The following is a 71,059-nucleotide window of genomic DNA, read 5'->3' as shown; positions in this document are numbered from 1 at the left end:
CCTCCGTCCGCCACCTCACCGCTGCCCAGCCGGAGCCTCTTCCCCGACGAAGTCGTCCACCGCAACAGCTCGACGTCCCTCGTCCACCTCCCCGGATGAGGATCCGTCGTCCATTTCGTCGTCCCGCCGGTTCAGCCGCCCCATCATCCACCTCCAAGGAGCTGCTCCGACGATCGCCTCGTCTATCGCGGCCGCTCCATCCCCACAGCGCCGCCTTAACTTGTTCCACCGGAACCGCAGCATCCTCACCGACTCATCGTACGAAGCCGAGGCCTACTCGGCGCCACCAAAGAGGTTGTACACTCATCGCATCGCACCTTCTCCTTAGGTCGACCTCCCGGCGCCGACGGTGCTCCATCCCGCACCCCCATGGAGCGGCTACCTTGAAGCCGGCGCTGCGGGCGACATCTCCACGGCGGCTCTCCCCCAGTGCGAGGCCCCTTCGGCGGCGGCCATACCAGCCAGATCTGCTGCTGCTGCTCCGGCTCTCGCTCGCTCGCGCTGCTGCTGCTGCTCTCCCCCTCGCTCGTGCTGCTGCTCTGCTCCGATTTAGCTACACTTCAGTCGACTGAATCGACTTTTGGGTCAGTCGATTTTCAGGGGGTGGGGGGCTCGCCGGAGTTAAGGAAGAACCACCCACAGCGGGGACGGGGGCTCGCCGGAGAGGTACCCCACTATCTATCTTAGGGTTCGGGGTGGGGGCGGGGGGCCTATAGGGCTGGCCGGGGCGGCGGCGGCGGACCGGCGGTGGGGAGTTGTTTCGGGGCGGCGAGGCGGCGCTGGGGCCGGCGGCGAGGCCGGTGGTGGCTGGCGGCTTAGGGGGGTGCAGGTTGAAGATGAACTGCAGGCCCTCCCTAAACTACATGTCAAGTGCCTCTCTGCTACCATTGCGTTCAGTTTCGACAGTAACATTCAGATTCCACAGTAAATTTCAGTTTTGACAGTTAAGTTCAGAGTCAACAATTTTTACCTCATCTGTTGTAGTCAGGTGGTTTTTAGTGATGTAAATTTTACATCTATTTTACATCATCTATTGGAGATGCTATTAGAATCCCACTTGAGACTGACGATGTCTGTCTTGTGCTGCTTCAGCCTTGACGTCTTACGACTCACCGGGGCTGCTCCAACGACAGAACGATCCATCACAACAGAGCAGTGCCCTGGACGCCGTCTACAGATTCCTTAGATCTTCCTCCACACCTCCGACAGCCACCTCTGCCTCTACTGCTTCAGCGACCAACCCAATGATGATGAGGTCGACACGGCTACGGCAAAGAGGTTGTACACTTGTTGCATCACTTATTACTATACATTCATGTTGATCCATTAGGGCTATTTTGGTTCGACGGAAAAACATAGCAATAGGGAATTTTCCAATGGCACTCTACTATTCAATTATTCATGCATTTTGTTGAAAGGAATGAAGCAAAACATCCACCTGGACCTACTTTTCAAAATCCTATGCATGAAAACAAGACCAAATGCATTAGTGGCAGAATAACATTCTAACTGTACACGCTCTCATATGGTTTCACTTTATTTTGGCCATGTTTCTTTGCATTCCTATGCTCTTCCAATTCCTGTAAACCAAACACCCAAGTTGAAAGAAATCATGTGTTTACAAATGCTCTGTTTACCATGTGCATTCCTATCCTATTCCGGTGTTTTTCCTATCCCTGCATTTTTAGAATCATGCAAGCCAAATGAGCCCTTACAGAATTACTTCAGTTACAGGTAGGTGTCGAAGGGAACTTTGTGTGGTTTGTCCTGCTCCTGCCGCGATGTCGTCCACCTCACCTGAGGTGCTCCATCGACAGAAACATCCACCAAACCAGACATCACGACTCCTGACCATCTTTCGCCGCCTCAGATCCCCTTCCCTGCCGTCGGCACCCACCGCAACAGCATCACCATCATCGACTCAGCAGATGAACCTGAGGAGTACACGGGTCCACAAGAGAGGTCGCACTCTTTTGATTCTGCTTATGTTATGCATTGCTTAAAATTACCTGCTACTTTATCGTCCTGTTCACCTCTTGGACTCCAAGTCAGGTCCAAATTAATGCTCAAACTTGAGTTTTAAATTAGTTGTGGGGCACATATCGAGGAAGCAATGAATAGTATCTCTGTCTAATATCTAGTTCACCTAGGGTATGCCTATGTTGTTCATCTTGGGTGGGACACAAATAGTAAAGCAATAATCATCTGTCTTTTTATTAAATTAAAGCAATCATCAGCCTGCTATCATTATTTTTGGATCCATCCACTGGTTGTTACCATCACTCTAAATTTCTGCATGCTCTCCTTACATAATCTCACCATATTTTTTTCGTATGCATGTCAGATATTGTACACATTCATGCTGAACATGTAGAGAAAAAGAGAAGAGTTTTGCGCGGCAATACAATGTCATGCAGACATTGCTCCATGGTGGGTTCAATGGCAAACCCTCCCCACCCCTCTCCATATTGTAAGCTAGAGGAAGATATCTGTTCTGAGGCGGATTCAGACGCCGCTGACCACTCCTATTTACCCCCCAAGGTGTTTGCTCTACCTTGGCATGATGATGTTAGTCATATCATGCATATGTTTCCTTGCAGTGCCTACTTTTGACATCATATATGTCATCTGCTTAGTTTAGACATGTTCTGTCACCACCAGTTTAGTTTCTATATCATATATGGGAATTATGCAGTCTCATGTCTTTTTGCCAGCCATAATATATGTGAAATGTGCAATGCCATCCTGTTTAACCAGGCATCATATATTTGAATGATATCTTGCCCATCCTTTTCTTCATTACATTTCCATTTGTCGACAATGTTTGTACATTAAACTACTCTTCCTGTGAATCAGCCATTTGGGTGGGAGATTGAAAAATCTGGAGTGAAAACAAGGCCTTCAGAGCAGACAGTGCTACCTGTCGAAGCAGATCTCTTGTTGGGTCCCGATAGCTCCTCAGAGATGGATTCAGAGACAGATGACCAGTCCTATTCCCCCATCGAGGTGTATGCTCTAACTTGGCACGGCGTTTTATTTATTCATCATATCTTTGAATTATGTTATGCTATGCTATCCAGTTTAGATAGACATCATATATGTGAAATTATGTCATGCTATCCGTTTTAGTTAAACAATATACATGTCAACTATTTCATGTCCTCTTTTTTCCACACTATCTATTGCATCTGTCTCTCATACAATGTCTATACATTCAACTATGTTTCTTGTTTATCAGCCATTTGAATTGGAGCGGGTGATGCCAGCATCTAGCGGACTAAAAACACGGTCTTCAAATAAAACAGTGCTACCTCTTGGTGGAGATAGCACCCCGGTTGTACATGCACGAGAACCAGCCCTACCATACATAACCCAAACTCTCGCAGATTGTACCCCTACTGCGATGGACATAGAACTAGCTTCACCCAATCTAACCCCAACCCCAGCAGATAGTAACCCAGTTCCTGTTGACACAGCACCATCTCCACCATAGAGCTCCCAAACAAGAGCAGTTAGTAAGGCAGCTCCGGTGCCCAAAGGGCCAGTACTACCATGGCGAACCCCAACTCCACCAGTTAGTACGCCTATTCCTGTGGAGGAAGCACAACCAGCTAGTTGTACTTTAGCATCTATCGCATTTGATGTTGTTAAGTTGTATGTGCGTATCTTCCCATCTTGGAAATATTATACTGAAGATGAAGGAAAATGCCAGTTGCAGGTGTTTGTCCAGGAGTTATGTGTAAGTAATGTTATTCATGGCAATTACTTTGCTTTGTCCCATACATCCTACCTCCATGATGGTTATAATACAGCAAATTTTCCCATTTTTCTCTATAGAGAAGGACCGATTTGGAAACTTAGGATGAGGTAACCTGTGCTACTACCTCTGCTATCTTCAAGAATGCTCGGTGGTAGTATCGGAATTACCTGAAGAAAACGTACTTCACCGGCAAAGAAACTCATCAAATTCCCTTACGTTCTCTTGAGACACATTTACTAGACGATGACTGGGAACGCCTTGTTCTGTATTGGTCCCGAACCAAGAATGTGGTAAGGTCTATGAGCTCATTTTCTATTTTTAAGTACTATATTCTTGCGTCTTACTGTACTCTATTCATGTAGAACAAGTGCCTAAACCTGAAGAACAATTGTTCTAATTTAAGATTCCATTGCTATCATAGTTCCAAAAAGCGCTAGGCGTTAATTGTGCGTTTTGCCACCGCCTTGCGCTTTACTGACCAAAGCACATGCTTATGCACAGTTATGCACAGATTAAGCGTATTTATGCGCAATGCGTTTCGCCAACGCCTAGAGCCTAGGCGCGCTTAAGCGCTCGCTTAGGCGCGCCTTTTTTTAACTATGATTGCTATCATGCATACTGCTTTGCTCTTGTATCACTGTATTTACTCATACAAACTTATTTTTAAATTGAAGGATCCAATCAAAACTCGAATGGCACAGCAGGTATGTTCACGCATGTTTCTTTAACAGGCTTGCTCTTATCAATAACTCTGTTGATTTCAATTTCAATTGTGTATACAGTTGACTTCTCATATCATGCACATTACTAGCATCACAACAAAGCAAATAGTGTTGTTGTACATGTAGACCCGTGGTACCCATCTGAAATCTTGTTGTGCCGTGTAGTTTCCCACGCTTTGTATTCTTTCACTGCTGCTTTGTCTTGAACTGATATGATTTGAACCGTGTCTTTATTTTGATTTGGCAAGACAATGCAGTGACCATAGGACATAGATATATGTTTGTTTGATGCTTTTATTATGTACTAGTACTTGGCAATAGAAGACTTGGTAGTTTAATCCTGTCCACCTTACTAATGAACTGGTTCACCGAAATGAGTTTCATATACTAGTACATGCTAAACTATTATGTGTCTGCTTGTTTCTTCTTTTAGAATGCTGACAGAATATTGGGAAAGAGTGCCTTATTAAGCAATGGTAAAGGAAGTAATGCAGATAAGGTTCAGGATAGTGACACATCCTTGTTGGTCTCCAACAAAGCTGATAAAACAGCAAAGGAAGACTATCTTGAAGATAGTGAGACAACCCCAAAGTCCTGTCTTGGTTTAGTGTTGGAGTTACTGGCCACTACTGCTTGCATAAGCTATTCAAACTCACTGTCTAAATCAGTTCGGATTCTTAAGTCTCAACTACAAGCTGAAAGACATCGATCAGCTGTGCTGCGACAAGAAGCGGAAGGACTGCGGAAGTCCCTGGAGCATTCAGATGCATACTTTATGGTGCAACAGCAAGCGTTGGAGGATTTTAGCGCCAAACAGGACAAAGCTAATAAGCTTGCTAAGCTTATTGCCAGCATGGTGGATACTACGTTTCTTGAGCTCTTCTGGAGTTGTTTCAGTTATGCTCTTGTTTTGCTGCCGCGTTTATTTGCACTGGTGGCTAATTTTGACGGCCAGTGTATGTAATATGCTGCTTTGTTCCCTATATTTGCACTGGTGGCGAACTTTGATGCCCAGTGGATGTAATATGTGTAATAGCGGTAATAGGCTAGTGTTAATTGCTTGCTTATTTATTTCCTTATTGTCTTGTTTAGTTGTTTGATTGTAGTCACTGCAGTTCTTTTTCTGTGTTTTTCTAGTGGCCACAATAACCTATTTTTGAAAACTAGGCCAAAATAATCATGGCAACACACGGCTGCTGTAACCATGGGCCTCCTGTGGGCCATATGATCCATGGGCCTTCTATAGGCCGTAGGATCCATTGGCCTTCTATACGGGCCGTAGGTTCCATGGGCCTTCTACGGGCCGTATGATTCATGGCCCTTTTATGGGTCGTAGGATCCATGGGCCTTCTATGGGGCGTATCATCATTTCGCCAATCATGGGCCGTACTATTCGTGGACAATAACGGGCCGTTAATAGGCCGTATTTGATAACTCTATGAAAACAGCCCAACGGGTTTTTTTTGACATGAAAACGGCCCAACATATTATCGGGCCACAAACGGGCCGACTGTAACCACGGGCTGAATTTGGCCCACAAGCAGAAAATGACAGTAACGGGCCGTAAGTAAACGAATGTGGAAATGAGCCCAAGAATAAATGGGCCCCGAGAAGGCCGAAAGATAACATGGGCTGGAAATGGCCCAACGGAATAATGGGCCGTTAATGGGTATAAAGTGATACACTGTTCATTACGGCCCAGTTTCACCACGTGTCGTTAATGGGTATAAAGTGATACACTGTTCATTACGGGCCAGTTTTACCACGGGCCGTTAATGGGCCAAGAGTAATAAGGGCGTCATATGGGCCGAAAGACGTCATGGGCCATACATGGGCCGGAAGTTAAAATGGGCTGGAATTATATTGGACGGCCCAGATGACGCTACTGGGCCTAATTCGAATAGGCTGTAAACGGGCCCTGTGTTAGCGGGCTGTAAATGGGCTATATGCGAACAGGCCATTCACAGGCTTGCCGTGGGCCGGCCCGCCACCTTTTGACCAAGTCAAACGGGCCGGCCCTTTCACAGGAATGGGCCTCTGTTGGGCCATGCCACGTGTCGACGTATCATAGGCGCTTTGGGTCCAATGAGTGGATGACATCTGTCCCAGCGGTGAGCCAACACGTGTTTCCTCCAGCCAATGATGATTTTACACGTGGAAAATCCCCATTGGTCGGGGCTGTTAACGGGTTATCGGATCCAAAACCGGACCCGATAGCTTAACGGCGTTCCGTTATGGTGGATGCCACGTGTCGGTCACCCTTGACAAAAGCACTTCTGTGACACGCGATTTATCGTCATGGAAGTGGACACTTCCATGATGATAATTTTGGTAATGTCATGGAACACTTCTACGACAGCACATGTATGACTATCTTGATTCTGTCATAAATTTGTCATGGATGTACATGCATGATAGAAAACGTGACCTACTGTGACAAACACGTATCATCACGGAAGTGTGTTTTTTTGTAGTGATCATCATCACCATCCTCATCTCTTTTACGCGGTCCACTCTCCCGCACCCCGCTATAATCCCTACTTGAACATGGTGCTTTATGCCACATATTATGATCCAATGATGTGTTGCCATCCTATGATGTTTTGAGTAGATATCCATTTGTCTTTGGGTTGATTGATGATCTAGATTGGTACGTGTTGTATGTTTTATTTTAGTGATGTCCTATGGTGCCCTCCGTGTCGCGCAAGCGTGAGGGATTCCCGTTGTAGGGTGTCGCAATACGTTCATGATTCGCTTATAGTGGGTTGGTGAGTGACTGAAACACAAACCCGAGTAAGGGGGTTGTTGCGTATGGGAATAACAGGACTTGATGCTTTAATGCTATGGTTGGGTTTTACCTTAATGATCTTTAGTAGTTGCGGATGCTTGCTAGAGTTCCAATCATAAGTGTATATGATCCAAGAAGAGAAAGTATGTTAGCTTATGCCTCTCCCTCATATGAAATTGCAATGACGACTACCGGTCTTGTTAACAATTGCCTAGGACAATTCCGCACACCGATCCATCATTTTTCCACACTCGCTATTTATAATATTTAGTAATATATTCTACTTTATGATAACAGCACCTGCTTTTATATTTTATCTCTCCGACACCATGCAAAGTTATCCTCTTCATACCCACAACGTAGTTTTATTTCTCGTTTCTAGTTGGAAGCAAACGTTCGGTGTACGTAGAGTCGTATCGGTGGCAGATAGGGCTTGAGAGAATATTGATCTTACCTTTAGCTCCTTGTGGGCTCGACACTCCATACTTATCACTTCCACCTTTGGAAATTGTTACGATGATTCCCTTCACTTGGGGATTATCAAGCTCTTTTCTGGCGCCGTTGCCGGGGAGCAATAGCATGGGGTTGATATTCTCGTGTGTGCTTGTTTGCTTTCTTCACTAAGTAGATTTTGTTTTTCCTTTTTGTTTCTGTTTAGTTGTGGGTGAAACATAAAAAAAATATTAAAAGAATGAAAATACAAAAAAATTACTTGCCTCTCATGCCTAAAAAGTTTTTCAAAAAGAGAAGTGATTGGAAAGTTATGCATTGAAGAAGTAAGGGTCGACCTTGAGCACTTGTGTTCATGCTCACGGAAACAATGTAGAATTTTTCATGGAAGTTTCTCTGTAAATAATTATCCCCTTCTATATATACATTGTATTATAAAAATAATGTGCCAAGCTTTGGTTTTAGGATGATTAGATTGCTTGTTTACTATGTGCAGAAAAAAAACAGAAACTTTGCATGTAGCGCGTGATTTTACATTTTTTACTGGAAGGTCAAATGGGTCTGAAACTTTTTGCACATTACTTATGTACAAATGTTTCAAATTTTAAAATTTATTTCATAATTTTTGGAGTTACAGAAGTTTACTAAACCTCCAGATTACTACAGACTGTCCTGTTTTAGGCAGATTCTGTTTTCTAGGTGTTGATCGCTTATTTTGATGAATCTATGGGTAGTATCGGGAGGTATGAACCATGGTGAAGTTGGAAACAGTAGATATAGTTCTAATATGAAATTGAGTTTGAAACAGTACCTAAAGGTAGTGATTTGCTTTATTATACTAACGGATCTTACAAAGTTTTTGTTAAAGTTTTGTGTGGATGAAGTGTTCGAAGATCGAGGAGCTATCAATATGAGAAGAATAAAGAGAGGCAAGAGTTCAAGCTTGGGGATGCCCAAGGCACCCCAAGTAAATATTTCATGGATACTCAAGCATCTAAGCTTGGGGATGCCCCGGTTGGCATCCCATCTTTCTTCTTCAACAATTATCGGTATACCTCGGTTTTTGTTTTGTTCACATGATTTGTGTCCCTTGTGTTTTCCTTTTTCTTTTGAGAACCATGCTAGTATGAGATATATCTTCATCGATTTATAGAATGATCCATGTGCTTCACTTATATCTTTTGAGTATGACCTTATAGAATGCTCTTTGCGCTTCACTTAAATCTTCTGAGTATGGTTTTATAGAATGCTTCGTGTGCTTCACTTATATATTTTGAGCTTGGATATTGGTTAGTTTATATTAATTGTAGAATGCTCCATGAACTTCACTTATATCTTTTGGGTATGAATAATACTATCATCTAAAGCGGGTTTGGAAGAGAGTCAACTTTAGGAACTAGTGATCCCGCTATTCAGAATGAGAAGAATTTTGCTTATGTGGAGAGTAGAAAAATTTCTATGCTTGTAGATCATGAAAAGAATGCTTTATGTGATGGTTATATTGTTGAATTCATTCATGATGCTATTGAAAATTATTATGAGGGAGGAATATATGCTTGTAGGAGTTGCAATAATATCAAGTTTCCTCTCTATGTGCTTAAAGTTTTGAAGTTATACTTGTTTTGCCTTTCTATGCTAGTTGATTCTTGTTCCTATAAATTATGTGTTCACAAAATCCCTAGGCATAAGAAGTTGGTTAGATTCAAATATGCTAGTCATATTCTTCATGATGCTCTCTTTATGTTTCAATTCTTATCTTTTATGTGAGCATCATTGAAATCATCATGCCTAGCTAAAAGGCATTAAAGAAAAGCGCTTGTTGGGAGACAACCCAATATTTACCCTTACTGTTTTCGTGTGTTTACATGATTAAGATACTGTAGTAATCATGTTTTATAGCTTTTGTTCAAATAAAGTGCCAAGTAAGACCTTTGGGAAGACTTGGGTGAAAGTTAATGTGATCTGCTGTAAAAAATAGAAACTTTGCGCTCACGAGATTAGCTACCATTTTTATTACTGAAGAGTGCTTTTGAGTTGATTCTTTTTGCAGAAGATTAATAGACAAATTCCTCACGGCCACCAATTTATTTCATAATTTTTGGAGTAGGATAAGTATGGTTGATGTTCAGATCATTACAGACTGTTCTGTTTCTGACAGATTCTGTTTTCATTGCATAGTTTGCTCGTTTTCTAGTTTCTATGGCTTATATTTCTTAATATAAATTGTAGAAATGATATGGTACAGTAGACAATGTGTGGGAACAATTATGAACCTTGTCTTAGACAGTACCAAAGTGAATGGTTTACTCTTTATCATACTAACCTATCTCACGAAGTTTTGTTAAGTTTTGTGCGATTGAAGTTTTCAAGCTTTGGGTGAGATATCGATATGAGGAGAATAAGGAGTGGAAAGACCCTAAGCTTGGGGATGCCCAAGGCACCCCAAGGTAATATTCAAGGAATACTCAAGCTCCTAAGCTTGGGGATGCCCCGGAAGGTATCCCCTCTTTTGTCTTCAAAACTATCGGTATACCTTACTCGGAGCTATATTTTTATTCGTCACATGATATGTGTTTTGCTTGGAGCATGTTTTCAATTTTACTTGCTGTTTGAATAAAATCATTGGATCTGAAATATTGAATGAAAAGAATCCTCCCATGGCTAATTAATTGTTTGACTACTCAGTGTTCTTCACTTATATCTTTTGGAGTAGTTTGTCATTTACTCATGTGCTTCACGTATATCCTATGAGTAAATGGTTGAATGAATTGAATGTCATAAATATGAATTTATATATGTTTCATATGCTTATAACATGGGGAGTAATGACTTCACACATAAGAAGTATAGGTAGTAAACTTATTGAAAGTTAGCAAACGTAGAATTGGTCACTTGAACAATTCATGAAAGAATATTAGAGGAAGAGAGATTTCACATATAAACATACTATCCTGGACATCTTTTGCAATTGTGAGCACTCATTAAAATATGACATGCTAAAAGTTTGATGTTGGACAAGGAAGACGACGTAATGGGTTATGTTTTCTTATATCTGAAATAAAATATATTGTCATGGATTATCCAACATGCTGAGCTTGCCTTTCCCCCTCATGCTAGCCAAATTCTTTGCACCAAGTAGAGATACTACTTGTGCTTCCAAATATCCCTTAAAACGAGTTTTGCCATGAGAGTCCATCATACCTACCTATGGATTGAGTAAGATCCTTCAAGTAAGTTGTCATCGGTACTTGCAATAAAAATTGCTCTCTAAATATGTATGATCTATTAGTGTGGAGAAAATAAGCTTTATACGATCTTGTGATATGGAAGCAATAAAAGCGACGGACTGCATAATAAAGGTCCCTATCACAAGTGGCAATATAAAGTGACGTTCTTTTGCATTAAGAATTTGTGCATCCAACCTTAAAATCGTATGACAACCTCTGCTTCCCTCTGCGAAGGGCCTATCTTTTACTTTTATATTCTACCTTATGCAAGAGTCATGGTGGTCTTCACCTTTCCTTTTTACATTTTATCCTTTGGCAAGCACATTGTGTTGGAAAGATCCTGATATATATATCCAATTGGATGTAAGTTATCATGAACTATTATTGTTGACATTACCCTTGAGGTAAAAGGTTGGGAGGCGAATCTATAAGCCCCTATCTTTCTTTGTGTCCGATTAAAACTTTGAACCCATAAATATCCCATGAGTGTTAGCAATTGTGAAAGATTAAATGATAGTTGAGTATGTGGAGTTTTCTAAATCAAAGCTCTGACATAGACCCTTCCTGAAAATAAGATGAATTGTAATTGTTTGGAGACTGAAAATATAGTTTGTTAGTTTTAAGAAAGTTTATGATCTATACTTTAACATGTGAATAGTTTGTTACTTGATCATGAAAACTTTTATGAGATGAGCTACTGTTATGACATATAATGATGCTAGAAAAAGTGATTGGAACTATCATTGATCAAACTTGTGCACTTGCTAGCATTCACACTTCATAAATTATTTCTTTTATCATTTACCTACTCGAGGACGAGCAGGAATTAAGCTTAGGGATGCTGATACGTCTCCAACGTATCTATAATTTATGAAGTATTCATGCTATTATATTATCAACCTTGGATGTTTTATATGCATTTATATGCTATTTTATATGGTTTTTGGGACTAACCTATTAACCTAGAGCCCAGTGCCAGTTTCTGTTTTTTCCTTGTTTTAGAGTATCGTAGAAAAGGAAAACCAAACGGAGTCCAATTGACCTGAAACTTGACGGAGCTTATTTTTGGACCATAACAAGGCCAAGGAGTAAAAGAGTTGGGCCAGAAGAGTCCCGGGCTGCCCACGAGGGTGGGAGGCGCGCCCACCCCCTGGGCGCGCCCCCCTACCTCGTGGACAGCCCGGAGACCCCCTGACTTGTTCTCGACGCCAAAACCTCTTATATATACAGAAACCTCCAGAAATTAACCTAGATCGGAAGTTCCGCCGCCGTAAGCCTCTGTAGCCACGAGAAATCAATCTAGGCCCTCTCTGGCACCCTGTCGGAGGGGGCCATCATCACCGGAGGCCATGGAGGAGGATCTCGGAGGGGCCATCATCACCATGAAGGCCAAGGACCAGAGGGAGAACCTCTCCCCATCTAGGGGGAGGCCATGAAGGAGGAAGCACAAGGGGGAGAACCTCTCCTCCTCTCTCTCGGTGGCGCCAGAGTGCCATCGGGAGGGGAATCATCACCGTGGTGATCGTCTTCATCAACATCACCATCATCATCACCATCCTCATCTCTTTTACGCGGTCCACTCTCCCGCACCCCGCTGTAATCCCTACTTGAACATGGTGCTTTATGCCACATATTATGATCCAATGATGTGTTGCCATCCTATGATGTTTTGAGTAGATATCCTTTGTCTTTGGGTTGATTGATGATCTAGATTGGTACGAGTTGTATGTTTTATTTTGGTGCTGTCCTATGGTGCCCTCCGTGTCACGCAAGCGTGAGGGATTCCCTCTGTAGGGTATTGCAATATGTTCATGATTCGCTTATAGTGGGTTGGTGAGTGACTGAAACACAAACCCAAGTAAGGGGGTTGTTGCGTATAGGAATAAAGAGGACTTGATGCTTTAATGCTATGGTTGGGTTTTACCTTAATGATCTTTAGTAGTTGCAGATGCTTGCTAGAGTTCCAATCATAAGTGCATATGATCCAAGAAGAGAAAGTATGTTAGCTTATGCCTCTCCCTCATATGAAATTGCAATGACGACTACCGGTCTTGTTAACAATTGCCTAGGACAGTTCCGCACACCGATCCATCATTATTCCACACTCGCTATTTATAATATTTAGTAATATATTCTAACTTTATGATAACAGCACCTACTTTTATATTTTAGCTCTCCGACACCATGCAAAGTTATCCTCTTCATACCCACAACGTAGTTTTATTTCTCGTTTCTAGTTGGAAGCAAATGTTCGGTGTACGTAGAGTCGTATCAGTGGCAGATAGGGCTTGAGAGAATATTGATCTTACCTTTAGCTCCTTGTGGGTTCGACACTCTGATACGTCTCCAACGTATCTATAATTTATGAAGTATTCATGCTACTATATTATCCATCTTGGATGTTTAATGGGCTTTACTATGCACTTTTATATTACTTTTGGGACTAACCTATTGACCCAGAGCCCAGTGCCAGTTTCTGTTTTCTCCCTTGTTTCAGTGTTTCGAAGAAAAGGAATATCAAACGGAGTCAAAACGGAATGAAACCTTCTGGAGAAGTTATTTTTGGAAAGAAAGCAACCCGGGAGACTTGGAGTCCACATCAAGAAAGCAACGAGGAAGGCACGAGGCAGGGGGCGCCCACCCCCTGGGCGCGCCCTCCACCCTCGTGGGCCCCTCGTGGCTCACCTGATGTACTTCTTCCTCCTATATATACCAATATACCCTAAATCCTTCGGGGAACAGAATAGATCGGGAGTTCCGCCGCCGCAAGCCTCTGTAGCCACCAAAAACCAATCGGGACCCTGTTCCGGCACCCTGCCGGAGGGGGGATCCCTCACCGGTGGCCATCTTCATCATCCCGGCGCTCTCCATGACGAGGAGGGAGTAGTTCACCCTCGGGGCTGAGGGTATGTACCAGTAGCTATGTGTTTGATCTCTCTCTCTCTCTCTCGTGTTCTTGAGGTGATACGATCTTGATGTATCGCGAGCTTTGCTATTATAGTTGGATCTTATGATGTTTATCCCCCTCTACTCTCTTGTAATGGATTGAGTTTTCCCTTTCAAGTTATCTTATCGGATTGAGTCTTTAAGGATTTGAGAACACTTGATGTATGTCTTGCGTGGGATACCCGTGGTGACAATGGGGTATTCTATTGATTCACTTGATGTATGTTTTGGTGATCAACTTGCGGGTTCCGCCCATGAACCTATGCATAGGGGTTGGCACACGTTTTCGTCTTGACTCTCCGGTAGAAACTTTGGGGCACTCTTTGAAGTACTTTTGTGTTGGTTCAATAGATGAATATGAGATTGTGTGATGCATATCGTATAATCATGCCCACGGATACTTGAGGTGACATTGGAGTATCTAGGTGACATTAGGGTTTTGGTTGATATGTGTCTTAAGGTGTTATTCTAGTACGAACTCTTGAATAGATCGATCCGAAAGAATAACTTTGAGGTGGTTTCGTACCCTACCATAATCTCTTTATTTGTTCTCCGCTATTAGTGGCTTTGGAGTGACTCTTTGTTGCATGTTGAGGGATAGTTATGTGATCCAATTATGTTATTATTGTTGAGAGAACTTGCAGTAGTGAAAGTATGAACCCTAGGCCTTGTTTCAATGCATTGCTATACCATTTACGCTCACTTTTATCATTAGTTACCTTGCTGTTTTTATATTTTCAGATTACAAAAACCTATATCTACCATCCATATTGCACTTGTATCACCATCTCTTCGCCGAACTAGTGCACCTATACAATTTACCATTGTATTGGGTGTGTTGGGGACACAAGAGACTCTTTGTTATTTGCTTGCAGGGTTGCTTGAGAGAGACCATCTTCAACCTACGCCTCCCACGGATTGATAAACCTTAGGTCATCCACTTGAGGGAAATTTGCTACTGTCCTACAAACCTCTGCACTTGGAGGCCCAACAACGTCTACAAGAAGAAGGTTGCATAGTAGACATCAAGCAGTTTCTGGCGCCGTTGCCGGGGAGGCTAGGTAAGCGGCACTCACACCCCGTCAACTAAGCTCTTTTCTGGCGCCGTTGCCGGGGAGGTGAGTGCTTGAAGGTATATCTTTAGATCTTGCAATCGAATCTTTTTGTTTCTTGTTTTATCACTAGTCTAGTTTATAAAAGAAAACTCCAAAAAATGGAATTGAGTTTGTCTCATACGCTTCATCTTTTTAATATCTTTCGTGAGTATGATGGAAAAGAAAATTGTGCCAAAGTGTTAGAAGAAGAATGTATTAAAATGTCTCCTATAAACATGTCAATTTTTGTGGAGTGCATTGGGTTTGCAAGTACACACCAAATAGGGAAGATAGATATTGCAAGAGGCATAAGCATTTAGAAACTAAATGGTTGCAAGAAAGGCTAGATGTCTGTGCTGAAAATTTAAATTTTCTTAGCCGTACTTGTGAACTTTGCAATGAACATGATCATTCCAGTACCCAATGCAAATTGTTTCATGATCGTATCGTGTCCAAAAATTGTGATGACTTGATTTCCCTTGCACATCATAATGAACTTAGTTTGCTCTTGGGTTATGAAGAAATGAAACGTATAACTAAGGTTATTCCAGAGTTTGCCCTTGATAGAGTTCTTCATTTTGATCTAGAGGAAATTTATATGTATTGCACGGTGAATTGCATTGAAAATCCTTATATTGCCAACTACATAAAGAAAAGAAAACAAATAGAAGATGAAGAGAATACTAATGAAAGGGAAGCGACTTCCCAATATCCTGCTATTATTTCTTATGATGAATCAGGTAACGAGGAGGAGCCTTCTATTCAATCAATTTCATTAATAAGGAGCTCCAAAAAGAGGATTGAACCCACACATGATGTGGTGAAGAAGAAGAAAAGAAAAAGGAGGAGAGGTAAAAAGATATCTCTCTCGAATAATGTTGCTCCTATTATTGTTGTGCCTCATGAAAATGAAGATGATGCACTTGATTATGATCTCGTTATGCATATTGCTTGTTGTGATGATTATGATTGGGAAGATAATGATACTTCTTATGATCTTGAAAATCTTTTTGGCACTTGCTTGGAAGAATATGATAATTGCTATACTATTGGTGCTATCCATACTATTAATAATGAGAGTGATTATGCTTATGATATGAAAAGGCTCACGCCTGGGGATGCTATGTTTGATGAAGATGATGTTTTTGAGAATGTATTTGCTGCAATTAATGTTTGTCTTGGGGATGCTACGTTTAATGAAGATGATATTTTTAGCCTCCCAAGTTTTGATATGCAAAGTTGTTATGATGATAGCATGCCTCCTATCTATGATGATTATTGTGATGACATGTATGCTTTAAAGAATAATGATAACCATGAAACTTGTCATCTTGATCTTAATTCTCAATCATATGATAGTTATTTTGTTGAGTTTGCTCCCACTACTATTCATGAGAATAAATTTGCTTATGTGGAGAGTAATAAAAATTCGATGCTTGTAGATCATGAAAAGAATGCTTTAGGTGATGGTTATATTGTTGAATTCATTCATGATGCTATTGAAAATTATTACGAGGGAGGAATATATACTTGTAGGAATTGCAATAATATCAAGTTTCCTCTCTATGTGTTGAAAATCTTGAAGTTATGCTTGTTTTGCCTTCCTATGCTAGTTGATTATTGTTCCCATAAGTTGTTTGCTTACAAAATCCCTATGCATAGGAAGTGGGTTAGACTTAAATGTGCTAGTCATATTCTTCATGATGCTCTCTTTATGTTTCAATTCTTATCTTTTATGTGAGCATCATTGAAATCATCATGCCTAGCTAGGGGCGTTAAACGTTAGCGCTTGTTGGGAGGCAACCCAATTTTATTTTAGTTTCTTGCTTTTTGGTTATGTTTAGGAATAAATAATCCATATAGCTTCTGTTTAGATGTGGTTTTGTGTTTTAATTAGTGTTTTTGCCAAGTAGAACCTTTGGGAAGACTTGGGTGAAGTCTTTATGATCATGCTGTAAAAAACAGAAACTTTAGCGCTCACGAGATTAGCTAAAACTTTTTACTGGAGAGTACTATTTAGTTTATTCTTTTTTCAGATTATTACTAGAAAAATTCCTCAGGTCCACCAATTTATTTTAGAATTTTTGGAGTTCCAGAAGTATACTTTTGATACAGATTACTACAGACTGTTCTGTTTTTGACAGATTCTGTTTTCTATGTGTTGTTTGCTTATTTTGATGAATCTATGAGTAATATCGGAGGGTATGAACCATAGAGAAGTTGGAATACAGTATATATTACAGCAACATGAATTTAGAATGAGTTCACAACAGTACCTAAGTGGTGATTTATTTTCTTATACTAACGGAGCTTACGAGTTTTCTGTTAAGTTTTGTGTTGTGAAGTTTTCAAGTTTTGGGTAAAGATTCGATGGACTATGGAATAAGGAGTGGCAAGAGCCTAAGCTTGGGGATTCACAAGGCACCCCAAGGTAATATTCAAGGATAACCAAGAGCCTAAGCTTGGGGATGCCCCGGATGGCATCCCCTCTTTCGTCTTCATTCATCTGTAACCTTACTTGGAGCTATATTTTTATTCACCACATGATATGTGTTTTGCTTGGAGCGTCATTTTATTTTCTTTAGCTTTGCTTGCTGTTTGAATAAAATACCAAGATCTGAAATTCTTAAATGAGAGAGAGTCTTCACATAGCTACATAATTATTTAACTACTCATTGATCTTCACTTATATCTTTTTGGAGTAGTTTGTCATTTACTCGTGTGCTTCACTTATATCCTATGAGTAAATGGTTGAATGATTTGAATGTCATAAATCTAAAATTATATATGTTTCATATGCCTTTCCCATGGGGAGTAATGCCTTCACATATAAGAAGTAGAGGTGGTAAATTTATTGAAGGTTAGCAAGCATTGTATTGGTCACTTGAACAATTCATGAAAGAATATTGAAGGAAGAGAGATTTCACATATAAATATACTATCTTGGACATCTTCTATGATTGTGAGCCCCATTAATTATTTTCAAACCTGAGCAAATTAGTTGAAGTTGGACAAGGAAGACAACATAATGAGTTATGCTTGGGTATATTTGTATAGAAGTTATATTGTTATGGATCCTCTAACATGTGGTGCTTGCTATTTAGAATCCTTTGCTAGCCAAAATATCTGTACTAAGCGGGAATACTACTTGTGCATCCAATCCCTTGAACCAAGTTTCTTCCATGAGTGTCCACCATATCTACCTATATGCGGTATTTACCTGCCGTTCCAAGTAAATTTGCATGTGCCAAACTCTAAACCTTCAAATAATAATCTGTTTTGTATGCCCGAATCGCTCATGTAGCGACTAGGGGTTAGCAGTATCTTCCATGCTAGGTGGGTTATTCTCACGATGAGTGGACTCCGCTCATCATTCACGAGAAAAATGGCTGGTAACTGGGATGCCCAGTCCCATGATCCAAAGATCGAAATCAAATCAAAAATAATTGCAAACAAAACTCCCCCAGGATTGATGTTAGTTGGAGGCACTCGTTGTTTCGGGCAAGCCATGGATTGATGATTGTTGGTGGAGGGGGAGTAAAATCTTTACCTTTCTGTTTGGGAACCGCCTATAATGTATGTAGTATGGAAGATATTGGGAACTCTTGGTCGTTATGTTGACAATGAAAGCATACCTCTCAAAATTATTTTCATCTCTGTTTTTGCTTCAAGCTCTGGCACCTCTGCAAATCCCTGCTTCCCTCTGCGAAGGGCCTATCTTTTACTTTTATGCAAGAGTCAGTAGTATTCCTTCTCATTCCAACCTACTCTTTAGTTGGCAAGCATCATGTGATGGAAAGATCTAAGCATATATGGCCATTCAAATATATTTGAGCATGAATTATTATTGTTGACATTACCCTTGAGGTAAAAGGTTGGGAGGCGAAACATTAAGCCCCTATCTTTCTCTGTGTTCGATGAATACTATTTGTTCTAAAAATATGCTTTGAGTGGTAGCAATCATGGAAGACTAAATGATTGTTGAGTATGTGAAGTTTGCTGAATCAAAGCTCTGACATAGACTCTTCCTGAAAATAAGATGAATTGTAATTGTTTGATGACTAATAACACAGTTTGTTAGTTTTCAAGAAAGTTTATGATATATACTTTAACATGTGTTACTTGATCATGCAAAGTTTTATGAGTTGAGCTACTGTTATGACATATAATGATGCTAGAAAAGGTGATTGAAATTATAATTGATCAAACTTATGCACCTGCTAGCATTCACACTTCATAAATTATTTCTTTTATCATTTACCTACTCGAGGACGAGCAGGAATTAAGCTTGGGGATGCTGATACGTCTCCAACGTATCTATAATTTATGAAGTATTCATGCTATTATATTATCCATCTTGGATGTTTAATGGGCTCTACTATGCACTTTTATATTACTTTTGGGACTAACCTATTGACCCAGAGCCCAGTGCCAGTTTCTGTTTTTTCCCTTGTTTCAGTGTTTCGAAGAAAAGGAATATCAAACGGAGTCGAAACGGAATGAAACCTTCTGGAGAAGTTATTTTTGGAAAGAAAGCAACCCGAGAGACTTGGAGTCCACGTCACGAAAGCAATGAGGAAGGCACGAGGCAGGGGGCGCGCGCACCCCCCTGGGCGCGCCCTCCACCCTCGTGGGCCCCTCGTGGCTCCCCTGACGTACTTCTTCCTCCTATATATACCAATATACCCTAAAACCTTCGGGGAATAGAATAGATCGGGAGTTCCGCCGCCGCAAGCCTCTGTAGCCACCAAAAACCAATCGGGACCCTGTTCCGGCACCCTGCCGGAGGGGGGATCCCTCACCGGTGGCCATCTTCATCATCCCGGCGCTCTCCATGACGAGGAGGGAGTAGTTCACCCTCGGGGCTGAGGGTATGTACCAGTAGCTATGTGTTTGATCTCTCTCTCTCTCTCTCGTGTTCTTGAGGTGATACGATCTTGATGTATCGCGAGCTTTGCTATTATAGTTGGATCTTATGATGTTTCTCCCCCTCTACTCTCTTGTAATGGATTGAGTTTTCCCTTTGAAGTTATCTTATCGGATTGAGTCTTTAAGGATTTTAGAACACTTGATGTATGTCTTGCGTGGGATACCCGTGGTGACAATGGGGTATTCTATTGATTCACTTGATGTATGTTTTGGTGATCAACTTGCGGGTTCCGCCCATGAACCTATGCATAGGGGTTGGCACACGTTTTCGTCTTGACTCTCCGGTAGAAACTTTGGGGCACTCTTTGAAGTACTTTGTGTTGGTTGAATAGATGAATATGAGATTGTGTGATGCATATCGTATAATCATGCCCACGGATACTTGAGGTGACATTGGAGTATCTAGGTGACATTAGGGTTTTGGTTGATATGTGTCTTAAGGTGTTATTCTAGTACGAACTCTTGAATAGATCGATCCGAAAGAATAACTTTGAGGTGGTTTCGTACCCTACCATAATCTCTTCGTTTGTTCTCCGCTATTAGTGGCTTTGGAGTGACTCTTTGTTGCATGTTGAGGGATAGTTATGTCATCCAATTATGTTATTATTGTTGAGAGAACTTGCACTAATGAAAGTATGAACCCTAGGCCTTGTTTCAACGCATTGCTATACCATTTACGCTCACTTTTATCATTAGTTACCTTGCTGTTTTTATATTTTCAGATTACAAAAACCTATATCTACCATCCATATTGCACTTGTATCACCATCTCTTCGCCGAACTAGTGCACCTATACAATTTACCATTGTATTGGGTGTGTTGGGGACACAAGAGACTCTTTGTTATTTGGTTGCAGGGTTGCTTGAGAGAGACCATCTTCAACCTACACCTCCCACGGATTGATAAACCTTAGGTCATCCACTTGAGGGAAATTTGCTACTGTCCTACAAACCTCTGCACTTGGAGGCCCAACAACGTCTACAAGAAGAAGGTTGCGTAGTAGACATCACACTCCATACTTATCACTTCCACCTTTGGAAATTGCTACGATGATTCCCTTCACTTGGGGATTATCAGGTCCCGCTGAGCAACAACTTTCGTCAGTCCGCCATTATTGCTATGATGCCGGACTTCAACGCGCATGGCCTTGACCCGGCCTGGGTCGAGCCGCCAGCAGAGAAGGTGCAGGAGTTCTTCGATAACTTGTCGGAGAAGTATGTTTGCGACGAGTCGGTGCTCGTCCATGACACCACGAAGGAGGAGCTGGACTATATTGCCGCCAGGGTGGCGGAGGCGGCGCTTGCCCAGGAGGCCGGCAGCGCTGGCCACGTGGAGGACGAGGCCGACACGGCCGCGGAGGAGAAGGAGCTCGCCGGATGGGTGGAGTCTGCTGGGGAGGCCAGCAGCACCGGCACTGGGGCCCCTCTCATTGAAGATGTGGTCGAGGAGTCGATTGAGGAAGAGGCCGAGGCTGACGACCCCCCGGCCACGGGAAAAAGGCGCGTCCTACAGCGGGCCAGCTCTCGCGAGCCGGTCCGGTCCGGCAGGACCGCGCAACGGCAAGAGGCCCAGGAGGAGTCCATGCGCCTGACAAGGGCCGCGGCAGCGAAGAAGGTGGTGAAGGTCGCGGTGGTGAATAAGAAAGCGACCTCCTCTTATTCGTCCAAGCGTTGCCGGACTCCATCCCCTTCCCCTCCTCCTGCAGATGTCGACCTGGAGGTCGACTTCGATCTTGGGTCTCTCAGCCCAAGGAGGAAGAGGAAGGCAGCGGAAGAGGAGGTGGAGGATGGGTAAGCATCTTGCCCTTCATCATCCCCGATCCTTCAGACCGCGCCGCTTTTCTTGACTTGTTTTCATCTTTGCAGGGACAGGGAGACATTGGCCCAGAGGGTGGCGAAGAGGGCCATGGCCTCGACGGGGGACAAGCCCCCGGCGGGTACTTCGCGTACGCCGTTGTTGGTGGAGAGCAGCCCGAACAGCAGCCCCCGGCGCAGCCCCAGCTCCAGCCCCCAGCGTAAGCTCACCACTCACTCCTCCACTGATGAACATTGGGGTGTGAATCCTCGATGCTGACCTCGCTGGGTTTGTAGGAGAAGAACAGCGGCAGGAGGAGCCGCTGAGGGCCACCCCCAACACGCCGCCCCTCTCGACTACGCCGCCCCGAGGGGCGTCCCCGGCAAGGGCATCCACCACCGAGCCCACGCATATGGAGGAGGAGGCGAACTTGGGTGCCGGGGATTCTGCCCCGGCAACAAATGCTGGTGGGGAGGGTGCCACTTCTTCCCAGCTGATGCGGGTAAGTCGTTTGTTTCCCGTCCCTGCTCTTTCTTTTTCTTATTGAACCTTGACCTTGGCCCCGTCTCATTCCCTCTTCTTGGTATCCAGACCCTTCCTCGGCGGACCGGGAGACATTGACGCCGTCATCGAGGAGGTCGCCAGGGACGCCGAGGCCGAGGCCGACAAGATCGCCGCCGAGGAGGCCGCCAAGACCGCCGCTGAAGAGGCCGCCAAGGAGCCTGCCGGGGAGGCCAGCAAGGCCGCTGCCGAGGAGGCTGGCAAGGGGCCTGCCGGAGAGGCCGGCAAGGCCGCTGCTGAGGAGGGGGTGGTTGACGACCAACCTTCCTCCTCTGCTGCCTCTGGCTCGGGCAAGTACTTGAAGGTGGGCGACGACCTGTTCGTCCACCTCCCAGGAACGGCAAGCACCAGGGCGCCAACCGAGGGGGTGGTGTTCGACGACGAGGCGCTCGCCTCCGTCGGGCTCCAGGTTGTTGACGAACCGAGCGCCAGCGACGGCGGTTCCCAAGAGGAGCAGCTGCTTCGGGCCATGAGCACCAACTTCCAGAAGCTCCAGGCGCTTCACTGTGCCCGCGTGGACAAGGCAAAATCCAGGATGGCGGCAGTGGACAAGGCGGAGGCGGATCTTGAGGGGCGCGTCGCCGAGACGCAGGCCTGGTTCCGCCAGGCCCACGAGGAACTGAAGGTCGCCCAGGATCTGCTGGCTGAGCGCGAACAGGAGCTCATCCTGAAGCAGGCCGATGTCGAGAAAGCCCAAGAGGCAGCGAAGGAACAGGCCGCCAAGGACGAGGCTGCTCGACATCAGCACCAGGCCGAGCTGAACTCCCAGGAGGAGGACCTTGCCGCTCGTGAGGAGGCGCTCGCCGCCACACTCCACGGCAAGGATGAGGAGGTCGAGAAGCTCATCGCGCAGTGGACCCAGGAGCTGGAGTAGAGGCACAGGGAGGCGCTCAATGCCCAAGCTCTGGTCCATGCCGGCAAGGTGAAGGAGCTGGAGGTGGAGCGGGGTGGCCTGAAGAAACGGGTCCTGGAGCTGGCGAAGGAGAAGGACACGCTCAACGGCACCTTGGTGGAGGCGCAGGCCGTAGTCCTCGGCAAGGCCGAGCTGCTCTCCAAGGCCAACGACTCCATCAAAGACCTGAAGCTGAAGCTGGAGGGTCTTGAGGGGACGCTTTCGGAGGTCAGGGCCTGGGAAGAGACCCTGACCAAGGACCTGGAGGAGGAGAGGCAGCTGTGGAGGAATGACGCCGCCGAACACAAGGAGTACGCGGAGGGCATAAACCGTTGGGTCGGCCGCCTCGCCGACATCGCCGGCAGGACCACCACGAAGCTGGCTGCCATGGGATGCCAAATGTGAGGTACGCCCCAGAGCCGAACGTGAGTCCCAACGCCAAACTAACCCTGTTCTTCGAGGGCGTTCTTGGAGCCCTGGAGCAGTTCCGCTCCACCAGAGCGACCTCTCTGGCCAATGAGGCTCGGAAGCTTTGCCGGGGTGCCCTGACCAAGGTCCTCACCAAGGTGGCGTACTGGAACCCCAACATCGACTTCGACTCCGCGCTGGAGAGCTTGCCGGAGGGTGTGGACCTCGCGGCGCTCGAGGAGCGTATCAAGCCCATCATCAGCCGCGTCGATGGAGTTCGAAGGGTAGAGGGCCAGCGCCGGGACTAGGCACCCCGTTTCTCATCGCCGCTGCAGGTTCATGACCAAGACAATTTTTATCTTTAGTTAGAACCGCAGCAACCATTAGTGTAATATAACTCTGCAGTACTTTGAAACGATGCATGTTATTTTCCTGTTCGATCTTTCTTTGTATGTACACCCTACGCTTAACTGGATAGGCTTGCCGGCGCGTAAACCCAGGCCACGGCGTTTCGAGGACAGATCCTCAACAGCCGGCCGGGTGCGCTTGCGGCCAAGCAAACCACCTCATCGTTCTCAGCGCGACCGCTTGAACTGTTGAGCGGACTCGAAACAGAACAAGGGTGTTGCCAATAGCGGGAAGGCCACCCTGCCGCTCTCGACGCGGCTGCTCGAACTGTTGAGCGGACTCGAAATAGAACAAGGGCGTTGCCAATACCGGAAGGGCCCCATCGCGTGCAGGTTTCTCATACAAAGAGCGAGATCTCCGAGGAAAATAACCTGATATATAAAGGAATTACTCAAAGTTTTGTGTGACTTAGCTTTTCTGTCATCGCGCGGACAGTCACTGTGTCTGCAAATGATGCCGCTCGCTCGGTCGTCTTCTTCCTTGGAGCGACGACCTCGATGAAGCCGCCAGGCTCAACCAGACCAGATTTTCACAACTGCGCGCCAGAGATGTCGGTAGGAAACGACGCCTATGGGATCACAGGGATCCCTTTTGCTACGGTTGGCGGGCACGGGGTTGTGCAAAGAGCGGGTCTAGAAGCCAGCACGAGGATCGTTTACCCAGGTTCGGGCCGTGAGGATGCGTAATACCCTAGTCCTGCTTTGGTGTATATTCGAGTGTTCTTGAGCTCTTGAACTAGCTATGGTGTGTGCGTCGTCCAAGATATCCGAATCCTTCCTCAGTACGCCGCGGGCCTCCTTTTATAGTCAAAAGGGGCTGCCACAGTGGCACAAGGAGGTGGAAAGGTATACAGTATACAAGCTTATCGCCTGTCATTACAAGACAAAACGCATTAAATGCGCTACTTAGGTGTCCACTTGCTTTATCGGGGGCAGTAACGAGGCCCGTCCCGTCCGTCGCCGCTCCGCCTTGCTCCGGCACGCGTCCAGGCCAACGAGGCATGCAGCGCCATGTAGGCTGGCAGGCTGCTGAGCTGGCGTGGTGGTAGGGTCTTCACGAAGATCTGCATGCCACCACGCAGGTGCTTGACTAGTTGGATTAGGAGCCACGTATTGCCACGTGGGTACTTGCTTTAGTCGGTAGGTCGGCCGCTGGGCTGGGGCGGTGATGGGGCGGCAAGGTCTTTCCGCGGTCTTGCGTATATCCCGGCAAGGGTCTTGCTGGGGCCTTGTGAGCGCCCTCGGCGAGAGCCTTGCCGGGGCCTTGCGGGTGTCTTCGGCAAGGAGCCTTGCCGGGGCCTCGTGGGCATCCTCGGCAAGGAGCCTTGCGGTTGTCTTGCCTTCTGGTTCTCATCTTGGCTTCATAGGCTCTTTGTCTTCACAACGATCTGCATGCCACCATGCAGGCACTTCCCGAGCCTTGGTTCCAATGCTGTCGATGGTGTCGGAACTCTCAGGCTCGAGGGTGGCGGCGATGTTGGCGTTGGGCGAGCTGCCCCAGCAAGGTTCTTGCCGGGGCTGTGTAGGCCGCCCCGGCAAGGGTCTTGCCAGAGGAAAGCCCATCTAATCACTTTGTCTTCTGCGCCCTTGGTTGGAGCGCTGCTCTGATAGCCTTGCACTTCTGCTTCCCTCCGCTGCCCTGTTAAGTGTGGTCGCAGGCGCGGCTCTGACTGCCCGTGCACAAGTAAAGGGGTACAAAGGAGAGCCCCTACTTTCGTACACCGACATCTTCGATCAAGGGATAGGTCCCGGGTCAGGAACCTGGGACTAGCAGCGTGGATGTCGTTCTTCTTTTCCTTTGATTTCATCCGTAGTCAGTTCCTGCTCTTTTGTATGATGATTGCTATGTATTGATGAAATGTTGTATTCATGTTGTAGCTTGTGGCGAGTGTAAGCCTTTATCTTGTATTCTCATCTATTCAGTACATGGTATGTTGTAATGATGTCCACCTTGTTATGCGCTTGAAATGCGGTTATGCCCCAATCATGAGTTCATCACGTGATTGGGATAGAATCGCATCTTGGGTGCTACAGTACCACAACAAGCGGCTACAGTACCACAGCAAGCACACTACGAAATATGTGGTAGGAGTGGGTACGCTGGTGTATAAGTTTCGGCAATGACATTCCCACACAACACAGATCCAAGAGACCCCTCTTAATAGTGCGGTCTTTCCTACAGCTCGAAACAAACCAAAAAAGAAAAACATTCGAATCGCCAGTAAACCACGGCTTTGATCTTTTTGAATTGGGGGGGAGGGGGTCGCACATCTCCATCAAGAAGAATCCTGGAACCAATATCCTAAGATAAACTTTAGCAACTGATATTAGTTCCACTAACCATATTGTCATCACACCAAAACATAATTTAAGTGACACATGCACTTTCAATCTTCCCCTTTTTGGTGCATTGATGACAACATGGTTAGAACATGACATCAAATATATATCTAAAACAAGAAGCCATGCGACAATGGTTGATCATAGAAGCTCCCCCTATATGTGTGCATGGATAAGAGATATGCTTGAATATGCATCAAGCACACACATATGAGTGTCCCCCGAGATCAATATTGTCAAGACATGAGATAAACATATAAAACCTATAGTGGTGCCTAGATCTCATGCAACGGTGTGGTGAGCAAGTATTGTGAGACAATATAGTTTAAGTGACACATGCACTTTCACTTTTCCATGAACCTGTAAGCCGCCGTAATAGCCACATAGTTACGGATGAGGTTTAACAAACCCCAAAGTTCATGAGGAAAGCATGAAAGAACTCGATACTCTCATGGTCTAAGGATTATGCAAATGTTAACTTTCTCTTTGTTATATACCATTAACTCATGACGAATGTATCTCATAGCATAACATCATTTTGGGTCGACTCAACACAGGTGTTCTTCTAACATTGTGCCTTCAAAATTGTTGGCATAGTTATGCTCATGATCAGGAAAATGTGACCATCGTGCAACACTTGAGCTAGCCTTAGAGGCACGACTAGGAGTACTTTTTACTGTTTATTATTCCACACTTGTATATGAGTTTCCCTCTGAGACTTTATGGATATATGGACTCAAGGACCATTGTAGTTGTAACATGGAATATAAACATAATCCATAATTATGAACTTGAAGATAAATAATTATTGTTATTATTGTCTCTAGGGCATATCTCCTACAGAAGACTGTTGTGATCCCCTATACTTGTGGGTCGTCAGGCCCCTCATGCATTGTCTTACGCTGATTCTTTTGCCTATAAATCCCATATATCCCAAAAAACGCGACATATTTCACAATACAGAGCCACCGCCACCTATGTTCTTCCTCCAAATATCCAATTTGGAGTCTGTTTTGGGCTTCGGAGAGGGGGATTTGTCGTCGTCATCATCCCAAAACCTTCTCCAACAACAATATCATTATTTCCATCCATGTCTGAGTAGTTCCCATGGAGGTACATGGGAATTGGGTGAGAATTCTTGTATAATAGACGTCAAATTTGATGGGGCTTGATGTTATGACTTTACTATGCTTAATGTTTATCACTAGGGCCCGAGTGACATGATTTCAGATATGAACTCCTTATGTTTTCGTGAATATATTTGTGTTTTGGATCATACCTGCAAGTCGTATGCACCTGTTAATGTTCTAAACTCGAGAGCCCAAGGTGACAATAATTTGGATATCAACAGGGATGGCTTTACCTTGAGGATTACATGTATTCATTTATTGTTAATGCTTTGATTCGTTTCTCTGTTAAAAGGAGGGTATTAATTACCCTTAATTTTCATTGGGATCCCGTTGAAACTAGAGGGTAGGACAAAATATGTTGTGCAAGTTCTTATTGCAAGCACGTACAACTACATACGGAATAAATGACTACATATATATTGATGAATTTGAGATAGTTGGTTGTTGCTCTATGATATGACTATTGCATAATGAATTTCATCTCAACAAAACCCACTATCTACTTCCATGCATATGAATTCCCTCACTGTTACTCCCTTTACAATTACTACTGTTGCAATCCGCTACACTTGTGAGTCATCAATTATCTTCCTTAAATCCTAGAAGATCAACAAACTTGAGTGGCCACGGAGGGAGATCGGGCAAGATTTCGTTTTAGGCAACAAATGAAGGAGAGAGAGGAGAAAGAGGTTGGTGAAAGGAGGAAGAAGCTCCTCCTTATATAGCTCACCAAATCCAACCGTTATGCAGAATTTGCACTGAGCGGTAGTACTACTTCTACAAGCGTTACTACATCATCCCCTTAGGAAACTGCAGAAAAACCCCTAAGCGGTAGTAGGTCCAACACTTGGAGTGATAGTGTCGCTCCACACAGGGGGGCGGCACTACCGCTTTAGTACGTGGTACTACCGGCCATATGTGCTAGAAGTACTACTCCCTAAGGGGAGTGGTGCTGGCTACAATATTATCGGATGTGCATTTTCAGAAAACAGACGTAAATGGATACTCTCCTCGAAATTGGTGGGAAGAAATTGTGGGTGCAATATATGTTTTGTGTACGTGTTTAATTTCATTCATACCTTCTAACTCGGGCCCCTCTTAAAAGTATGGATTTCCTACAACCAAAAAAATAAAAGCGTCGGAAATTTCGTCTTCGATCTTTTCCTTACAAAGAGGAACCCAACCGTCTTGTGCCACCATTGAATATGCCTGCTTAGCTCAAGCACACGGTTTATCCGTAAATTGCATTGTCATCAACACTAAAATCACTTAAGGAGGGGAATTTGCACTGATTCCACTATAATAAAGAATCTAACAATATGAGAAACACTCGGGAATAACCAACCATCTGAGGTACACTTAGGAATACCATGTGCAATACATCTTTTTTCTCTTTGCATGAACTTTTCTATTTTTTATAATAAAAAAGAGTAAGGAGTACCATTTTGGTCATTTCATTTCAAAATGATTTTTCAACACGAAAATGAAATAATAGTGTACTATTATAGAGGCATTATTATTATATATATACTCACTCTGTCCCAATATAATTGTCTTTAATCTTTAATCTATTATATAGTACGTACAACAAAGTATATTTCTGATAGGCAGCAAATTCACCCGTCGTTGTCTCATCAACGTGCGACGTGTCGCCATTTCCTTCGCCGGAGAACCTGACGTGGTCCAACCAGTCACCGTCAAACACTCGGACCCACTTGACAGTGAGACGGGGCGAGCCCGAAAACTACGTCACGTCATGCGCACCCCCTCCGCATGTGTACCGTCTCCTCGGCCTCGAGGCTTCGACCTTTCCACCACGCCCCCGTCCTCTTTCCCTTCCCGTCGCTCGCTCCCCCCCTACCCGAACCTTCTCGACTCCCTCTTCGCATGGCCGACGCGAAGGCCGAGGCGGCGAGGCAGGCGCAGGTGCCGCAGTCCTCCCAGGAGGAGGAGGAGGACTGGAAGGAGGCCGAGGGGGACGTCGAGGTTGCGGACAGGTCCACGAGCAATGGCGGCGGCGCCGGCGAGGGGATCACGGACAGGCCGATCCGGGTATACGCCGACGGCATCTACGACCTCTTCCACTTCGGCCACGCGCGCTCGCTCGAGCAGGCCAAGAAATCGTGAGAAATCCCTCTCCCCCATCCTCTTTCCCCCCTCGGCTATTTCGGTTCGATCTGCCCCCTTGCGTTTCTGACAGAAATTGGGGTCTGACACCGTTTATCATGGTTGGCTGCGGCGCGGATCGCGCCTAATTAGGATCACCGGTTGGCTCTAGCGCGGGATTGCGCGAGGAAGTTGTTTGATCGCAGTCCGTTCCTATTTGAACTTCTTCGCGATTACCAGTTCAGGAACGGCCTCAACTTGTTGTTATGTCCAACGTCTGATTTAGTGGACCATTCTTGTGATTAGGTTTGGAAGGCATGCGCTTATTGTGGATACTAAGTTGCTTGATGAGGACTCGGTTTGTCTGTGCCCCTGTTTTTTTGGGCAATAGATGTATGGCTTGGTGGAAAATGGGGCTCCATTTGTGCTTCTATCATGTTGGGGACAAGATTTAGCTGTATTGGTATGTTTTACCTAACGTGATGTGACTCGAGACTCTCGTATTGCTTGCCATGGAATGGATCATTCAGTGGGAGGGCACCTATTTGGTAGATCCCCCCGTATAATGCAGTGTGATTTGGCTTTATTTGCCCACCTCTTTTTTTCCTTTTTATTTTTCGCATCATGTACAATAATCCTGCTCCACAATAATCATTCTCCATTGACATGGACTGGTGTAGTTGTCTGTAGGGTTTGGACTCTGATATTGTTCCTCTCAGACAACTTTCCCTTTATGGTGCTTGGCATCTTCCACTTCTTTTAAGTCGGCAATGAAATGGAGTTTGGTTTCTTGTGTTCTGTTCAGATGCCAGTCCTACCTTTCCTAGTGAAATAAGTCTGTTCAAATTAGTATATAATTTTTTATGCGCCCTCTGTTCATTTTGTATTCTTTTTTTTACCCTCTTCATTTCGCCCATCACAACATCCATTTTCCATTAGTGGATATTTTATGTATAACTATTGAGAATTCTGCATTTGAAAACACTAATGGGAAGTCATGTGTGCCAACGGTGACCCTTTTTTCTACAATTCCACCAACAACAAAAAACTCCCACATATATGCAGCATCTTTTTCCTCAAAATCTCAGTTTGTACATGATGTGATGTTAGTATACTCATGGCATGCACACAGAGGGTAAACTATCATTTTGTGTTAGCTTATGGGGAAATACCTGATTTTCTGTGACACCTTCTATAGGGAATCTTGCACTTGCAGGCATGCTCTGTTTCTTAAGTATGAAGCTGTGGTTTAATCTGCAAATGTCATACTAGTAATCTTGCTGGACAGTTTTTTTTATCTAGTAGTATGCCTAAGGTTCCGTTCTACTATTGGTACCGTAGATTAAATGCATTAACTGCGGACTGGTTTTACATTCTTAATGATTATCCTGAGCATTCTACACAAATTAACTTACTGGGGCTGTTAAATGCGAGAAAATGTTCTGACACTGAACTGTCTGTTGAACTGTAGATTCCCTAATGCATATCTTCTTGTCGGGTGCTGCAATGATGAGTTGACACATCAATACAAAGGAAGAACTGTCATGACAGAGGACGAGAGATATGAATCACTTCGCCATTGCAAGTAATTGTGTATCATTCTTTACTTCATCCAATATAATCCATGATCATTGTACATTTCTTCAAAAAAATAGCATGCTAATATGATTTACTATTTTATATTCCAAGGTGGGTTGATGAAGTCATTCCTGACGCTCCGTGGGTAGTAACAGAAGAGTTCTTGAACAAGCATAACATCGATTTTGTTGCACATGATTCTCTGCCGTAAGCATTCAGTTCGAAAGACCTTGTTATTTCTGTGATGCAGTAAATATTTCTTATATTCATTCTTTTTTTTGTGAGGACCACAGAAAATGTTTCTGTGTTTCTGATGGCTTGATATTCTACACACTGAATGATCTAAACTTTTAAATCTCTTAACTCATCTATATTCTATCTTTCGTATTTGAATCTACACAGGTATCATGATGCTAGTGGAGCTAGTAATGATGTCTATGAATTTGTGAGTCTTAAGTTTCAAATTGAGCTATTCAAATATAATCTCAAATAAATTGTGTTAACAGACACCAATTTTACTTTTGATTTCTGTGACTAACATCATCTTGTTTTATCAGGTAAAAAAGCTTGGTAAATTTAAGGAGACCAAGCGCACAGAAGGAATATCAACCTCAGACATTATAATGAGGATTGTTAAAGATTATAATGAGTATGTTATGCGCAATCTGGCCAGGGGGTACAGCAGAAATGATCTTGGTGTCAGCTATGTCAAGGTATGCAATATCAACATGATGCTTTAGCAAAACTTTACTTATACAAAGTCCTGTTGTTGGATTGTACTACAGTACCACTGCATTATGCTGGCTAGCTGAGCCCTTATATATATCTTATTATCAGGAAAAACGACTAAGAGTTAATATGGGATTGAAAACCCTGCGTGACAAAGTGAAGCAGCACCAAGAAAAAGTAGGGGAGAAGGTACTTGTATTCAGCTTCATCTTAGTTTATGTTGAAGTATAACTAATTTTTATAATTGATTAACTGTTAACTAGGCAATGTTAGCTTCGCTCTGTATCCATTGGTTGTCTGGTGCAGGGATGAGTGCCTCATGTTTCTTTACTATTTTGTGACTAATTAACCTACTTGTTGTGTGTTAGCCTTATGACATTTGATTGGATATAGTTGACCCGCATGTCCGGAACTCTTGGCTAGATTAACGTTTTGAAGTTTATCAAAGTAGTTTTGGATTTTTGGTTGACTTCAGTTGTTTAGCGGAGGATTCCCAACACATACTTTGATGCGTTTTGGACTTGATAGCACTTCTATGAAATTATGCTTTAATGCGTAGAAGATTGCACAGCTGTGATTGGGCAAGTCCATAGCTTTTCATGCAAAGCTAAAAACATTAGCTTCAGCCATGTCTCACACCATGTGTATTCTAAAGGTTACAATGATGATAAATTGACAGTGGTACATGGCTGTTACTTCAGTTTTATATGTATTTTACACAAATCTTTGCATTTATCTAGTTCAACTAATCTTGTGGTGGTCAAGAATTCGATATCTGATGCGTAAGTATTATTTTTATCATATCTGATACTCCGTACATTAGTTGTACTCTGTATATATCCAGTATAGCACTGCAAAATGAAAACACTTCACCTTCTCCTACTTCCGGTTTCCATGTTCATCTCTTCATCTGATAATTTGGATCGATGAACTTAGCCTTCTCAAGTTTACCTGTTCATACATTCTGAGAGAAGCATGTTGATATTTGCAGTGGAGTACAGTGGCAAAACTCCAGGAAGAGTGGGTTGAAAACGCAGATCGCTGGGTTGTTGGTTTTCTAGAGAAATTCGAGGAAGGTTGCCATTCAATGGTTAGTTACCTTGGCCTGTTAATAGTTTACTGCTGCTCTCCTCCAATAGGAGGTCCGTGCCCATATATGCCTAAACCTAAACTACTTCCCAGGGAACTGCCATCAAGGAAAGAATCCAGGAAAGGCTGAAGGAGGCGCAGTCTAGGGACTTCAGCCTTCTACAATACGACAGTGACGACTTTGACGACTTTGAAGAAGAAGACGATGAAGTTGCCAAAGATGCCAAATACGTGAAAGAATAGCGCCACTGTAAAATTTTACGTCAAAGTATAATACGGGCATGCAATGCATGTTACGATCTTCATCAACCGCAATCCTTCACCATGTATCTGTCCCTTTGATTGTGAGCTTCACTGTCAAGGTAGATCTGCGTGCTGTGTTTGTAGCTGTACTTGATGGTTTTCTAGGCAGTAGCGTACGCTCTTGTAATAGTTCTACTGTGAGGCATAACACTGTTTATTTGGAGGATATCGATTTCAATTCAAGTTCTTATTAAGAAGTCCTGTTCCATTCTGTAACTATACTTGTTTATTTTCCATTTTTGACATCAAACTTTGAGGAAGTGATAAACGACTCATCCTTTGAATCAATGGCTTACTCTACAAATGTTGGATTCCGTTAAAAAAAAAAAGAATGTTGTTTGGATTCCCTGCGCCTCGCTGTGGCGTCTTCACCGTTCCAACTTTGGGAGGAGACAGAAAACTTGGCTCCTAGTAAATGAGTTTTCTTGTGAAGCAAGGAGGCTCGAGTCGCTCCCTTTTAAATCCCTGCTGCTTGGATTGATCCAAAGAGTTGGCCGTGATCTTTCCTCCCGGGAGTGGGTTAACTCCATCAAGCCGGAGAGCCATGGATCCATGGTTGCTTCCACAGAGGTGGTAGCGTCTTCCTTGCTCCCGTTTTGCCCCGCAGAACAAGGCACTGGTGGTTATAAGTCGACCCAAGAAACCATCCGATCCTCTTCTTCTATGCCTCCGTGCGTCGCCGGCTGCCATGTCGCTGCTGTCGAGGCTGCGGCTGGTGACCGTGGACGTGACGGGGACGCTAATCGCCTACAGAGGGCAGCTCGGCGACTACTACTGCACGGCGGCCAGGTCCGCCGGGCTGCCGTGCCCCGGCTACGCGCGCATGCACCAGGCCTTCAAGGCCGCCTACGCCGACATGGCGGCCAAGCACCCCTGCTTCGGCCACGCCTCCGGGATGCCCGACCATCGCTGGTGGAGGACGTGCGTCAGGGACTCCTTCCTCAGGGTAAGGTGAAGGTCGGTGCTCCGCCGTGCCCTGTTCGTTTCTCCAAGAAACTCCGAAGCGTCAACGGGGGTACAATCTCATGCGTGTAGAATGTGCAACTGCTCTAATCTGATGCTCTTTCGGCCTTTTTCTCTTGGTTGTTGGTGTGCTGCAGGCAGGACACGAGTACGACGATGCCACATTTGAGCGGATCTTCGGGCAAATCTACGCCGCCTTCGGCTCCCCCGCCCCGTACTCGGTGTTCCCCGACGCGCGGCCCTTCCTCCGGTGGCTGCGCGGCGAGGGGATCATGGCCGGGGTCGTCACCAACGCGGACTGCCGCTACAGGGACGTCGTGCTGCCCGCGCTGGGGCTGAACCAGGTCGGCAGCCGCCCTCGACCGCCGTCTCGCTCGCGCTGCCGGAAGCCATACATTGCTCAGTTTCGTTTCTGGTTGATGTGTGCAGGGGTCCGAGTGGGACTTCGGGGTGTTCTCGGGCGTCGCCGGCGTCGAGAAGCCCGACCGGAGGATCTACGAGATGGCGCTGGAGGCGGCGGGGGGCGTGGCGCCGGAGGAGGCGCTGCACATCGGCGACAGCATGAGCAAGGACTACGCGCCGGCCCGGGCCGTCGGGATGCACGCGCTGCTGCTGGACAGGTTCGGGACCGCCGACGCCGAGAGGTGGCGGCGGTCCGGCGCGGTGGTGCTCCCTGACCTCGTCTCTGCCCGGGAGTGGCTCACCCGGGACCCCCCTGCCGCGCATGGAGGAACCAACAACGCCTGGGCGGAGTAGTGATTATTCTGAAAAAAATAGGGTGCATAGTTGGGGCACGAGTGACCATTGCTGCAAGTGTATGAAATCCAGGGGACACAAGAACTGTCTCTTGGATATGATACAGCATTCGTTGATGAGATTACCAACTGTTGTGATGTAAGCAAGAGCGCAAGTTAAGCAACTTATTCACAATTGATGCGTGATGCCATGATCGGTGCAGAAATTGGCGGACCTTTCAATTTTAAGTCCCGCTGCCTCGGTCTCTCGGAGGTGCTCATAGGGGTAGGATGTCGTCCGTTCATAAGGTTAAGTGTATGTATATATGTGTGAGCGTATGTGTCTTACTGTGTTTCTGAAAAAAAAAGGCGTCAACTAGCGTGTGTCCCCCTCACCTCGCCACCCCTCATCTCCCCTGCGTGCCTCGCAGTTCCCCATCCCCGCACATACCGCCGTCCTTGTCTCTCTCGCATGCCTATGTGTATCTCACTTGGGAACCCCCCCCCCCCTCTTTAGCGCCGACGAAGGCCATGGTCTGTTGTGACGGCATCGACCTCCCATGCAACATGTCCACGCCCAAGCAGCACAACTCGTGTCGCGACACCTCTGACAACCCCCACCTTGCAACATCTCCAGCCACTTGCAGTACACCCCCCTATTGCAGTGTCTCCGGCAAACCCCCCCTTTGCAACAAGCACGGTCAGCAAACTCTTCTTGGCTTCTTGCAACATCTTTGATGACCGCCCCTTTATCGCATCCCCGTCAACCGCCCTTTTTCCAATAAGCATGACTAGCGAGCCTCCCTTGCAGCACTGCACATGTTGCAGCACCTCTCGTGACCACCCAGTTGTGATCATGACTCGAAAGACCCGTTGTGACCACAATTGCTACGAAGAGAGCGTCGTCAAGGCTTTGCAATCTACAAACGGTAATATGAATACTCATTTTATTTATCTAGACCCAAAAAATTACAAAGTTGGTAGTGTTGGGTCTTTTAGTGAGCACTCGGCTAGCCCTAATTTTTTTCAACTATACATCTAATTAATTACATGGAAGAGCCGATGCGGAATAACCTCCATGCTTCAACTTCTTGTGATATCAGCAACATGCAATATGTGTATTTGAATTCTCATGCATCGGCAATCTCACAACTACATATGTCGCTGACTAACATGATGAGTTCAGTTAATTATTGTGAGACACATCATGTTAGGAACTTCAATGGCATGCAAGAAGGTGTTTCACCATTTTATTCCTTCGCAATTAACTCACAAGTATGTGAGTCCAAACATGACAATGAATGGGGAAATTGGTCATGCCACTACCAATTATTTGGTTATTCCATCTTCAACCGTCATGTGCTACACCTCACGTCACTATTTTTTTGCACCATATGCAACCATTGGTATTCATAATTTGACTCCGCACCTTCATGGCAGTCATAGCTGAATAAGTGGAAATTTTACAACATTGCATATACTTCCGTTTAGTACCGTACCATATTATACACCTCCTACGCAATTGCAAGTTTCCGGCAACACCCATATCTCATTGCTGAAATAGTGTGAAAGCATTGGGGGGGGGAGGGGGTCCTTTCTATAACGAATTGCATTGAGAAAGGGTTATAGCCCATTGGGACAAGTGTAATGTTCTTCGACATAAAAAATAATAAACAAGGGACACTACCATAAGGCCTATACCGAGGCAAGAAGAGGAACCTTTGCAGAATTGATAATTTTGATGAAAATAAGAGTGATTTTAATGACAAGGGTAGTTCGGTTATTGAAGACAAAAATGTGCAGTATATGCTCCGGATTCATGAAATGCAAGGAGACAAGCTCAGTTGAGCAAGGGCATGACAAGCGTAGCAAAACATCCGCGCTTGTTTCTTGTTTGGAGTAAAGGGAACTTTCATCCCGCCCCATGAGTTTTGTGTCAAAGAAATTGAAGAGCGCAATAACAAGAACATGCAACTAATCAAAGTTTAACTGAGAGAAAACATCAAAGTGATGAGACACAACATCTTAAATAACAAGACAAGACTAGTTTTTTCAACAAGTGAGGGCCTCTTTGATTCACACGATTTTCAAAACATAGGCCTTCTTTGGTTCATATAATAGGAATAGGAAAATCATAGGAAGTGAAATGACATGTATCTCAATTCTTACAGGAAATAGATGTCATTCGATGTAGAAGATATGATTTTTGTCATTGAATCTAGTCTAATGGTTTTTTCCTTCGAAATGTGAAGGATTGATTTCTATCCAACATAGAAATAAGAATCCATTCCTACAAACCAAAGAGCTCCAAAGGAATTTTTATTTTGAAAAATCTTATCTCATAGAATTCCTACGAATCAAAGGAGGGCCTCCTTTCGTTCATATGATAGGAATATCATAGGAAGTGAGAGAGTTATTTACCCAAAACCACTACACTTGGGGATAGGGTAACAACTTGGTACCAGATTTGAACCAGGGCACAAAAAACCACCGAAATTGTGCCTAATGCGTAACACGGAGCACTGATACTGAAACTTGATCGCGAAAACAGCAAAACCGACAGGTGGATCCCACGTGTCGGGCTGACGTGGCAAAGACCAGGCACAAAAAAAACTTTGACCAGCTGAGGTGGCAGATGAGACGCGGGCCCCGCCTGTCATTGACTACATGGTCATCTTCATCCCATCTCTATTTTTATGAAGCATTGGGTCGAGCAGCTTGTGAGCGGCCGAGCCCGTGCGAACTGAGAGGTCCATGGCCATGGCAACCGAGCCCTTTCTCAAGCTAGGCGTAGCCGAGCTCGACGTCCATATCCTCCTCTCCCTTTCCCTTCGTCTCGAGCTCGCTCCCATCCTCCATCCCCCTCCTCACTTCAGCCCGATAGCTAGCCGTCGACGCCGCTCCGCACCAGCGTGGCCACCGCCGTAGTTTCGCCGAGACACAGTGTCCCAGAGCTTTGCCTCCTCACTCTGGTCATCCTCGACGACGAACAAGCGCGGAGACACCCTAGAACGACCGAATCGACTCTGTCTTCAACCTCGGAGCCGCCGCCGTCGCCGTCGAATTTAAGACCTTCAGAGCACTCCTGACCTCGCTGGCCTACTCATCTGAATCGCCATAAGCCCCTATCCTTTTACCCCCTTTTCCTGTTGTCGATTTTGTTCCGTTACTAATTCCTCCGCCATGCCCGAAAACTCCAGCCGCCGTACCTCTCCGTCGGTGTTATTTGAGCATGAATTGATTGTGCGTGAGCACTGTACCGAGATCATAGAGCTCAAGTGATGCCATCTAGGTGCTTAGCTAGCTCGCTGGCAAGCTGTAACTCAGCGGTCATGCAAGCCCGAGCTCCCCCACCGCCCAGCTCGCCGCCGTCAACGCTACTGGCCACCCTAGCATCTTACCGCCGGCGCGGCTGCCGCTGGCGGGCCCTTCCCCCGCCTCCTCCCTTTCCTCTTAAAGGTCATCTCCCACCAACGGCCCGCATGCTTGCCTCCGCTCTGGACCAGCCGTCGCAAGGCAGAGTAATAGAGGAGGAAGAAGATAAAAGGAGTATAAGATGATGAGTGGCTGACTGGTGGGTCATACGTCCACCTCAGCAGGTCAAACATTGACTTCGATTAGTCTTTGCTACATCGGCCTGACAGGTGGGACCCACCTGTTGGTTTTGCTGTTTTCGCGACCAAATTCCAGCATCAGTGCTTCGTGTTACGTATTAGGCACAATTTCGGTGGTTTTTTGTGCCCTGGTTCAAATCTGGTACTAAGTTGTTACCCTAACCTCAAGTGTGGTGGTTTTGGGTAAATAACTCGAAGTGAGATGACCTGCACCTCAATTCCTAGGATAATGACTTTTCCATTGAGTTTACGCTAATGTCTTTCTTTTGAAATGTGAAGGCTTGGTTCCTATCCTACATAGAAATATGAATTAATTCATACAAACCAACGGGTTCTAAAGAAAGTTTCCTACAAAATTCATATCCTTTAAAATTCCTACAAAAATTCTGCAAATCAAAGGAGGCCTAATAAAGGAGGAAAATGCACATAATGTATTGATGTGTCCGCTTGAATCCTAGAGATTAGGAAATCACGCAAATTTTGATAAATAAAAGTTTGATGCGACATAAAAAACAAATAAATTATACCAAGAGATTTAAGCAGATGAATAAACTATCCTACAAAATGGAGTGCAAAGGATTCTAATTGTACAAATCAACAGGTTATGTATGAAGATGGGGGATGGATGCCTGACACGACACGCTACTCGTGCGGCGAACACAAAGGTGATCGGGGCGACGATCACCGCGCACGCGACGACCACCGCGCAGGCGACGCCGCGCAAACGCGTGACAGCAAGCCTCCCGCGGTGGAGGATGAGCACCGCGCAGACGCCACCGCGCGGGCACGTGACGGCGAGCCCCCCGCGGGGAGGGATCGAGTCGATGAGAGCTGGCCGGTGCTGTACATCCCAAATCTCCTACAGGCCGAGGTTCTCTGCTATCAGAGAGGGAGTCTACTCATCCAAGGTGAGATTCAAAGAATTTTGTTGATTGATGAAGAGGACATGATCATTGACAGTCGGGGGTTACGAGATTGGGAGAAAATTTAATGTAATTCGATTGTTTGGATGCCATGTCACGTGGCTCCGGTTGGTGATGCGGCGGCGTTGGAAATTGATGGCGGTGGGGGGGATTCCGAGGGGTGCGACCGCCATGAATGCGGGGGGAAGGTGGGAAATAAATCCCCCACCCTCGAAGGGGAGTCAACACACCTAGATTCGAAAACCCCCATCCACCTCTGCCCACCGCACACACATCCAAAGCACGGGCGCAGCGACTTCGGTGACCATGGCCGATTGGAGGATGAAGATGGAGCGCGCCATGGTGGAGCTTGCGAGTGGGAACGAGCTGAAGCTGGAGAGGGCAAGGGAGATTGTGTCCTGGTTTGCAACCAGGAAGGAGATGCGGCGCGCGGCGAAGCGCGTCTTCAGGAATCTAACGGTGGAGGAGGACGAGCGGCTCACCCCGAATGGGATGACCACTCCAACTGGTGCGCCGGTGAGCTCGCTGGCCGCTCTGGTCTGGGCCATGGAGGATACGGAAGGTGGCGACCAGGCATCGAGGCAGAAGTGGTGGGCGTTCCGCTCACGACGCCGCTTCCCCGCTGGCCCGGAGGAGTTCGTGGTGGGTGCTGTCATGGCCATCCCCACTCCAGGGACGCGCTGGGTGCCGATCCAAATCAAAGACAACGAGGCAGAGTCGGAGGAAGAGCAGATGGATCTGGGTGCGGCCTCAAGCCAGGTGGTGGAGAAGCGCGGTGGAGAGAAGAAAACAAAGGAGAAGATCTACACGCCGCGCAGGTCACCCCTGTTAGAAATATGCCCTAGAGGCAATAATAAATTGGTTATTATTATATTTCCTTGTTCATGATAATCGTTTATTATCCATGCTAAAATTGTATCGATAGGAAACTCAGATACATGTGTGGATACATAGACAACACCATGTCCCTAGTAAGCCTCTAGTTGACTAGCTCGTTGATCAATAGATGGTTACGGTTTCCTGACCATGGACATTGGATGTCGTTGATAACGGGATCACATCATTAGGAGAATGATGTGATGGACAAGACCCAATCCTAAGCCTAGCACAAGATCGTGTAGTTCGTATGCTAAAGCTTTTCTAATGTCAAGTATCATTTCCTTAGACCATGAGATTGTGCAACTCCCGGATACCGTAAGAATGCTTTGGGTGTACCAAACGTCACAACGTAACTGGGTGGCTATAAAGGTGCACTACAGGTATCTCTGAAAGTGTCTGTTGGGTTGGCATGAATCGAGACTGGGATTTGTCACTCCGTGTAAACGGAGAGGTATCTCTGGGCCCACTCGGTAGCACATCATCATAATGTGCACAATGTGACCAAAGAGTTGATCACGGGATGATGTGTTACGGAACAAGTAAAGAGACTTGCCGGTAACGAGATTGAACAAGGTATCGGGATACCGACGATCGAATCTCGGGCAAGTACTATACCGGTAGACAAAGGGAATTGTATACGGGATTGATTGAATCCCCGACATCGTGGTTCATCCGATGAGATCATGGTGGAACATGTGGGAGCCAACATGGGTATCCAGATCCCGTTGTTGGTTATTGGCCGGAGAACGTCTCGGTCATGTCTGCATGGTTCCCGAACCCGTAGGGTCTACACACTTAAGGTTCGATGACGCTAGGGTTATAGGGAATAGATATACGTGGTTACCGAATGTTGTTCAGAGTCCCGGATGAGATCCCGGACGTCACGAGGAGTTCCGGAATGGTCCGGAGGTAAAGATTTATATATGGGAAGTCCTGTTTTGGTCACCGGAAAAGTTTCGGGTGCTATCGGTAACGTACCGGGACCACCGGGAGGGTCCCGGGGGTCCACCAGGTGGGGCCACCGGCCCCAGAGGGCTGCGTGGGCCAAGTGTGGGAGGGGACCAGCCCCAGGTGAGCTGGTGCGCCCCCCCCCCCCACCAAGGCCCAAGGCGAAGAGAGAAGGGGGAAAGGGGAAACCCTAGGCTCAGATGGGCCTAAGGCCCACCTAGTGGTGCGCCCCCTCTCTCCCCCTCTGGCCGCCCCCCTAGATGCATCTAGGGCTGGCCGCACCCCTTTGGGGGGGAACCCTAGATGGGGGCGCAGCCCCTCCCCCTCCCCTATATATAGTGGGGTTTTGGGGCTGCCATAGACATGAGTCTTCCTCTCTCTTTGGCGCAGCCCTACCCCTCTCCCTCCTCGTCTCTCGCAGTGCTTGGCGAAGCCCTGCTGGAGTGCCACGCTCCTCCATCACCACCATGCCGTTGTGCTGCTGCTGGACGGAGTCTTCCCCAACCTCTCCCTCTCTCCTTGCTGGATCAAGGCGTGGGAGACGTCACCGGGCTGCACGTGTGTTGAACGCGGAGGCGCCGTGGTACGGCGCTTAGATCGGAATCAACCGCGATCTGAATCGCTACGAGTACGACTTCTTCATCCGCGTTCTTGCAACGCTTCCGCTTAGCGATCTACAATGGTATGTAGATGCACTCCCCTTCCCCTCGGTGCTAGATTACTCCATAGATTGATCTTGGTGATGCGTAGAAAATTTTGAATTTCTGCTACGTTCCCCAACAACCCCCGCTTCCTCCGTAGGTCGCAGCGCCTCCAGGAGGCGACCAGGTTCGCGGCGGAGGGCTAGGCTTCTCCCCTGCCGACAACCGCTTCTGGTTGCTGGCTGGGGAGGAGTCTGGTGAGGAGGACGGCGCCTCACTAGATCCGAGAGGTATGAACTCTTTGCCTCAGAAGTATTTGTTGAATCCATGCCTAAACAAAGTGACTATTGGTCATAGTAAGGGCAGTAGGAAACAAGGGAATAGATACAAAGTGGAGAAGGTTGATTTGGACAATGCGGATGAACATAAAAATCTGAACAAAAAAAGTTCAGATGCTATGGGCAGGGGAGTGACAATAGATAATTTTACAGATATTAGAAACATTATGAATGGTGCTTTGGTTGTAGAGAAAATGCAAAAGAAGAATGATATACAAGATTTCTGGTCTGAGATAGGTTTAGATACAGATATTTTGGTTATCCCTAATTGTGAGATTAATACTGCCATCAGCAGTAGAATCACAAAAAAAACATATTAGAAAGATTGATACTGATGATGTATTGGAGAATTGGGCCCTGGATTTGAGCCCAACTCGAGGACAACCAGGCCCAAGTGTGGGGGTCGCGGGAAGTGAAAATACGCTTTCTGGCTCTTTCCCCTCTCTCAACCTAGATATAAAAGGAAGGGGGAGAGGAAACAGGACTAGGGTTTACTAGTGCGCCGCGAGGAGTAGAAGAAGAAAGAATGGATCGATTCGGGGGCAGATTCGATGGAGGAGGGGGTCGGTTCAATAGGGGGAGAGAGAGAGTTGGCAGTACATAAGGAAAGAGGAAGGGGAGAATTACCACAAAAATCAGGTGCCATGGGAAGAGAGGAGAGAGTTTGCTAGAGGGAGAGAGAACTGGAGAATGCAAGACAGACAGGAGACGAAGCAGGACACCGTTGCCAGAGGAGAAGCTGAAGATGGAGGAACTGCAACTAACAAGAGCAAGGGAAAAGAATAGGAGACAAGAATTAGCCAGGGAGATGCTGTTGGATCTCAAGGAAAAGGAGCACAAGAGCTGCTGCAACAACAACAGGTACTGCTGAACGCTCTGTTGGCTCAAATCTCGCAAGGCAATCTCCTTCCTGGAACAGAGGCAAATTCCAGATCTGGATCTAGTGCGGGTCAGAACCAGGGGTTGTTGATCACAAGACAAATGAATTGAATAAGATGATTACAGAACCCATGAACCAGGGAAAGCTGGGGAGAGAGATCCTGATGGTGAACAATGGAGGAGGAGCTCAAGGACAGAGAGGATATGGTGCTATTGACAGAGATCAACATAACAGCAGAAGTGTGCAAGAGGGGGGGGACTAGGTTTTGGAGGAGTGAACAGGATGCTCTGCAACAAATGCAAAGACTCAAATTATCTGACAAAAGATTGCCCTCTTGGACATTGTGTGATCTGTGGAAAAAAAATCATGTTACTGATGACTGCAACTGACTGAAACAGATTAAGCCAGTGCCTAAGTTTATAGGGTATGCTGCTAGGGGGCTTGGAGTGCTACTGGTGCAAAGTGCTAAGGAAGCCCTGGAGGTTGAGAACCCAAACCCAATGGCCATTATATCAGTGGTTTCTGGGGAAATCAATGAAACACAGTTGATAGACAGGCTGCATTACATGTTCAATTGAAACTGGCAATGGAGATGCAAGAAGCATCGAGATAAGGCTTTTTTGGTGAGATTTCCTAACAAAGGGAGACTGGTGGAACTGATCAAATGCAATGATTTTACATTATTGGAATCAGGTGCTGTGATCAATGTGAAGGGGTGGAGCTTTGATTCACAGGCTGTTGGCAAACTGCACACTGTTTGGGTTCAATTTGGAAAAGTACCTGAATGTTTCAGGCATTTTTTTGGGATGTGTGAGGTGGCTGCAACTCTTGGACCAGTGCTGAAAATTTACATGAATACAATCACCAAAGAGAAGATTAGAGCTAAGATTGGAGTGAGAGACTATGAAAAAATTCCAGCCTATACTGAGATCACTGACAAAGAGTTGATGATATACAGGATCCTACCAAAGATTGAGAGTGTGGTGGAGATGGGATGGTATGGAGAGCATAAGAAACAGGGAATGGAGGAAACAGAGACAGGCAATAGTGAGGAAATCATGAGAAAAAGACACAAAGGAGATGATGATAATGTGATTGGGAATAAAGAAATGATCTCACTAGGGAGCCTGGGACTGGCACAATTTGAGGAATTGAAGAAGAAAAATGAGGAAATTCTAAGGATACAAAAAGAGCAAGTTCTGGAGATGGAGGCAAGGAAAAAGGTAAAAACCAGTGTGGATATGGTTATGAAAAAGATAAATGATCTGGAATAAGACAAAGTGAGACAAAAAGCCCTCAGAATGAAAGAAGAGAAAAAGATCATGGAACTGGAACAAGATAAAAAAGTACTCATGGATTTTATTAACAAACAACAGGGGGTGATTGACAGGTGTGTGGACAAAATTGAAATGTGGGAAGCAAGAGAGAAAGAAATGAAGGAAATTACTGATGCTGATATGAGGATTATGGAAACTGATAGAAAGGAAGATGAACACAACAACTACAATGAGGCAGTAGATTATAATGCTAGCCAGGAGTATGTTTCATTTGGCACCAAAGTGGGAGTTAAGACTGGGAATAATGACACAGAGAATAATGAAGCTTTGTTGGATGAACAACTCAGAAGATGTGACAGATTGGCAGACAAACAAGATGCAAAAATCAAGGAACTGGCCAAAGAAAGAGCTGCTGCCAAGGATAACTATGGTAAGATACAGAACTTGAATTGTCATGATGTCTCTTTATTAGCTATGGCACATAAAATTGGTATTGATTTAGGATGCTCTATTAACATGATTGAGACTAATTTAGATATCATAGCTAAGATGGAGCAATGCAGAAAAGAATTTTATTTACAACATATTTGTCAGAAAAAGAAGAGGAATGTCAATATGATGGACCTAACCTTATTGACATTGGGGATATGGATCTAAAGGAACTCTGTTCTGATGAAGACCATTCTGATGCTGAGATGAAAATGGATCACTTTACACATCTTAGAAATTTCTTCTCTAAATAAAAAAAGACTAGCTCAAACTCACCAGGATTCTGCTGTGGGAAGACAACTAGTGTGCTTGGGGAAAAAAGAGAGGTTATAAAAATAAAATAAAAGGAAAATGATAGGAATGTTCTAGAATATTAGAGGGATTGGAAAGGATTGTAAGAAAAATTTCATTAGAGAAAATATAAACAATAGAAAGCTGCATTTTGTTGGGATCCAGGAAACTATCAAAGATAATTTCTCCAAACATGAGCTCCATAATTTGTGTGGTGGGAGAAACTTTGAATGGAAATGGTCCTCACCAAGAGGGAGATCTGGGGGGATCCTAGTGGGTATTAACTATGACAATTTTGATATTATTAATGTGGAAATTGGGGTGTATTTTGTAAGAATTGTGGTTTTTGATAAAATAAATAAATTTGAATGGAATCTTATTGTAGTTTATGGAGATGCTCAGACTACTGGCAAAAATGCTTATCTAGCTGAACTGTCTAGAGTTTATCAAGATAACTCATCTTTACCAATGATGATAGGTGGTGATTTTAATGTCATCAGAAACAGCACTAAAAAAACAAACCTACTGTCACTGATCACTGGAGTTTTGTTTTTAATGCTATAATTGAACAAGTTGGGCTGAGAGAGTTACTCCTAGGGGGGAGAAAATATACTTGGGCCAACAACCAATGTGACCCCACTTATGAAAAATTAGACAGGGTTCTTATTTGCCCTGATTAGGAAGAACACTACCCCTTAACTACTGTGCAAGCTTTAGAGAGAGAGAATTATCTGACCACACTCCACTGATTGTGGATTCTGGTGAAATGAGAAACAATAATAGAATATTTAGATTTGAAAATTCTTGGATGCTTAAAGAAGGATTCAAAGAATTTATACATAAAGTGTGGAACACACAGGTGGCAGGTAATAGCATGGAGAGATGGCAGAAAAAGCTGAGAATATTTAGGCAAAAAGTGAGGGGCTGGATTTTAAACTCAGATGCAGCCTGCAGAAAAATAAAGAAAGATATTATAAAGAAACTTGATGATATAGATAAGAGAACTGAAGTAATGGGAATATCTGCTGCTGATAGATGTGAACAAAAGGAATTAAGGGCACAGTTGGGGGTGCTGATGAAACAGGAGGAAATGAAATGGTTGCAGAGATACAAAGATAGAGAGATCAAAGATGGGGATAATAATACAAAATATTACCATGCTAAGGTGAACGGGAGGAGAAGAAAGAATAGAATCTTTTCACTAAGCCAAGAGGAGGGGGTGATTGAAGGGGATGAAGAACTAATCAAATACATCACTAAATTTTACAAAGACCTATTTGGTCAACCTGAAGTGTCCACTATCAACTTAAATATCCAGGATGCTCCTGGCATCACAGAGGAGTAAGCCAGATCTCTGGTGGAACCTTTTAGTATGCAAGAATCGTATGAGGTAGTTTTTAATATGGAGAAAATAAAAGCCCTGGCCCAGATGGTTTACCTATTGAATTTTATCAGAATTTCTGGGATTTGGTGAAGTGGGAATTGAAAGAACTGCTAGATGACTTTCACTCTGGGAAGCTGGACATTTCTAGGCTAAACTATGGGATTATTACCCTAGTACCCAAAGTCAAAGATGCTAGACAGATTCAAAAATTCAGACCTATCTGTCTATTAAATGTGAGTTTCAAAATCATCACCAAGGTGTTAATGAATAGACTTAGCAGGGTGATCAGGCCAATTATTTCCCCAAATCAAACAACCTTTATCAAAGGGAGATATATAATGGAGGGAGTGGTGGTATTACATGAAACATTAAATACAATACATAAAAAGAAGCAAAGTGCCTTATTGTTTAAAGTGGATTTTGAAAAAACATATGATAAGATTAAGTGGCCCTTTGTGTACAAAATGCTGAAACTCAAAAAATTTCCTGATAAATGGTGTGACATGGTAATGCACACCATGGTAGGAGGGCATGTGGGGGTTAAGGTGAATGATGAAATAGGACCTTATTTTAAAACATTTAAAGGATTGAGACAAGGTGATCCTTTATCACCTCTGTTGTTTGATATTGCTGCAAATGCATTAGCCATTATTTTAGACAATGCTATGCAGGAAGGGTTTGTAAAAGGGGTATTGTCTGAATTAAATAATTGTGAAGTGAATATGCTGCAATATGCAGATGACACTATTTTCTTATTGCAAGATGATGAAGAGAGCGCAAGAAATCTGAAATTCATCCTGACAACATTTGAACAGATGTCTGGATTGACCATTAACTTCCATAAAAGTGAGATTTTTCTGTTTGGAGAAGCTGTTAATAAGATTAATACATACCAGGAAATTTTTACTTGTGAGGTGGGGAAAATACCCATTAAATACTTGGGATTGCCTGTTGCAGATGTTAGGTTGGGAAATAGATTTTGGAAGGGAGTCACTGAAAAAGTATAGAAAAGATGTGCATGCTGGCAGGGGAGACTCCTTAATATGGCTGGGATAGTTACCCTGGTACAGGCATGCCTGACCAATATTCCACTGTTCATGATGTCCTTTTATCGTCTTCCTGTGGGAGTGAGGAAAAAGGCTGATTTTTTTAGGGCCAGACTTGTGTGGCAAGAAGATGAAAGCAAAAAGAAATACCATTTGGTTAATTGGAAAACTTGTTGTTTACCAAAAGAACAGGGGGGGCTGGGGATCATTAATTTGGAAATTATGAACAAAGCCCTGCTAGCTAAGTGGCTATAGAAACTGGAAACTGAATCAGGGACATGGGTGAATATACTGGATAACAAATACATTCAGGGCAAATGTCTGTCTCGTGTAGAAAAGAAACCTGGGGATTCCCAGTTCTGGAGCAGCTTGATGGGAGTAAAAAAAAATACTTCCAGCATGTCAAGAAAGTGACTGGAGAAGGGAAAGAAACTAGATTTTGGGAGGATTGGTGGGTTGGGGCTAGACCTCTAAAAGACCTATATCCTAGACTATACAACATCAGCTTTGACCACAACATATCAGTGGCAGAAGCTGTGAACAGAGGGTGGCAGGGTTTTAGCTTTAGAAGAGACTTAAACTCATAAACAATGGGGCTTTGGAATAGTTTGAAACAAAGATGTGAGGAGGTAAGGATGCATGGAGGGAAAGATCAACCTCTGTGGATGCTTACTAAAAACATAAAATTTTCAGTTAAATCTTTATACTCCTTTATGATCAATGATGGAGTGGGGTTTCCACACAAATTTCTGTGGAAAACTAACATTCCATCTAAGATCAAAATGTTCTTTTGGCTTTTGGCCAGAAGAAGCATCTTGACAAAAGAAAACTTGATTAGGAAAGGATGGAAAGGAACAAAAGAGTGTGTATATTGTGGGAGAGAAGAAAATATAGAACATTTATTCTTTGAATGTTCAGCAGCCAGATTGGTCTGGAGCCTGGTTAAATATGCTTTTGATCTCAGACGCAACCCAACTAATCTCAATGACTACTTGGGAGGGTGGCTGAAAACCTTTAAGAAACCAGAGAAAAAATTAGTTCCGGTGGGGAGTGCTGCTATTTTTTGGGCTCTTTGAAAATGTAGAAATGATATAATCTTCAGATCGAGAAAAATTCATGATCCAGTGATAATCATTCATCTGATGGGCAAATGGATTGTTGATTGGTCGATTTTGCAGAGAAAAAAGCCGGAGGAAAGACTACTGCAGCTGGGAGCAAAACTAATCGAGCGGGTGGCAAGTGAGATATACAAGGCGACGCAGGGGTGGAGCTGGGGAGTTCGACGACTGGAAGGCTAATTTGGCGAAGGATCAAAACCCAGGCTCCCTTTTCTCTGTTTGTTTCGTCGTGTTATCCTGAACTTGTAGTAGTTAATAACTAGCCGGTGTCTGATGTATGCGATGCTTATCTAGCTTTTGTAATCCCAGGTGCGGTTGTAGTTTGAACCTTTAGCTCGATATGTAGCCTTGATGCGTGTGTGACGAACTCTGTTGGGATCTCGACTTTGGTGCTGCTTTTGGTTTCATTAATGAAATCAGAGGGAAACCTCTTTTATTAAAAAAAAACAGGTTATGTATAAAAAATTCCTATGAATGTAAATCCTATGAAACAGGTTATACTTTGATCCGGAATTCGTTTGAATGATAGAACCATGAAAAGTTACGGTGATGTTTCATGGGACGGCCATTCCTGCTACAGTCCTGTACTGTGATTGAGTTTGCCCTCGTAGCCGGGTGGGCCATCGAGACATGAAGGAGCTGCCAGTTGGCAGTCTTCCATTCGCCACCAGTCACTGCCCACGGATCGCGATCCGCATGAGGCATGCAAAACTCAATCGGCACCCTTCACCGCTACTCCATCCGACGGCTCCCATCTCCCTCCCCCGCGCCGGGCCGAATTCCGGATCCGCGCTCCGAGCACCAAATCCACCCGCCTCCTATTTATTCCCCCTCGTCTCCCCTCCATTTCCACACCGCAAAGCAATCTTCTCTTCACTTCAAAACACCCGAGCAAACCTCTCCGATCTCCCATCCCGGCGCCCCCCGCTCCTCCCGCGGTGGCCCGCACGAAGCAGACGGCGCGCAAGTCCACCGGCGGCAAGGCCCCGCGGAAGCAGCTGGCGACCAAGGCGGCGCGCAAGTCGGCCCCGGCGACCGGCGGCGTGAAGAAGCCGCACCGCTTCCGCCCGGGCACCGTCGCGCTGCGCGAGATCCGCAAGTACCAGAAGAGCACGGAGCTGCTCATCCGCAAGCTCCCCTTCCAGCGCCTGGTCCGGGAGATCGCGCAGGACTTCAAGACCGACCTCCGCTTCCAGAGCTCCGCCGTCTCCGCCCTGCAGGAGGCCGCCGAGGCCTACCTCGTCGGCCTCTTCGAGGACACCAACCTCTGCGCCATCCACGCCAAGCGCGTCACCATCATGCCCAAGGACATCCAGCTTGCCCGCCGCATCCGCGGGGAGCGCGCCTAGGCGCCTCGCTTGCCATTGCTAGGTGTTTAGGATCTGTTCCCGTCGTGTTCCATATCTGCGTCGTTCCTGTGTAACTAGCTTGTTGCTGTGCTTCGATGCTTTCAATGAAATATGGTTACCAGTATGAGATAAATCCCTCTGAATTATTATTCTCTTTTTTCTGTGCTTGTCTTCACCCTCTGAATTACTGGCTATAGTTGGTCTGTCAGGCGTTCTGAATGCATGTTTTGAATGGACCTGGTTAAAATTGCGGCTGGTGTGGGTGATTTCTGTCTGTGATGGTACCATTTTTATTTAAGAATGTGGTGGATTTGCATTAAAGCTTGTGACAAAAAAATCAACCGCAGAGCCTGTGAATGAGCAGTAATTTATTTGCAGTTTGGCGTGAATGCTGTGATTAAATCGTCTGACAACAGCCGTGACAAAAATATTGTTAGCTTCAAACCTCATCTCCTATAAGCCTACAAAGAGAAGCATGATACTCACTATTCTTTCGCAGTTTTGCTACAATTGTATTTTGTCTTATATTGTAAAGGGTAATTAGTTCTTAGATTGCGGTGGAAGTTGTTTATACTCTATTTTCAGAATACATCTTCATCTTGTGAAAATTTACTTAGCCTGAATATTAGGCTATGAATCCAAGATTGAGGTTGAAATATGGTCCGCTGTACTACTTCTGGTTTGTGCTTGCTGTTTACCATGTAAATTCATTGATGCAATTTATGAATATGGATCAACATCAAGGCCACAAAAATTGTTGAACCAACTGCGGTTCTTGTGAGTGAGTAGTTGGAATGTGTTTGCAGGAACTGCAATTCGTTCATTTGGGAATTGGGAGTGAACTGTGATCCGGAGTCTGAACTCTCATCATATATTCAATCAAACCTGATCAATCATCTGCAAGGTTTGAAGTTTAAACCTGATCATTTCCCAGCACATCCGCGCTGCTATTTTGATCAATCATCTGCAAGAGATAAATCCCGTGATAGCATTTTAAGCAACATTGTATATCTAACTAGTTGATGATGCCTATGGGCTGCAGAGCTTTGAAAGATCGAAAGGTGGGTACGAAAAGGACCCACTGATTACTTTAGAGGCTATCATCTTCTTTGCTGCTTCTGCTGTTCTCTTCTCCACATGCTCTCCGCTCTTCACTACCTTGCTGTTTCCACGACAAGCATCTTGATTGAAAATGTAAGTTCTGCCATCATATCCACAGGAAGCTCTAGTCCCGTACACTAGCCCTGAGATCATCACCAGACCAGTCAATTTTGCTGTTGAATGTAAATATGAACCAAATCTGCAAGGACAATATTTAACCGAACTTAACATGAGCATTTGGATGTTGGAACAGTTCAAACATTACAGTGTGCTTGTCGAGGTACATGATCGACGCATCCTGAAACTTCTTCCTGACCTCAGCTAAGCTGTTGTTTAGCAGAGTTCATTGTAGTATACCACTCCACCATGGTAACTTTTCATGCATCATGGGGAATGCCGGATGGGTGCTGTGTTTGACACCATGAACTGTTGCAAGCTCGGATGTTACGCAAGTCCTGCCAGACATGAATAGGTGGCATGAACCATGGAATTAACCGAACCTCCTCTCTTCTGATCATTTCAACAATTCAATTTGAAGTAGCAAATCATCTTGCCACAGACCTGTATTGTCTAGGATATCTGGTTGACAACTGAAGGTAGACTTTGCTTGACGCTTTCCACACCAAGTGATCCAAGATTTGAGGTGAAATCATTTTGTCCAATGTCAATTGTGTACAGAGCAAAGCTACCAAGCACTCAGCAAGTCATATTTTTGTAAGTAGTGACCAGTAAGTATTCGCCGTTCAGTTTTTCAAAATATTCACTCTTCAGTTAATTATCAGCAATATATGCCTTCTCTTAGATGATCAATAAACTATTTAAAGTTTTTAATAAGTTGGATGCACGAGGGTAAAATGAGAAATTGGTGTTCCAAGCTTAAACAGATATGCAAATAGCCTCTAGATAAATGAAGAAAACCAGTCCACAATCATAACCGAGGCCAAGTTTAGGAAAGATCCCAGTAGAACCAGGCATGTAAAATGATTGCCTTAAGGGAACAATGATAACATGCATAAGAAAATGTTTCACATCACATGGAATATCAAAAGGACTGACCCAAGAGCCTAAGAAGGCCAACATAACCCGTTCTAGACTGTTTGTGATACTACACAGTAGTAGTGCAGCCATAAGTTAAATAAATTAGTGGCCTTGCTGCAGATCATTCTTCATCAATTTTTTTGGACCGAATCTTCATCGATTTAGTCATTCATTGGAAGAGTTCCGCCCTTCTTTACATACGTCACACAAACAGATCAGTATGTGTGCCATCTGGAGCCCATCCTCTCAAGGCTGTACATCATCCTGTAAGGAATGCAGTTTTGTGAAAAAACTTGTGCCAAAGAAAATTGCAGTATTGTGAAGTAAGAACATGAAAATGCGGACTTGTGATAGTTCGCACAAAACAAATGTAGATTTGTGACGTTTACTCAAAACCATGATGCTAGGTTGAGAACTTATCGTCTCAGGTTTATCATTGAATTTGGCAGACAATGTAACTTCTCTTTTCACACAACTACTGAGGTCACAAACTATGAACTGATAGAAAAGAACATGTGTTAATGGATAGGACGCAGCTGTTCTGCACCCGAGCTCACATGAGCCCGTGTGAACAGTAAAATCCAAAAAAATGTTAAAAATATTAAATAAAATATGTTCTTTTCAAGAAACATTGATGTTTTTTCAACATGTGTGCAAATTTTGCTTGCTTTTTGGAGCATTGATTTTGTTTTTTTCCCCACACCTACACGAATGTGGTTTTGTTGCGAAATTTTGCATGCAAAATGTTGAAAAAACATCAATGTTTCGTGCCAAAAAAAATATTTTTTTTGAATTTTTAACCAATGCTAATGTTATATCCCAAAATTACTATAAAAGGACTTATATTTAGGATCGGAGGGAGTAGAACTGAAACTAAGCATCGCAGACCTTATCAAGCAAGAAATGCTCTAAATTAACCCTCAAAAAAAGAAATGCTCTAAATTAACCCTCAAAAAAAGAAATGCTCTAAATTACACAAAGGCCCAACTAGGCGGTGGCAGGTGATTTATTGAGTAGCAGCGATTCGAACGGGAGAGTTCCACTCTTCAGTGGCCTGGCCTCGATGAAGGCCCCACGTCGCAGTGACACAGATGCGCAACTTGAAGAGGAAATACCAATCCACAAGTCTCGGTTACCTTTGTGGCGAACGTCGGCAGCTATAGGCAGCGCCAACACGAGCTACGCGATGCTCCGCGCCTGCGGCGCCGCGGCTCCGGCGTCTGTGCCTGCCCTCGTCAGGGCGCGCCTCGCGAGGCCCGCCTCCGCCTCCGCCGTCGCCTCCTCCTCCGCCCTGGAAGAGCTCGCCGCCGACCGCAAAGGTCCACGCCCTTTACTCATCCCGCGCCCTCGCTCGCCTAGTCTCTGCCGGCATTCTGTCCAACGGCTTTACTGCCGTCCTCTCCCCCGCCGCGGCGCTCGTTTCTGCTCGTCCCGTGCAGCGAGGTTTGTGCTCGTCCCTTCTATCCTCCGCGTGGCGGCGAATGGGAGCGCCATGGCGACGAGCTGTTTGTTGAAACGACCAAGTGAACTGCGCATTTGTTTCCCGTGTTGCGTTTCGATCTGGTTATGGGTCGGCCGTTTGCCAATGCGTCCATTTCCTGAGCTTGGACGCTCATTGCTTGATACAGTTGTAGCGAGTGGTAAATAACTGTAAACGTTTGGTCGTTGTTTCATGGCCTGGTATGAGGACCTATATTGCTAACTTTACTTGCTCATAATCCTCCAAGCCAGAGGTTGTCAACTGTAGAAACGATGGTAACAACAGCTAGAAACGATGGTAGTTACAGTCTCCTAAAAACGGTTCATCCTTAGTTTAAATTAGTTTCACGAAATAGTGGCATGCATCACCACAAAGTGGATTGATGGACCTTGTCCAAAAAGCTGGCTAGATTTCATCGACAACGCTGAAATCGATTAATCAAGCATCTCCCATTCCGCTTGTTTGGGTTAGCATAGGTTATGGCCAGTAGGGACTTATTTCTTTCCTTCTCTCGAACCGAAGTATATACTAACATCCAAGCACCTTTTTTAGGTTTGGCGAGAGTGGTACTAAAGAAGGGCAAGACTCAGATATTCCGAGATGGGAGTCCAATGGTGTACAGTGGTGCTGTTGATAGAATAATTGGACGGCCTCCTCCGAAAACTGGTGATGTTGTTTTGGTAGCTGATGGGTCAGAGAAACCTATCGGGTGGGGTGTCTATAACTCCGTGTCTATGTTTTGTGTTCGGCTAATGCAACTAGAAGAAGAGGCAAAAAGGTGACACAATTGTTGAGGTTCTATGGTTATTGAAATTTTGAGAGCTTGTGCTGAATATCCCCTATTTTTGTTTTGCTCAGAGATCCAGCCTCTGCATTAAATATGGAAAGACTGCTCGAAGAAAGACTTTGTTCTGCGGTGGATTTACGGCGTAGTTTGGGTTTCCCCTCAACTAATACAAATGCTTACCGTCTCATCAATAGTGAAGGCGACAGGTATATACTGTTCTCCATTGCTATACTTCAGTTAGCAAAGAAACCACCTTGATATCCATCATTGAAAGGAGCATGGTTAGTTCAGCATTCAGAACCATTTTTTACTTCTAGTATATATGCGTCTCCAAATAGTTCAACTTTGTATCTTGATATCTTTGTATAAACAATAGATAGTTATATTGCCCTGTGTATTTTCGACATGTGCAGCATGGAATACTGATCTTGAGCATTGAATGACTTGTATTTTTCTATCTCTCTGGAACCTTGCCTGTTGTATCATTCTTGTATTCATGCATAGTAGTGTAACTATCAATATTCAATGTTTTGAAATGCAGATTATCTGGTCTGATAGTGGATATATTTGCTGATGTTGCTGTGATTGCTTCATCTGCTGCTTGGGTTGAGAAATATAGGCAACAAATCCAGTCCCTTGTTAGCAAAGTTAGTGATGTTAAACATATAAAGTGGAGGTCATCAACTGATATTCTAAAAGAAGAAGGATTAGATATGTCAGAACAAAAAGAACCTGCACCCTCTTCATACTCTGGAACTGTGAAGGTGAGCCTGCTGACTTAAATGTTTTTAAAGGAAGTTAGGAAGTTTGATTCTAAAATTTTACAAATTATGGTTCAATGTATCTATTTTTAGCAAGTCACGGTAATACGGTTCAGCATAAAAAAAAAATGCGAGGAGGTTTAGCTTCAATTCGAGTACATTTTTGCCTTTGCCATATTCTTTTTGAACTGGGTTTGTCATACTCAATTAATATAGCAAGTTAGCAACTACAGCTAGTGTAAAGAGACTGATGGTGTGTGCGGTTGTGTGGGACTGAACGGAGCATTGCAATAGCTTCACTTGCAGTATTTGTCAATCTTCTCTACCTGCTATGTTGCATACTTGTGTTGCTCGTAGTTCCAACATGTGTGCTTTTCTTACATCCAGGTTATGGAAAATGGCATCGTCTATCTAGTCTCTATGGAGGGGCAGAAGACAGGTTTTTATGCAGATCAACGGGAAAGTCGCCACTTCATATCCACACTCTCAAAGGACCAGAGGGTTCTGGACCTTTGCTGTTACAGTGGTGGTTTTGCTCTTAGTGCAGCCAAGGGCGGTGCAACTAATGTTACTGGTATAGTACTGTAAGCTACTGGACCTTTTAGTCCTCCGTTCAGATGCTCTGAGAGTTCATCACAGTTGAATTATAGTTTAGTTGTATCATTCATTTGGAAAATCCACAACAGTGTGTCCTTTTTAGTATCACTTTATAACACTCTACAGGTTTGGCTTGTAAAAACGACAATCTGACTAGTACCATTTTCAGGCATTGATTCATCAGGATCTGCACTAGATCTTGCCAATGAGAATATTCTTCTAAATAAGCTTGATGCTGAGAGAATTTCATTCTTAAAAGAAGATGCAACTGCATTCATGAAAGGTGCTATCTCAAGAAATGAGCTGTGGGACTTGGTAATCCTGGATCCTCCAAAGTTGGCACCTCGGAAGAAGGTATACATCCCATGAAGCATCTGCTGTAGTTGCTAATTTGGCTTGATTATCATTTCATCTTTGATGTGATTATGTTAAGTTCTGAAGCATGTTATACATAAAAAAGTTCATGAATTATTTGTACATGCCTCAGTAGGCATCTAACTAAACTTGCTCTTTATACTTACCCTGAACATCAGCAAAACCCTTTATCCCGCTCACAGACTGTCTGTACACTTGAAGTCTTGAACCAACAATTGTTCTATGTAAGTGAAGGGGGATTCTCTGTTGTATTTGTAGGTGCTACAAAGTGCATCCGGTATGTACAGAAGCCTGAATGCTCTTGCAATGCAAGTGGTAAAGCCAGGGGGGTTACTCATGACATGCTCTTGTTCTGGAGCTATGACCCAAAGTGGTCTCTTCCTTAAAACCATTCAGGTATTTTGTGTTGCCCACATGGATTCTTGGGTCCTATTTACTCAAACCTAGAATTTTATTACAGTGCCAATTGGAGTTTGTATTATTGATCCAATTTAATGTTTTCCAGCATGTCAAACTGAAAATTCATAGAAGGTTTGCGATGAATATTCATGGCCCTTTTAGTTTCTTTTCATATTGGCATGCGTACTAGGTGGTAAAAAACGAAAGTTTATTCAAACAGCTTGTCTATATTCCATTGCAAATTCCCTTTTGTTTATCCACGTTGCTGATAATTCATCTTGCTTCCAACTTGAAGGGTGCTGCATCAATGGCCGGTCGAAAGGTTACAGTTTTACGTCAAGCAGGAGCAGCTTGCGATCATCCCATCGACCCTTCATATCCTGAAGGCCAGTATCTCAGCAATTACTTACTCCGAGTAATGTGAAGGAGCAGACAAAACATTCTACTGACCAGTAACCATTTCTGAAGAGCTGATTTCTGAAGTTGTGCCTCTAGTTTGATGCCCTATTTTAGTCATAAAGGTTAGGTGTAGAAATTTTCCGAACAAGAACATATGTATCTTGTAACCCTTCAAAGATTATCTTATCAGCGTATATTGCAGATCATTATTCTTTATGGAGTTTCAAAAAAAAAACCATGCAAGAATGCTCTAAGAAAACTTACTTTGCAAAAAATATGTCAAGTGGAATAACAGAATGCACCTGTTTTAAACTGACAGCACTGAACAGGGATGAAGATCAGTCCACAGATTCATTTTCACTCTCGAGAATGCAATTTTCAACAAAAGAACCGTGTATCTATATTTCAGTATAATGTACACCCTTTCGTGTTGCTCATACACACAAGTCTACTTGATACACGTACTTTGACAACAGCTTGTACACAAAAATTGCTATTTTCGTAGAAAGATACAAGTTAACCATAAGACCAATTGTTTGATGTTGAATGCGGAAATCAACTTTCAGAGTGTATCAGTGGCCTGCAGAGTTTCTGTTCCATGACAAGTAGTTGTTATCTCCCAATTTTCTGCATGGAGACCAGAAAAAAAGATCAGCGATGGAACTTAATACGATTGGTATACGAGAGCTTATAAGCCACTAACCTTGGTTTTATCAAGTACAGTAAGGTGAATGCAAATGCCAGGAAGAAGCACAGTCCACCAACAGTGAGATATGCAAGACCAAGAAAATCATTCTTTCCACCAAGCCAAGTTGAAGTAGAAAGCACCAAACTCTTTTTGCCATCAAAGCTATATGTGTTGTAATTGTTGTCCAGCGTAACAGTAATGGTGTCATTTTCTTTGAGGTCAACATATATCCTACCATACAGTTTTCTGAATGTGGGAAGCGCGGCAGTTCGCATCCAAACAATAAGGTCCTCTTGCTCACTCAGCTGCACAGCAGACAGGTAGAATAAGTAACTTTCAGGGGCACAAAATGTTATCTTTTTGGCTGCTCAAAGAACTTGTATTGGTCTATCTACTGGAAAATGATCGTGCTGAGGTCAGTTTATCTTTAAATTGGACAGCCATAATACACCTGAGCAATTATTGCTTGTCAACCACATATGCAACAATAATCTTATGATACAGAGTGGAATTGAAACCCAAAAGCATACCGGTATAGATTCGTTGAGTGTTTTTCCACCTATAAGAGGACCTTTCTGAAAGTTTTTTGGGAAGACATCACTTCCAAATTTGTGGTCCCTATCACTCTTCCAAGAGATGTCTGTCTTGTCGATAGATAAGTTGTTAGTGTTGTGTTGGAAGGTATATGTATCATTGAATGTGCTCCATGCAATCAGACCACATGGAACAATAGCCATTCCATCTCTGGTCTTCTCAGGGTCACAAAGCGTGGTCTCGTTTGCCTTACTAGCATCTCTTAGCTGTTGGTCATTCCGGCTCTTAACATATCTGAATGTGAAAAATGCGATATGTAAGCAGGGAAAGTATAAGACTCCTAGGAAAACAAAGTACAAAAAAACTGTTTGAACAAATAAAGAAAGAGCTTTAACTGCTAAAATTGCATGTCGATGTTGTATCCAACATTTTAGCCATCCGGACAATAATCACTAGGCGTCATTAGTAGTGGCTATAGGCACTTCTTCATGCAATTATGTGGGATGCCTACGCAACATTAGTTGGAAAGTGGACAGGAGATTAAATAATTTCCTTGATAGTTGGGTTTATTTTAGTGTACATATATTCCATGTAGTAGTTTGGACAAGTTTCTTAGGGTCAAGTCAGACAAGCAATTTCCAGCAAAACAAAAGTCTGATAAACAAGAACAATGAATTAGTCTCTCATCTATACTCCCCCTTTCCAGATTTTAGTCCACTCTTCTTCCTTCTAAAATCCTACCCCCACTTCAAGCTTATGCTGTTCAAGCCTTCCTTTGCATAATCACTATCCATTTGTGAGTTAACATTATCGACAATGCTTTTTTCTTTTCTTCATTTTATTCATTTTCAATGCTATTGGAGCAAAAACTGGACACATATTTGAGCCAAAGACCCGTTGTATTTACTTCAACGTCTTTGACATATTGGTAACCTCGGGAAGCACAGTGCATACCTCCTATGATTCTGGTAGAAGTTATTCAACTGGTAATACACAAAAATCGGCTGCTTCATATCCTTCGGGACCTGGAGACCAACATACAACGAAGAAATGTTTCAGACAAGGGTTACTTTGATTCTTAAACCAAGATAAATATTTGTGAATTAACCGACACATCACATACTCTGCTACAAGATAATGCCTGGTGGTTTTTACTGTGCCATTCCAGCGATTAGACCTATAGAAGCATGCAGCTAAGCTCATTACCTTTAGTGTCCTTCGGCAGGTTTTAGATATCGTCGAGTTCTGGATGTAGGCAAGCTTGTTAGTAACATTAGACGGGACGCACGCATCATCGTATCGATCAACAATCTCAACGACCTACGGCAAAGAAACCAACAAACGTTAGCTAACAAAAGATGGTGAACATATATATGGTTGAATCAGCATATGTCATATTCAGCATACCTTATTTGAAGCTAGCAACGAAGCAACACCTATCGGGACAAAAATGACACCAACAAGAAGAAACACCGAAATGACCTGCATAAACATAAGTGCAACCATTTGTGAGGTGAGGTGGTCCTACATATGATCTCTCTAAAGCTAAAGCTAACTCACGCCAGAAAAGATGTAGTACTTGTCAACCTACCCATTTTGGAGTAAGAATTGGCTTGCAAGCCGGGAGCTCCTGCTGCGTAAACTTGGAATCTGCTCACACGAAAGAGAAGATATGAATAAATTTGGTAGCAAGTTTGGCGGTTGCACCTAAACTTTATTTGACCGAGCATGTGGTTCTGGATTGCAGGACTTGGTTGATGAGTCGAAGCTGAAGCTCCGGCTCCAAAGGAAGTCAACTCTGCTATTCTTAACACCATGGGGCAAGAATGATGAGCAAGCTTTCCAGGCCCAGGCCGCGTAGCCAAGTGAGTAACCATATTGAACTTGACAGGATTGCATCTTATTAAACTTGCAGAGAGAAAAAGCGATTGTACCACCAAACCCCAGCCAAAAGGAGAAGAAAGAGAGGCGCGAGATCTCACACTTGGGCTTCCTGGAGGCCCTCCTGGGCGCGCCCGCGTCCCCGGATCCGCCGGAGCTGGACCCGGCGGCGTCACCGCTGTTCATCACGCCGAACGACCGGCCCGGCCGCCAAGAAACGCCGCCGCCGGCGAACAAGCCTCCCCGCCGACAGCCGAAATGCACGCGCCTTTTCCTGCGCGTACGTGTCCCGCGCTCGAGGTTCCGCGGGCGGGGAGAGGGGGAGGAGGGCGGCAATGGGGGAGGGAGGGGAGGGAGGATGGTCTGCTGGCCTGGCCTTGGCCTGGCGCTCTTGTTGCTGCCGCTGTTCCTCTTGCGAAGGTTACAAGGAAAGGGAGGGAGAGGGAGAGGGGGAGACGGGGCGGTTTGACTCGTGGGGGGAGAAGAGTTGGCGGTCGTGGCGTCCGCGTTGAGCCCAGCCGGCGGGCGCGACCAATGGGGCGGCCGAACTGGTCAAGCCAAGAAGATGGTTCTAATTTTTGCTCCTCGGTGCCTCTTTTCTAAGCTTGATTGATGATGATTTTCTGGTTTTCTGCTCGGGGTGGATGCGTAGTGTAACGGGTGGGTTGGATGGAGTGGTTGGAGGGGTTTGGCGGGTACGTGGGATTGGCTGTGCGCTTCGTGGATCTTTCGAGGGACCGTGGTGACGCGTATATTGATGTACGGTATATAGGACTTTTTTTTTGCGGGCACGGTATATAGGACTAGAACAACACGGAGAGCATAACACGCGTGGTAAAAGTGTTTACTAATCGAAGAATACAAGTACTAGTACACATTTCTTGGTGATTGCACGTACGGTATTATTCTTGAAAGTTAGGGCCGTAGAAAAGCAATCCATGGGAACATTTTTGTTTTCGGCATAATCCAGCTAAACATGGTAATCACATGTGAAAAATAATAATGTCATTCATGTTTTTTTAACGAAAAAAAACTCATTCATGTGAAACAAAAAAGTCAAAAAGGCATGGAAACAATAAAACTCTGGATGGGCTGAGGCCCAATAGGGCGACTGCCCAGCCAACCGAAGCTAGCGTTCTGGAGTGTCGCGTTTGGTCGTCCTTCGTCAACCTGGCAATCGGATCGGGTTTGGTCGGGTCAACCTCTCCTACACCCATGCTCGAATCAATTATCGGGTTGATCGCTCACCCACGCCCCTATTGATGGGTCTGGGACCAAACCCATGCCCGAACCCATCGGGTAACCTGACCCAATCGGACACCCATCGGGTTGGACATTTCTTTTAAATTTTTATATCCTAAATTCTAAAAAGTGCAGTTGCACGTTTCGGCACTCCCGAACACACACCTTGCGCGCCGTTGGATCCAAATCGTGGCCGCCATGTGCCGAGCATGTTCTTTGGTTCCAAAAAAAACTTAAAAATAGCAGTAGTTAGGGATGACATTGTCTCTTATGTTCGTTACTTTTACATATTTTGTACTAGCAGCAATAGAAGTATCTTTCGGTGGGGGTTGGTCCATTCGTCGAGTTTCTAACGATGCAATCCATGTTTTTCAGTCTACAGCCCTGGAGACTTTTTCTTTATTTCAAATTATTATTTTTCCTCTAACCAATTGCTTTGTCGAGGGAAGCATGGAACACCTGTGTTTTTCTGACCCCTTATCAAATTGCCAGCTGCCTACGATGTATTTTTTTGTAGGATCCACCTACAAAATTCCAAAGTACATGTTGGAGCACTTTTTCCCTAAGCATGCCTAAGCAAGAAACCATTTTTGCCTAAACAGGACATGCAAGTTGCTTACTTCCACATGTACCTTTTTTTGCTCAGAAGTGTATGCATCTTTTCTGCTTAAATCTGCAAGTACTACAGGTTTTTGAAAATCAGTTTAGCAAGTTCTTTTTTTGCCACCAGGTAGCTTATACTATCTCATATGAGTTGCTTCATAGTAGAATGAATTTGCTTAAACATAACATATAAGTTGCCACCTCCCTTGATTGTAGTACAGTTCATAGTGGCAAGCACCCTAAAAACCCAACATATACTAATTATGTTTTTGTATGTTTGCCAACATTTTCTATTTATTTGTGCTTAACATAACCTCTGGGTGCTCCCATTGCCACATGCGAACCATAGTAATAAGTACTCCCTCTGTAAACCAATATAAGATCGTGTAGATCACTAAAGTAGTGATCTACACGATCTTATATTGGTTTACAAAGAATGGTGACAGGGCAGCGCAACAACAACAACAACAACAACAATGAAGATAAAAACATTTTGAGTGCAAGGATAAAGATTTGTGAAGTCAGAATTAGGGTAAGGACTTCAAGTGCTTACTTTCATCGTTTCCCTCAAGGTAGCATCAGACTCAACAGTCCCGGGGTTATGTACGAGTGCATCTGAGCCTTCGAGATACCTCTATTGAGCTCAAAAGTCTGCAAATTCAATGAAAGCTCAAAAGTGTGCACAATCAACATAAGATCAAAACCATTCTCCAAATAAGTTCACAAGACTTACACTCTGTCAGTCATGGGCGCATACTCTCTATGAGAACCTTGTGTACTTCTCACCATGGCGTCGTACTCATCTTTCGAGCTAGCGTTTGCCTCATAATCTGCGAGATCCGCGTTCGTCCACCTAGCCTCAAACACACCTGAAATCGCCTCCCATTGTCATACTAGTTCAGATGCGTTTCTTTGTACTCCCTCATGCCCGCCAATGTCATATCCATCTCTCTGAAACCTAGCCTCTGCATCCACATCTTGACATACCTAGCATGGTGTTGTCCCCACTTAACCACATTCTGATGAGTCTGTCGGCTCTGACTGCATATATAGAACGAGACCAACAAAGCATGGGCTCGAAGAGGCACCAAATGTATCATCGGTGAGCCTGTTCCCGGGCTAATGCGCAGTTTACCGTGCAAGCTTCCCGCCTGGCTAGTTTGGCCACGTGTCGGGTAGAAGAGGGACAAATCATGGGCATTTATCGGCAAAAAGCTTTGTAAAAACGAAGTGTGTGGAATGACTTCGTCATAAGTTTACCCGTGGGTGATGAGGTCAAAGTTACACAGAAGGGTGATGATGGACACTCGAGTGCGATAATTAATTCTGCGCTCTACATGGCACACGGTGGAAGAAACCAGTGGTGTGCAATAATGTCAAAGATCGCAGTCGAGTTAGCTATACAGATCGTGTGCTGTGAGATCGACAAGGTAAACAGATTCGAGAATGGTTAATAAAATCTAAGACCATTGCATATTAAGGTCAAAATAGTGCTACCAATATATGAGTCTCATACGATGCCATTCCAACGATTGTACCACAAAAGCTCGAAATATTACAAGGTTCAAATTCCAGTGTTATATGGCTCAAATTTGAATATTACAAGGTTTAAACTGATATTAGAAATGAAATTCAGCTCATTAGCTGCAAACGCTCGCGCTGATCCGCTGAACATGGATATCAGAGAGGTTCAAACTAATATTACCACTTCTAAGTCTGGTTTCGAAACCTCACAATTTTTGCAAAGGGGCCAGTCACTGAGAAGTCATGTATGGGGTTGACACGATGACTTCCGATTACTCTGTCATCTGAAGTTCCAAAATGAAATTCAGCATCTTTGGAGCCTATTCCATTCTGTCGCAGGCGCCGGTGCTAATCAACAAACCATTCATTTTTGCGAAATAAATGTAGGGCAAACCTCATTACCTTCAGCACCCTTGCTCTGACAACAAAGAACCTGGTGAATATAATCTCCGGTAAGGTCCCTCGGTAGGAGTTCAAAGTAATTTATGAGAGATGCAGATCTAGGCATTCGACACGATTGTTATATTGTATCACATTATCCACCACTGGGCCAAATCTTATCTGCAAAAGAAGAAAACGTGTTAGTGCCTACATGCAGTTTTGAACACTACTAAATGCCTATTTGGTTTGCAGGATTTGTAAAATGCACTAACATGCCATCTTCGATCTGACATGATTAACATGGGCATTTGATTACATTCTAGAAAAATGTAGCCTTCTTCACAAGAGGTTGGAGTGGATGAAAAGTTCCCTAAGAAAACTAGTACAGATGAATCCAAAGGAGAAATGCTTATTGATTGTAACCATATGGGTCAAGCAGAAATATGGGGGGGGGGACATGTATGTACTGAAATCCTCCAAAAGAATTCTTCAGAAATCGTAGTACATTGTCATTGTAAACTTGGAAAAAGGTGTCACAAATTGAACTCCCTTATGGTTAACATTTAACAGGAAAGGAACATCACCTCGATATATAGCTTCTTCAGGCACGGAAAGCATCTCAGAAAACTGACAACTTGCTCCAGGTTGGGGCCGATAGATTCTAGTGTCAAGACCTTCACTGTGCGCAGTTTCGGGGTCAAGCTTGTCGGAATCATTTTCTGAATGACAGACGAACAAACATCTTCAAAATTAGAAATAATGTTAATTTATAGAAGGAGAGGTAGAAGGCGGCTGTTGTACCTGAACGAGTGTGGATCCAATAACAAGTTTGGAGTATTTGTCACACGAGTAGCCCACCACTGTAAATTTCGGCGAAGAAATGACACTGATTCTTGTTGGACCTTCTTGATCAACTACAAGTAATTTCTCAAGTGCAGGTGTGTCCTCAATGGCCATACCGTGGTACATATCTTCTCATGTCTTCCTGCCACACCAACAACACACATAAATAGTCCGGAGAGTCATGGAGGTGATGTGGAAGGTACTCAACCCATTGATCGCCTGAAGATGAAGGTACTCGAGTGCAGTACAACCATGGAGCAGGCGCTCCATGTCACCATTTGAGAGGCAGACGGCGACGAGCTCGAGGTGCTTCAGTCGTGGTAGAATAAGAGCGGGCGCGTTATTAGGGGGGGATGACAGTTTCTCAACTTGGCGATGCGCAGCGTGGGCGTGAGGTGGAGCGCGGACGTTGGCAGCAAGCACATATGCCCATCATCAAAAGTGAGCTCCTCGAGCTGATCTAGGGCGGGGGATCAGAACCAGTCGTCAAGCTTGGCTCGGTCCTTGCCGTTGGAACGGATCTTGCCCATTCTAAGGCCTCTGGTTGGGCCAAGGTAACTGCCGAGGATCTTGGAGAACGCATCCATGCTTTTGCGATAGCCATGGCAGAGCTCGTGGGTGTCGACGAGGTCGAGAGGGCTGGAGTTCCATAGGGGGCGCCACCGCCGGGAAAGGACGGTTGTCCGCGCCCCATATTTGATTGGGAGGAGGGAGATGATGACTGTCAACATATCATCAGGGAGGCTGCTGACGAAGTCTAGGCCTGCTGGAGTCGCTTGCGGTTCTAGCTCGCCCCGCCTCCGCTTGTTGGCAGCCCTGTTCTCCACCTCCGGAGTCTCCTTGTCAGCGGCGCTTTCTGATAGAAATGGGAGTACATGGAATATTTAGTTAAAACAGGGCAATAGAAAAGTGTATTGGTAACTAGAAGTTATTAGGTAGGAATATAGTAAGAAAAGGGAATAACAATTGGTTGCTTAAATACTACACAATTCATTTGATATTGCTGGGTAAGTCAACATGCAGATAGTTGGAAAGAAAACTTACTTCGAACAAAGTCTAGACGGATGATATCTTCGGGGAAGTTAGCATATATCTCATGACCAGGCCCTTTTATGTGCAGTGCAATTCTAGTGCCAGCTTTCAGTTCATAAAACTTAGAAATTTCTTTCCAAAATCCAGTGCCAAAATAGGAGTCACCACGTTCATCAAGTATTACAGTAGAAACGATTGTAAATCCATGGTTTGTGTGCAATATGACATCCCTGCAGTCTTGATTTATGTAAAGGGAAAGATTGTGCACTACAGATTCTGTTGCATAGCAAGGGACGCGCTGCAGAAAATGGTAGGATTGTTAAAGAAAATATGATAACATGCAAATATGGGCCCAAATTGAAAGAACTGTACAACAGTCGAAACCGAAGGACAAAAATCTATAACTAAACAGATAGGGTAAACATGATGTCATGGAAATATGAGAGTAATCAAAAGAACAGTACATTATTAATTTGCCTAATATAGAAAGAAGAGGGGGGGATCCCCTTTGACGTATATGGTGCATGTGGCACCTTTTATCCAAATGTAGTAATATTTAGAATATGTTCAGGAAAGTAGGCCATGCCAGCCGATTTAGGGTGAGATTGAACATACCGCACGCATCCTCAAGTCATCTGGTACGGTGAGATGGAATGTCTGGCAGAGGCCGCAAGGTCCTGATGTGTCCGTGCACTGTACACTCTATGAACAGAAGAAAACCCTCAAATCAGCTAGAATAAAAATGAATTCACTGCAATTTCAGCCGGGTGATTAAAGGAGGCAGATGAACTGGGACAAGAGACGAGATAATATCTCATTAAATTAGTTACCTTGTTGTCCATGAGAAAGAACCCTTAGTGCGGCAGATTCCCCAACCGATCGGAGCTGGGTCGACCGTGAGTAGCGTCGAGAAAGTCGATGGCGATAGGCGGTGGCAAGCGGAAGTGGCGAAATGCGGTGGGTTTTGCCGGCAGCCTGGTGGCGGCGGCAGGCATCGAGCTAAGTGGTTACCGCAGCGATAGGTGGTGCCATGCATAGACGCGGAGGAGCTTGTGCAGGTGTGAATGGGGACCGGAGGGGGTGGCGGGCGGGGTGAGGGTTTTTGTGACGTGGGTATGGTGAGGGTTTTCTTTTTTCTTTTTTGAATTGGGTGGTGAGGGTTTTCTGTCCCACAAAGAATTTTGGAGGCGACGGTTTGCTAGAGCTAACCGTGTGTGATTGACGCAACAGGCAAAATGAAAGTCATTACACACGGTTCCAATTTTGGGAACCGTGTGTGATTGACGTACTACCTCAGTCTTGGTTTATTGGTCCCCTTTGTAATTTTTACCAAATTTTGACCAAATATTTAACTAAGAAATGTTTATGCATGTCACCAAAAATTATATCATTAAACACTATGATCAAATACCCATCCAACGATATAATTTTTGCTGACCTACACTAATATTTTGTCAGTTAAACCTTTGGTCAAAATTTAACACAAATTACAAAGGGGACCAATAAACCAAGACGGAGGTAGATTCCATCAACCGAACTGATTGCATCCATATCCCACGGTTAGACATAAGTAAACATAGATTAAACATACTCTGACATAGATAATAAGCGTACACGTACACAATCATAGTTCAACCGTCATTAAGCATACTCAAGCATACATAGTTCGATCCCACATCTCATCTCACATGCTGGCACGATCCTGAAGCTTCTCCAGGTACTCGGCGTATGCGCCGTGTGACAGCCAGCGAGAATACTTCTGCTTGAAGGAGCCAACGGCCCGTCCTCTTGCATGCGCTAGAACACTTAGATACGCGTCATGAAGCTTGTGGTTGCAAAATGGGCATCGATAGCCGCCATTCCAGATCCTAATACGCCTGTTACGCTTCCCGCATAAAGCTCCCTTATGATTTGCCTCTTGTACCTCCTCTGGCCATCTTCATCCTCGCTGTCCACATCATCAGACAACACCTATACAAATAGTAAAACAAATTTGGCATCAAATCAATGTTTACATGCCGTGAAGTAGGATTAGGAATTTATGGCTATTTATTTATACATATCCAGAGATTATGGTTTGATTTTTAAGCACAGTCGTCTATGTGCAGACAAATCTTGAAGAAAATAATGGCACAAACATATGTAGGTCATTTAAAATCAATCGTCAAGTCCTGGCTAGGAATTATTAGCACGAACACTAACCCTATTTGGATTACTAGCAGAAATCATTTGCACAGATGAAACAACTAATCACTTATCACTTGTACCATTCAAACAATCAATACACTACACATATCTAACGAAACTTACTCAGATTTCATGGATTGGGAGAACATAACCATAGGATTTCTATTCCAAAAAGGGGGAGGCAGGAGTAACCAGAGAAACTCTATGATATATTTGACACATAAATGGGTATAGATGACTAACCAGCTGTTCGTCATCGTCGGAGTCGTCGCCGGAGTGGTCGTCAGAGTCGTCACCGGGGTCATCACCAGAGTCAGTGTGGAACTCCGCCTCCGTCTGTGGAAGCTCGACGCAGTCGACGATGTCAGGGTGCAGCGATAACTCGCCGGCGGTGACGACAACCTCTGTCTCCATCTCCACGCCGTGCTCCGGTGCTTTAGCAGCCCCGGCGTCGCCATTCCCTCCGATGGGGCGCTTCGGCGGCATCCTCATACACTGACGACTTTGAGGATTGAGAGCGGCGTCGAGGATGCAAGCGGAGAGAGAGGATTGTGTGTGTGGCGAGGATGGGGGTGCGGCCGCTCGAGCGCACCATTAATATGGAGTAGTGGGAGTAGTGGGAGAGAGGCGGGTGGCGGTCAAACCGATGGCTCGCCTCCCGGTGAGATTGCGCACCGGACTGCTGGCATGCCTACCATCATTTCATACAGCTACTCGCACGCCTCCCGATGACATTGTGCAGCGGGCATGCCTCCGTCAATTCACACACCTGCACGCACGCCTCCCGGTCTGCCTGCGCGGCGGACTGCTCGCATGCGTCCCGTCAACTCACGCCTGCTCACAAGACACACGGGTCGTGCGGCGGCACATATATTGTTTTTCTATTTGGATGATTAATGCTGCCGCTTTATTGCTTAACCGAAGCATGGCACGTATCCATTGTTGGTCTAACGCTCACGGTTCGAATAAATAATCCGTTTGGGATATTGGTTCCCAATTATTAATAATCTCACGTTTGTGATTAGATAAATATTACATCAAAATTGGTCTCAAATTTGACAAAAAAAAGTACAATGCCACTTTGTATTGGTGTCCATATGACAACACGATAAATTTCATGAACTTCAAATAAGTTTTGGATGTACTAGAATTTAAAAATCAAGATTCTCCATGTTTGAAATTTGTTGCACGGGGAGTAAACATGCACCCAGTGAGACACATGTGTTTTTATAATCCATTTAGGTGCACTGTCACGTGTGCATGTAGCTCAAATTTGATTTTTGCACATTATACCCGTAGAAAATCAATCAATTAATGTAGTAAAATGTCTTAATGATCTATGTTTTCTTTTCAAAATTAAAACGTCCCTCCTTTGGTAACATATGTTCACCGCGGGATAATTAATTTAACATGCATCGTAGTTGCGGTGGATTCGCGGTGTGTGTGTGTGGGTGTGTGCGTCTGAGGGGTGGCGGGTGGCTCGCAGTACACTACGAGTTGTGAGCCATCGTGTGGGTTGGCCGTTTTCTTAGGCAGGCCGGTGCCACATCAGAGTCGTGAATTCATTATTTAAAACATTACACAACCCTTTCATACATACATGTTTTGGCCACATGCAGTCGATGGTTGTCCTGCACGACACTCGATACTCACGTGTGACGCTTTCTGTGGGCCCGTGAGGCCGTCGTCCATCACTTTGACGAACAGCCGACAGTGAGGTTAATTTGACCAGCAAGGTAGAATCTTTTTTGTTTGTGTTATGGTGGTATATAGTACATGTCGAAGAGGTGGGAGGGGACTAGCATATATACTATACATACGCGCCCGTGAACAAGTACACCTCACTCAATGTCGAGACTTTTCGGTTTCCGAGGCACGTGCCACATCAAAATTGTGAAATTGGCTATTCAAACATCACACGACACCTCTTTGGGCCACATGCATGCAGGCGGTGGTTGTCCTAGCTAGGACACTCACGTGTGACGCTTCCATCTGTGGGCCCACAAGGCCATCCTCGATGCATGCATGCATCACTTTGACCTACATAGGGAGAGGTTAATTAATTTCACCATCGATGAGGATTATTTTTGGGTTGTAGGTATTATGGTAGGAGCATATAGTATGCGTCGAAGAGGGGGGAGACCATCATATGTAGTACGCTTCATGAACCTCGCTCTATGTGGGTGCATGGTTTACGGTTTTGAGGCATGTGGCACATCAAAGTTGTGCATTTTGGGTATTCAACATATATATGTTTGGCCCACATGCAAAGCGATGGTGGTTGTCCTCTCGCACCCACTTAAGCGGTTATCAGCGATATCGATGCTTTCCATCTGTGGGCCCGCTTGGTCCATCACTACTTTTTGCCTGACTACGAGAGAGGTTAATTTGACTTAGGAGGTGATTTTTTTGCTTGTAATATGGTATATATATATAGGTCATGCTCTGGGATGACATGCATGATACAGTTTGAGCACACACACATGCATGTGTACGCATGAATCCCTCCATCGAGTCAAAGTGGCTAGTACAACGACATGAACCGATCTTGCTCTATGTGGGGAGTGTATGATTTTCGACGCACGCGCCACATCAATGTTGTGAAATGGTATTCAAACATGCATGCATGCATGCATCACCTCCATACATATGCATGTAGTGGTTGCCTTCGAACGGTACACTCCCTCGCGTGGTTATCGGCGACAAGCCTATATATTCGTGGGCCCGTGTGGACATCCATGATCACCTTGACCGACAACAAGATAGGTTACCATGGAGGATTCTTCATTTGGTTCGTGTTATCGTAGTATAGGTCATGGTGAGATTCAGACCTAATTAAGTTTGAGCGCATATACTATGCACGCATGCATGCATGAATCCCCGTCGTTGGCTTGAAGTGTGGTGTAACATACATATGCACCGTCAACCTAACCCTCACTCAGTGTGGGGATTTCTAGTTCGAAATCACGGTGCCACATCAAAGTTGTTCCATTGTGTACTAAAAAACACACCTCTCCATACATATGTTTGGGCCACACGCATGCAGTGGTTGTCTTCGGGGACTAGCTACTTGCGTGATT

General features: G+C 44.5%; 4 protein-coding genes and 1 pseudogene across 4 annotated transcripts; 3 read left to right on the top strand and 2 right to left on the bottom strand.

The window, feature by feature from the left end:
• Nucleotides 1-29,224: 29,224 nt before the first annotated feature.
• Nucleotides 29,225-33,450, top strand: LOC109735779 (choline-phosphate cytidylyltransferase 2). The gene is made up of 8 exons (XM_020294980.4): nt 29,225-29,571; nt 31,026-31,139; nt 31,244-31,339; nt 31,535-31,577; nt 31,690-31,845; nt 31,970-32,050; nt 32,853-32,951; nt 33,044-33,450. The coding sequence occupies exons 1-8, from the start codon at nt 29,336-29,338 to the stop codon at nt 33,191-33,193; spliced, it is 975 nt and encodes a 324-aa protein (XP_020150569.1). The 5' UTR covers nt 29,225-29,335; the 3' UTR covers nt 33,194-33,450.
• A 221-nt stretch (nt 33,451-33,671) lies between these two features.
• On the top strand, nt 33,672-35,146 carry LOC109735780 (uncharacterized). Its single transcript, XM_020294981.4, has 3 exons — nt 33,672-34,199; nt 34,354-34,560; nt 34,646-35,146. The coding sequence occupies exons 1-3, from the start codon at nt 33,942-33,944 to the stop codon at nt 34,970-34,972; spliced, it is 792 nt and encodes a 263-aa protein (XP_020150570.1). The 5' UTR covers nt 33,672-33,941; the 3' UTR covers nt 34,973-35,146.
• Nucleotides 35,147-51,040: 15,894 nt separating this feature from the next.
• LOC120966917 (GDSL esterase/lipase At4g01130-like) lies at nt 51,041-52,529 on the bottom strand (annotated as a pseudogene).
• A 772-nt stretch (nt 52,530-53,301) lies between these two features.
• LOC109735777 (uncharacterized) lies at nt 53,302-57,258 on the top strand. Its single transcript, XM_020294977.4, has 8 exons — nt 53,302-53,585; nt 54,299-54,524; nt 54,605-54,739; nt 55,075-55,297; nt 55,682-55,868; nt 56,061-56,245; nt 56,525-56,662; nt 56,961-57,258. Exons 1-8 carry the CDS (start codon nt 53,330-53,332, stop codon nt 57,087-57,089), a joined length of 1,479 nt encoding a protein of 492 aa, XP_020150566.2. The 5' UTR covers nt 53,302-53,329; the 3' UTR covers nt 57,090-57,258.
• A 181-nt stretch (nt 57,259-57,439) lies between these two features.
• On the bottom strand, nt 57,440-60,769 carry LOC109735778 (ALA-interacting subunit 3). Its single transcript, XM_020294979.4, has 8 exons — nt 60,269-60,769; nt 59,878-59,936; nt 59,694-59,768; nt 59,493-59,606; nt 59,241-59,311; nt 58,283-58,580; nt 57,768-58,057; nt 57,440-57,691 (listed from the first exon to the last, which is right to left on the bottom strand). Exons 1-8 carry the CDS (start codon nt 60,351-60,353, stop codon nt 57,637-57,639), a joined length of 1,047 nt encoding a protein of 348 aa, XP_020150568.1. The 5' UTR covers nt 60,354-60,769; the 3' UTR covers nt 57,440-57,636.
• Nucleotides 60,770-71,059: the final 10,290 nt, after the last annotated feature.

The sequence above is a fragment of the Aegilops tauschii genome, chromosome 6 (genome assembly GCF_002575655.3).
Source record: "Aegilops tauschii subsp. strangulata cultivar AL8/78 chromosome 6, Aet v6.0, whole genome shotgun sequence".
Lineage (NCBI taxonomy): Eukaryota > Viridiplantae > Streptophyta > Magnoliopsida > Poales > Poaceae > Aegilops > Aegilops tauschii.
This window is presented reverse-complemented; position numbering and strand designations above follow the sequence as displayed.

What these genes read in the sequence shown, in the direction of transcription:
- LOC109735777 (XM_020294977.4), top strand. Translation starts at nt 53,330, where the DNA reads ATGAAGGCCCCACGTCGCAGTGACACAGATGCGCAACTTGAAGAGGAA. An exon ending in CTAGAAGAAGAGGCAAAAAG is followed by an intron (nt 54,525 to 54,604) that starts GTGACACAATTG and finishes TGTTTTGCTCAG; the next exon opens with AGATCCAGCCTCTGCATTAA. An exon ending in CATACTCTGGAACTGTGAAG is followed by an intron (nt 55,298 to 55,681) that starts GTGAGCCTGCTG and finishes TCTTACATCCAG; the next exon opens with GTTATGGAAAATGGCATCGT.
- LOC109735778 (XM_020294979.4), bottom strand. Translation starts at nt 60,353, where the DNA reads ATGAACAGCGGTGACGCCGCCGGGTCCAGCTCCGGCGGATCCGGGGAC. An exon ending in CAATTCTTACTCCAAAATGG is followed by an intron (nt 59,769 to 59,877) that starts GTAGGTTGACAA and finishes ATGTTTATGCAG; the next exon opens with GTCATTTCGGTGTTTCTTCT. An exon ending in TTCTACCAGAATCATAGGAG is followed by an intron (nt 58,581 to 59,240) that starts GTATGCACTGTG and finishes TTTCACATTCAG; the next exon opens with ATATGTTAAGAGCCGGAATG.
- LOC109735780 (XM_020294981.4), top strand. Translation starts at nt 33,942, where the DNA reads ATGTCGCTGCTGTCGAGGCTGCGGCTGGTGACCGTGGACGTGACGGGG. An exon ending in TCAGGGACTCCTTCCTCAGG is followed by an intron (nt 34,200 to 34,353) that starts GTAAGGTGAAGG and finishes GGTGTGCTGCAG; the next exon opens with GCAGGACACGAGTACGACGA. An exon ending in CCGCGCTGGGGCTGAACCAG is followed by an intron (nt 34,561 to 34,645) that starts GTCGGCAGCCGC and finishes TGATGTGTGCAG; the next exon opens with GGGTCCGAGTGGGACTTCGG.
- LOC109735779 (XM_020294980.4), top strand. Translation starts at nt 29,336, where the DNA reads ATGGCCGACGCGAAGGCCGAGGCGGCGAGGCAGGCGCAGGTGCCGCAG. An exon ending in GAATCACTTCGCCATTGCAA is followed by an intron (nt 31,140 to 31,243) that starts GTAATTGTGTAT and finishes TTATATTCCAAG; the next exon opens with GTGGGTTGATGAAGTCATTC. An exon ending in GTAATGATGTCTATGAATTT is followed by an intron (nt 31,578 to 31,689) that starts GTGAGTCTTAAG and finishes TTGTTTTATCAG; the next exon opens with GTAAAAAAGCTTGGTAAATT.